The sequence below is a fragment of the Thamnophis sirtalis genome, unplaced genomic scaffold (assembly GCF_051295495.1).
Source record: "Thamnophis sirtalis isolate CommonGarterSnake01/CBP01778 unplaced genomic scaffold, rThaSir2_p1.2 scaffold_1, whole genome shotgun sequence".
NCBI classification, from domain to species: domain Eukaryota; kingdom Metazoa; phylum Chordata; class Lepidosauria; order Squamata; family Natricidae; genus Thamnophis; species Thamnophis sirtalis.
In genome coordinates this window covers 72003458-72058301 of record NW_028261381.1, presented here as the reverse complement: position 1 = coordinate 72058301, position 54844 = coordinate 72003458, and the positions used below count along the sequence as shown (strand labels likewise).

Here is a 54844-nt window from a genome sequence, read left to right as displayed (position 1 = left end):
TCAGCGGCATGTTTCTGCACATGTGCAGAACAGATTTCAGTCAACTGCGCATGTGCAGCAACGCACGGCATGCATGCGGGCGAAGCGAGCAGTGTGCACACATAACGCCCTCTCAGCGAACTGGTAATAAACCAGTTAGGACCCACCACTGGTCCAGTTGTTTTTGCTATTTATCTTTTATACAAGCTGACCATGTTGGATTAATTTGGAATTATTCTTTCTGGGTGTTCAGGAAATTAAGCCAACTGAATTCAACCGAGCTTACTGTCAGGTAAACTGCAATGAGCTACTACATGGGGCAGCCCTTGAAGAGCATTCGGAGACTTCAGCTCGTCCAGAATGCAGCCGTGCGAGCGATTGTGGGTGCACCTCGGTACACCCACGTTACACCTATCCTCTGCGAGCTGCACTGGTTACTGATTGGTCTCTGGATACGCTTCAAGGTCTAGTCGTCACTTATAAAGCCCTTCATGGTATTGGACCTGGGTACTTGAGAGACCGCCTGCTGCCAATTACCTCCCAAAGGCCCATTAGAGCCCACAGATTAGGCCTCCTCCGGGTTCCATCTACTGGCCAATGTCATCTGGCTACTACCCGGGGGAGGGCCTTCTCTGTGGCTGCTCCGGCCCTTTGGAACAAACTCCCTGCAGAGATTTGGACCCTCACCTCTCTCCAGGCTTTCCGAAAAGCCGTTAAAACCTGGCTGTGTCGGCAGCCCTGGGGTTGATGAGTTCCCTTCCCCTCTCGAATCCTGTGACTGTTGGTTGTTTTTTAAATTCCCCTGTACCTTTTCTGTTGTAGTTTCTTTGTGTTTAGCTTCCCCCCCCCCTTGGGTTTGTGAGCCGCCCTGAATCCCTCAGGGAATAGGGCGGCATATAAATAAAATAAACCTTCAAACCTTCAACCTTCAAAGGAATATAGATTTTTTTCCCCTATAAAATCTTTGGCATTTACATACTCCATGGCAGGACTGTCAAACTTGCAGCCTGGATGCGCCACGTGCTGGCCATGCCCATGCCCAGTTTAGCAAAAGAGAAAAAGGCTGTTATACATCACATGACCCCGCTGTGACGACATGAGTTTGACACCCCTGTTAAATGGCAAAAGTATTAAGCACCTTTTTTTAACAAAAAAGAATACTGGCAGCCAACTGCTTTGGTTTACTATTTTCCACAGCTGCTGGCTACTTAACAAGCACAACACTTGTAGTAAATGGCAAAACATTTCTAAAAAAAGCAGACTAAATCTGTTCCCTTTCTTTCCTCTTCTATTACACAGGGATAGCTGCTTAGGAACTCAGCACTCCAATTACTCAAGAGATGTGAACAAAGTGGTGACAAATGAAGTACACTTCTAACTTATTCCAGGCAGCTGTAGCTTATATTACATCCAAATTCTATCAGCCCCTGTGTTCTTGCCAAGTTTTTAACCAGGGAATAAAACCCTTGAGGATTTAATTTGTACACATTCACACAGACGCCTCTGTGCATACATGTATTATAGGGAGAGAGGGCAAAACAACCTCACCTTAAGACCACAAATAAGGCAGGATAATTGAAACAATGGGAGATACTTTGCTGTCTAAATTAGGGCCATTATGCTGTTCTCCATTTCCACTGTGAGACTAATTTTACTTTCATACTAGTGACAGATTGTATTTTATCAGTGTTTTGGGAATGAAAAACAGGCATTATAGCACATTCCCCAGAACTGTAGAACTATAGAATAGTAGAACTGTCCCTGTTTTAACAAATATGTAGTCCAAATCTATGCTTATTTATTTATATAAATATTTTTGAACTGCTTTTTTATCCAAAAGAGTCTTCAAAGCAACATGCAGTTTTAAAAACAATGAAATTAAGAACAGCATAATATACCTCTGAACTCCAATAGAGAATTTCATGGCTTAAAAATGAACTGTAGAGATAAAACAATCTACACAAAAACAAAAGGCTGGAACACATGGCCTCCAGCAATCACATAAACAAGGATTAGCACCAGATAAACAGTCAGGCAGAAAACAATACCCTAATCAGGGAATTATCAAGGAAAAACCATAGCCCTACCAAAACTGACCAGGCAAACAATTTCATATAGCCCTACACTCTTTTACACTGATAAAGTTACCTAGTTGGGTAATGAAATGTCTGCAAGCAAACCGCCAAGCTCAGGGAACATAAAAACTATATCTAATTTTGGGGGGGGGGGAGAGACAATGAACCCAAGAATGAATATTAGCAGTCAGCATTCCCTGCATGTATGTATGCATGTATTTATTTTATTTCATGTCATGTCGTGTCATGTTATTTTATGTTATTTTTATTTATTACATTTATATGGCTGCCCATCTTGTGAGCCCCTACTCTGGGCAGCTAATAGCAGTAATAAAAATGTAGCAATAAAGCAATTCAAGAAACAAGAAAACCCCAACATCTGATTAACAGTATTCATCCAACTATGCAGTAGTATAGTAACCATGCTATCCCAGTTCCTGGTGGTAGTGGTGGGAAATGATATTTTAATGACTTTCTGGAAAGCCAAGAGAATGGGAGCTTGCTAGGTCTCAAGGAGTCAAGGGGGGAAATGTATAGCTATGGAAAATGAACTCCCACTGTCTCTGACCTAATGGAATGGACAGATACTATCAGAGAGAGGCAGACTCACAGATAAACTGACTTTGTACCATAGTTTTTTAAAAATATAATTGAAGATTTTTACACACGTGAAAGCTAAACATGAAAACAAATACAAAGGAAACTTAAGAAAAAGATAAAAGAGTTTGAAAACCATATAGATAACGGGAAAAAAGATTAAAGAAGTAATCAGATCTTCTTTAGAGTTACAAGCAAACCTATTATCTCTTCTGAGATTATGTTGTATAGCTCAACCCTTTTAAATCAGCAAATCCAGGAAGACCCATTTTGTTTTTCATTTTCACCATATCCATTAAAGTCTTTTATTAAAGACTTTTATTTAAAAAAAATGTTATCTCTGATCAAGCAGGTCAGTTTTGCCATTTCTGTAAATTCTGTCAACTTCACATTCCATTCCTCCATTGTCGGTGTTTCATCAACATTGTACATTTGATAGTATTGCTATAGTTACCATGTACAAACCCAATCTTCTTTGAGTCTTTTCTAACTGGTTAGCCATAAGTTCCAATAACAAAGTTCTGGTTTTATCTAAATATTGACATTTTAAATTATTTGTATCATATTTATTTGTATCCAATTTTTCTCCCACAACCCCATCATGCATGGTGAAATATTCCTTTATGATTTTCACACTTCCAACATTGATTAGAAGTGCCTTTATACATCTTAGATAATTTTTGCTGGTGTCATGTACTAGCGGTACCTTTTGTTTATATTACTTCAGTGGCCACTACATGGGACTGCCCTTAAAGAGCATTTGGAAGCTTCAATTGGTGCAGAATTGGTTACATGCAGGTGTGGGATTCAGCCGGTGCACATTGGTTCGGGTGAACCGGATGTTATTTTTGCATCCGGTTCACCGAACTGGTTGTTGAAAGGACCGGCTGGCCCTGCCTACCCTGCCCCATCCTCCCAGAAGTCTCCACGTGGCCCGTTCATCATGCCAGGTAAGTGCAGGGCACATGTGGAGTCTGTGAGGGCGAAAAATGGGCCTCCCAGAAGTCCAAAAACAGGCCCGTTTCTGACCTCCGGAGGCCCTCTGGAGCTCAGGGGAGGCCGTTTTCGCCCTCCTGGAGGCTCGGAGAACGCCTCCGGAACCTGGGGAAGGTGAAAAATGGGGCAATTGGAAATACCAGAAGTCCAAAAATGGGCCTGTTTCTGGCCTCTGGAGGCACTCTGGAACCTGGGGGAGGCCGTTTTCGCCCTCCTGGAGGCTTGAGGAAAGCCTCCAGAGCCTGTGGAGGATGAAAAATGGGTCTACCAGAAGACCGAAAACAGGCCTGTTTCCGACCTCTGGAGCCTGGGAGAGGCCGTTTTCACCCTCCTGGAGGCTCGATAAAAACCTCTGGAGCATGGGTAGGGCAAAAACACCCCCCATTGTGGTACAGGAGGCTGAATAGGCCACACCCACCATGGCCACACCTACCCAGGCAGAGAACCAGTTGCTAACATTTTTTAATCCCACCCCTGGCTACATGGTAGTAAAATGTTTCAGATATTCGACCCATGTAATACCACTGCTTTGTGAACTGAATTGGTTGCTAGTGTGTTTCTGAGTCGAATTCATAGTGCTGGTTACCACCTTTAAAGCCTTCATGGCTTGGGGCTAGGTTATTTTAGGGAGCAACTTCTTCTAGTCATTTCTATACATCCAATTCGGTCAGGTAGGTTGGGCATGTTGGGTAAGGAATATAAGTTGGTGGGAACCAGGAGACATGCCTTCTGTGCTGTAGCCCTGCTCTCTGGAATATTCTTCCAGAGAGCAGGGCTACAGCAGAGATATCAGGGTGACCCTGACCTTGTTGCCCTTTGGCAAGGCTATAAAGACATGGTTGGGTTCCTAGGCCTGGGGCCTCAAATGTGTTAAAGGTCCTTTTTTCTGGCTGTACTAATATCCATAGAAACAGTTTCATTTGGTGCCATATATATTTATTTTGTACTGTTTTGATTATTTTGTTTTTAATTGTGCTTATGTTTTATGATGTATGCCACCTATGTATGGGCGGCTATTGAAATCAAATAAATAAAATTTTACAAAAGCTGTCTCTTAAATTATAACATAATGTGAATTTTAGTCTTTTTAACCACATTCTTTTCCATTGAGCCATCTGTATAGTATAGTATATTCAAAATTCTTAGTCCATTTTATCATGCACTTTTTCACTTCTTCAGTTCCAAACTCAAAAAAGTTTATACATTTTAGCAATCAGATGTTCATCAGTTGTACACCGCTCAATGTTAAACTCCATCTTACAGTGTTCATTTCCAGTTATCTTTCTATGTTAAATCTTTCTCTTAACCGTGCATATGAAAATCATTGACAGCTAAATCCCTTTTCAGTCATTTCTGATCCTGATTTCATTTTAAACTATCCATGTCCCTGTACTAACAAATTTTGATATGTTAACCATTTCTCTATGTCTTCTGTCCCCCCCCCCTAAAATGCTTCTTGTAGTCAAGCATTTTGGGGCATATCTTGAGTTTATACCTGCTTCATATTCTTAATATGGCACTTCTAACAATGTTTTCTTAAAATCTAAATAACATTAACATTAATCATATCGTAAAGAACCGTGCCACCTAAACCTCGTGTTGTATGCTTCTAGTTCTCTTCTCTTATTCTCTTATTTCTCAATATCACCCACAAACTAGAGAGCAGATTGCAAAATACAATTTAAAGTCAGGTAGTCCTTATCCTCCTCTTTTCTTTGCAATTGTAAAATTTTATATTTAACCTTAGGTCCATATAGAACTTTAAAGGTAATAGCCAGCACCTTTATACCCAGAGAAAAACTGAAAGCAGTGTTGCTTGTGTGGATAGAGTTATAGTATCGGCTCCCAAATTGTGCACCAGCTCTGTTTTGGGAAATGTTACACCACTGAAAGTTAAATGAATGTATCATCAGACCCAATGGGCCCCCAAACCCAAATCTACTGTCTTGCTAGGATTGAGTTGAATCCAGTTCCTCCCTATCCAGATCCTCACAGCCTACAGACATCGGGTCAGCACGCTATCTGTCCAGCCAGCGATGGAGCTGTATGTGGATATATGCAAACTAATGCTGCTGCGCCTCATGACATCAGATAACCCCACTCAGTGATTTCATGTAGATGTTAAAAAGCGTGGCGCACATTGTAAATCAACCTGATTATAGGGATCTAGGGCTGAACCTCTACCTCTTCCCACCCACACTGACTGGTGTAGCCATAGTGAAAGGAGGTGCTCACTTCCAATCCCTGCATTCAGTCCAGAAGGTAGATGGTATGGAAAGTCAACAAGATCCATAAGGCCAAAAGACATGCAGTATCTCCATCTCAAGTCCTTCAAGGGTTACCCAAAAGCATTATCAGTATCCTTTTTTGCTGCTATACCCTGATCTGAACCCAGAATGAAAAGGATGCACATGGATTCCATTTGAATTGTGTGAAAATTATCTAGCATTTTCAGTACCGAATGATTTTACAAATACATATATATCTTGTGGGATTCTCCTTCCTACTTGTTGTCATGGTTTTTCTTCTTGTTTCTTGATGAGCGGGGTCCAGCATTTTGTTTAATGCCCTATGTGCGAGTGGCCTTAAAACTCTAATTGAAATTTCAGCAGTAACAATTTAGTGGACATATAAACATATTTGCAGAATTTATTTGTTAACTTTTTGCTCCCTCTGCTGCTCTTATTGACAGATATAGCTCACATAAGCAGAGGGCCTAACCAAAAATGGATGCATATCCCCCCCCCCCTATTTCAGAAAAAAATCTAGTTCTCTTAATCCTTCAGTATGGCTGTAGCTGAAGGATTTAAGTAATTGACGTCTTCAGATTTGAAGCCCTTTCTTGTTATCCTAATTGTCTGTCTGTTGAGGAGGACCTGAATTTCCAACCATCTAACTTGTGGGAGAGGCTAGAGGCACAGAGCCTCATTTATATTGGATTTGTATTTATTTTTTCATCTAGACCTCTTCTTGTACTTTAATTATTTCTTCTTACTTTGTAACTTCATTGGATGGCTAATTAATGAATGAACATTTCATAAAAATGTGAGAATAAATGGACGCAACAAACAAGTAATCCCTGAAAATTTGCAAACTAAAATACTTGGGGGTGATGTACAGAGTTGGGGAGGAATTAGATGAACATGCAAGTCATTCTCCAAAAGCTTCCTCTAAAAAACAGATCATATACATTTTACGGAACTGTCTTATTATTTAGAGGCCTTGAAGCAGTTAGACGTTTGCGGGGAATTCATTGCACAACATGCCTGTTCAGCTCTGCTGAGCAGAGGTAATGGATCACATCTTCATTCTGCCACATTAGAGAAAGATGGATTAGGAAACATTGAGTGAGTTTATTGTTTTGATGGGAGATCCAAATCCAGAAGACTTCAAAGCTATCTATTTTCTTGAAAGAAAAGCAGAGTATAAAAGTAAAATGTTTTCCAATAACAAATGCATATTTATTAAGTCATGTATACTTTAATTGCGATGCAGATGAATATTGATAAATATGTTCCCTGCAGGCAGTTTACAATTATATGAAAAAGAGTTTGCAGTATTTCTGGAAAGGACAGTATATTTTCATTCATGTTTTTTAAGAACTCTACAATGAACTAGCATTGCCATCTACTGGACATAAAGTAATAACAGAGTAGTTTAATGGTTTCCCATAATCACAGCTGAAGGAAAGTATTTTGAAATTAAAACATAGGATTTCAATTTGTTATTTGTTCCACATTGCTGTAACTATGAACATTCTAATAAATCTTAGAATAACTTTATTATATAAGCGTTGGTTGAATATTACTTCCAAGAAAATGGGACATGATAAAGCTAATATACCGTAGTTTTAGTATTTAAAATCAAAAGGGAAACCTAACATTTGAGAACACTAATGGCAGGATTTTAAAAGAGCAGTTTCAGTTTAGATTTAGGAGAAATCATACTTAATGAGAAATAAAACAGATAGCTATTTTTACAGCCTGCTCAGTGGGAAGCAAAGTCCATTCAAGTGTAAGAGCCTACTTCCATCTAAAGGAGATTTTGTTAATATACAACCTTAAATTGTATCCCTCTCATTTACAATTATCACAAGTTTTGGAGCCAGGAGAATTATTCTAATGAGTCTGAGCAATTTTACCATTTTTCACATTGAGCTTTTAAAAGTAATTCTTGGCAATTCCATCGCCTTGCAGTCAGCAAAACTTTGCAGCAAAATCATTGAAAAAGAAAAAATATATATAAGCCAGGTAATTAAAATGAAACAAGAAACCATATAATGTGCTGTACTGTAGAACAATACTATAATACTACTCGTATATGAAATATTATAATAGGCTTCAATTGTATTTTACCCATTCATATTGGATAGGTTTTAGCTGCAGTTTTGATCAATATCAAACAGTATCTCATAGGGCAGGTCTGAAAAGTAAATGAGACAGAAGAACAAACTTTTGGATGAATGAAGCAGCTGCATAATTACACTGGGATTCCAACTAAGGGTTCCAGCAATGTAGTGGATACTAGTGTATTGGAAGGTTATCAACCCTTGAAGTAATCCAGAAGAAGCACCAATACTAATTCTGTCTTTATTGTAAGGTTACATTAACAGAATCTTGCAAATCTGAAAGCAGTCCTCCCTTTTTTTACTTTCCAGAAAAGTAGGGAGGGTCTCTTCTGAGATGCTTCCCACCCAACCTTTGCTTCTGTGGCCTGTATTATGGTTGACTAGGCTATGACTTTTCTTCCTGTCTCCCAAGGTGACTCCCAAATACTATTACAAAGCTGGAGAGTAAGGAGCCAAGACTGCCTCATGGTCTCTTCCTAAACTCACTTGCAATGCATTTTCTCTTGCCCCCCCCTCCATCCCTTCTGATTTCTACCATTTGCCTTCCCCCCTCTTATTTGTGAATGCTTTTCCCAGTGGAAGGGCATCAGATTCAAGCTGAAAGCCTGACTGTTTCTTCTTCATTCTTGAGATGCTGAGAAAACAGTTCTAGAGGTATCTCCTGAATGCCAATCATATTTATATCTGACTCAAAGGGGCATAGAGCAGTCTCCCCTACATTTGAATTTTACGAACAATCTCAGGAAGTAGACTAAGCAAAGTGATCATCAATGGTCCCAAATACCAGAGAGCTTCGTGTTGGCTTTGTGACCAGCTAGAATGCAAAACCAGATGAGCTATTTCTACTTAATTTGAAATACTACATTGTCAGAATCTTGCAAATATGAAAATAAAATTTTTCCTCAACTCCTTTATAGCCTGAGAAACTTGGAAGGGTCTCTTCAGAGCCTCTTGCCTCACTTACTACTCAGCTATAGACTATGCTGTTACTTGACTGTGTTCCCTTGACCGAGTCTCTTCACCCTGCCTTCCAGGGTCTTTCTTAGGTGCTATTGCACATCATGGTGAGAGATGTTATGGTCTACTCTGATTCCTCAGAGTTAGAAGCTGAAAGGCTGGATCCATCAAATTGTCAGTCTCAGAAGCCAGCCACTAATCTACTACCTGAGGCTATCTTGGCAGACAAATAAGCAAGAGCATATGAGGACAGACTTTCTGGCAGGGCACCAAGAACTGCCAATAGCTTCAGAGAACAGAGTAAAGGTGATTTGCCCAGCAATTCAGAAAGCAAACAGGATAACTCCTTTTACTAAACTTCTACAGCCTTAGGAGCAGCTTCCAGAACCTTCAACTTCATACCTACATTTATTGCTTTTTAAATTTTTAGCTTTACCTTGGTGTAGAGGACATAGGGATGGCCTTGAAGGAAGGAGGGAGAACTGCTACTAAGGCAAACAATCTAAATTGAAAAACTTCTCAGATAAGCCCCTTCCTAATTCACATAAAGTGAGGGAGGGGGGAAATCTAGCTGTGGACTAGATTCTCTTCTCCTAATGCTACATTCCAGTTACAGAATAGGAACTTACTTCCCCTGTATTTGTCCTACTGAATGTATATGTCTATGCAGCCAGGCTGTTGACCCCTCTAATTGTTGGAAGTGCTGTGGCATGTTTGCTGAGTTCAAAACAGGACAAACAGGACTTTGAACCTTATTCTTCCTTATGAAAATCATAGGGCCATGGCCATACCATAGTCATTTTATAACCCTATAGCCGTAACCCCGCAATTTGGTTAGGTTGGTATCAAGCCACTTTTATAGATGGTACAGGATTATGAGTCTTAATCCATCATTGAAATAGCAGCCAACACGACTTTTTAAAGGTTCCAACATATATATCTTAAAAGAATTTCATTTTTATTTTTTAATTGTCTACATTACAGCATATTATGATGTGAAAAGTAAAGCCTTTTGTCTAAGGTTGATACAGCTTGACCTTAGATTCTATCAGAGTGGCCAGCAGATGTCCACTTTTTCTGCCATAGAGAGCATTTTGTGACAGCTGTGAAATGTTCAATGGACCTTGCTCTTGGGCAAACAAAACTGAATTGGTGGTGACAAATTTATCCTTGGTGTAGCATGCTTGACTCTACCACATTTACAGAAGGAACAGTTTTGAATCATGAAAGCTGAAAAGCATGATGTTGACCAAGATTTAAAAAAAAAAAACAAGCTGGAGTTTTGTACCTGCAAGCTGTAAACATGTTTTGCTAAGGTATCCATTCAAAAAGAAGAAATAACTTGTGGTCTTATTTTGAATGAAATCAGATGGACTTTGGGGAAATGTTCAAATTTCCCAATGTGTTTTTAAATGTTGGGAATAGGAACACTGAATGTCCCTTCTAAAAACCTTACTGCATCACAGTTGCGTACACCAGAAACCTTAACTGAGTAAAGATTATTCAAGTGACAACTAAAATCTCAAGAGAAAAAAATTCTGGCTATTATTTTAAAAAGCTATCAATGTGTAGTATTATTTTTTCAAAATATTAAGAACCTCCAAATCAGAGGTGGTATTCAGCAGGTTCTGATAAGTTCTGGAGATCCAGTAGCGGAAATTTTGAGTAGTTCAGAGAACTGGTAAATACCACATCTGACTGGCCCCACCTCTATCTATTCTCTGCCTCCCATGTCCCAGCTGATCGGGAGAGAATGGGGATTTTGCAGTAACCTTCCCCTGCCACGCCCATTCTGCCACGCCCAGCATGCCATGCCCACCAAGCAAAGCCCACAGAACTGGTAGCAAATTTTTTTGAATCCCACCACTGCTCCAAATATAGCAAAACACAAATTTAATTTTAAATACATACTAGAATTTTATTTTAGAATTCTAGAATAGAATTAATAAATTAATAGATTAATTTAGAATTAATCAATGACATAAATGTGTTTTATCTTTGTAAGATAGAAATTCCAAAGATGAACGTTATCTTTAACTAGACCTTTCAAGAGTAATTAATAAGTCATTTAGAGATCCTACTTCTGCCAGAAGGTTGCTTGTCTAGGTCACCAAAGAGGTCTGTTCCCAAAAGGCTCCCAGAATGCCTTCCTCATTCTCCTAGTATTTGTTATGCAAAGTCAAAGAGTATGTAGAGCCATTACAGAATCCTCAGAAATTAGAGGATTAAATTAAATTCTGCCTTAATTTTGAATTTGTAATTGCATCTCTTTTAAATATAAGAGAGTTGACATCAGCTTTGGGTGGCTTTTAAGATTTTGTTATAATACCCGAACTGCAATAAAATAGATTACAAAACTCCAAGTTCCTCCTGTTTGCAGACCTTGGCTTTTCTGGAATGTTATACAGTATTAAGCAAATGGCAAACTTTCGTGTCTTGAAACTTTCATTTTTAGTTGAATTGATTTAGATTTAGTGGCATTATTTTTAATTTTTCCTTGATCTGAATTGTCTTTATTTTTTCATTCTAACATTTGTATTTAAATTGTAAGTTGCATTGAGTAAGGATGTTATCTAGCCAATTTGCTACTGGTCATGAAACATTTTTCATGCTCTTCCCAAGTAATGCACAGCCTTTCAGACAACTTAAGCCATGTACCATCTGTGTGACTTCTATTTGTGGCAAGACTATGGCTTGGAATGGAAGGCCAGTGCATCATCATGCAGATTGGAGAAATCACATTTCCATTGGGCAGCAAAAGAGCTCTTTGCAGTTAAGTATTGTTGGAAGAAATGTCCTTCTGGGTTCAGCTCCAAGTGGGGAAAAAGGCAGTTTACTTTCCAACTTATTGGGAAAGGACTGGAAACATGATGTTCCTCCCCTGTTACGATGACCACAGATCTGTCACATGTGGGACTTATGGTGGCAGAAAGAGTGAGCACTATATAGCCCAAGGCCAGGTTATCTGTAGTATCCCTTGTGTTGTTATTTTTGCCATCCCACATGATACGGCAAGATGGGCATGGTCCAAATCCCTTCTATCAAACAACATCATCTACTGAGATCCTAGTAGCATGGCTTCTCTCTCGTGCTTCCTGCCATATGAAACTGCTCCCCCCCCCGCACCTCCTGTTACAAATATTTGAGCTGGTACACTATCAGTGGACTATAACTTGGTATCCTCTTTTCAAACAGAGTCCTGCATATAACCATACAAAAATCTGGTTTGTTCTCAAATAGATCTTTTACACAAAATCAGTCAAAAGAAAAGGCTTCCCATTCTACTTGGTCTTTTTGCATGACAGAGCTTGAGAAAGCAGTGATGTAATTGTTGCTTATTTTGCATGTCAGTACAATCAACTTTTGCAACTGGGAAACATGCCATTTATATTTATAGAAGGTACACGAAGATTCTGGCAAAAATTCATCCCACTCTGTAGAGTAAAAGCTTTATTATTATTTTTTGAGAATAGGGTTGTTTAATTTTTGCCTCAACATAATGTCACATAAACTGAAGAGCTGCACAGGATTGCACATAATTTAATGCTTTAAAACTACCTAGGCTTCTACGGTAGGTGAACATTTTGTTAGAAAGCACAATGGAGCATCAGACTTCTATTAAACTGAGCAGGATTTGACAGAGTTCAGTTCCCAAATACAAATTATTTTGAGAAAAATTCAGGGGCAAGAAAATGGAAATCAGGGATGATAGGAATCCCTTCGTTCTGCTCGCTCCAGGATAGTTTGGCAAAAGCATTTTTTTCCTTCTCTCATCCATTAGATACTTTGGAGTCAGAATTCAGATTGGAATTCAGTATAAATCAAATATATAGTTGTTGCTCCATCTCACCATGCATAAATACATGTCATTGTTGATACATCCTATGTAGAGTTTTGGCTTCCATGACATTTCCTTTGTTTGACATTCCTCCTATGTCTGCTTCTGCCTCAGGCATTCTCTCAGTAGGTCATGTTTGGGTGCCCTCTTATTGATGTATTCTTGGATGCTCTTGGGTTTTGTCCAGAACAGTGACTATGACACTCACCAAACCCCACCTGGGGGGGGGGGTTCTCTTTTGAATGGGTGTACAGTCTCTGGCTATTGCACTCTGAACTCTGAACAACTAAAGCAAGAAGCTGAGGAAAAGATTAACATAATAGGCACTTTTTTTAGGTATTGACTTTTCTAAGCTGTTGGCATAAACATGGATTATAAATGGCTAACATGGAATATAAATGGAGCAAATACGAAAAGAAGAAATTTTTTTCACTCTTTTAAAGCATTGAGACAAGATATAGTTTGCAAGAAACACATTAGGGGGGAGAGTACCATATATAAAGTATTTGATTTGCAAAAAAAATAGGTAAAAATTTATTTCTGTAGGAATAAAAAAGAGAGATTGAGTTGTTTTGCATAGAAACCTCCAATTACACCCAGAACTAATACTGAATGATGATTATAGTAAATACGTGAGGGGTGGAAGCTACTTTGCATGGGGCTTAGAATAATTATTTGATATGAAATCCTGTCACAAATTAGGCAGTCATGCAAAGTATGGTATATAATTAGGTGCTGCAGTAGAATTACTGAAATGTATGAATGAGTAGAGATCAAGGTATTTTTTTAAAAAAAGCAAAAGCTTTTAAAAGGCAAATATTACAAAGCAAAGTACTGTCTGAGGGAAAAAACGTTCAAGCCCTTTTTGGGGGGAATGAAGTAGATGATCCAAAATACAAATTTCACATTACTGAGGTCCTTAATGATGTGGTGGATGAAACAATTTTGCTTTATTTAAAGGAGTTTAGGAACAGATATTGAATCATATTTGATATCAATTCATTAACAAAAATGAGTGGTTGGAGTATTGAAAAATAATGCAAAATTGTGTCTTCACACCATAAGACAGAATTGATTCTGCCAGACTGATGCCTATAATACAGTTTATTTAAAATATATATATAGCTTCAGAATATCTTCAATATATGTCTGTTTGTCTATCTAGTTCTCTGTCTATTAGTCATATATCTATCATCTGTCTGTCTAGTAGTTTGCATTCTTCTCATTGTGCAGTAACAATTGTGTCTGATGGAGGTCCTTTTCAAAATTGAAAATGTTATCTGTGCTAAATACCTGGTTGAATACATAATGATCCCAATCGAAAACACAGTTGGAAAAAGATTAGATTAGATTTTATTGAGGATTTTTCATACAAAAAGGAAAAGGCTTGAAAAGTTTCATTTCAGTAAACTATAGCCATAATGTTCACTTACGAAATCAAATAAATCCAGAAATTCTTCATCCTTTGTGTAGGACTTCACTACAACCCTAACTACACATTCTATAGTCTAAACTGCTGGGATTTTGTCTTCAGAAAACCCACTCTGAACTTCATTTTATAGGAAATAGTATGTGCAATGGAAGTGGAACTGAAAATTCTGCACATCTTCAGTTTACTTACAAAATAATAGAAGACATCCCAGAAAAGGTAATTAAATAAGGGCTGTTTAAAAGTCCTTCTCCACTAGATGTCATTACAACCTAGCACTCAATTGCATGGCAATCAGCAGCATGGGAAGAAATAGTTTGATGAAGGATAACCTAAAAAAGACATAATGTCCTAGTTAGAATCACAAAACCTCTTAAATGAAACTTTTTGCAGTTAAATGGTAGTAGTACTGTTACTCTGACTTAATTAAATATTATGCACATTGAATTGGCTTATTTTTTTAAATGTATGGATTACATTCCAGAATAACAGAGTTGGAAGAGACATTGGAGTCTTCTAGTCCAACCCCCTGCTCAAGTAGTAAATCTCTACCATTCCAGAGAAGTGGCTGCCCAGTCTCTTCTTAGAAGACTCCAATGATGGAGCACTCACTTCTGGAGGCAAGTCGTTCCACTGATTAATTGTTCTAATTGTCAGGAAGTTTCTCCTTAATTCTAGGTTGCTTCTCTCCTTGACTAGTTTCCATCCATACTTCTTGTTCTACCCTCAGGGGCTTTGGAGAATAACTTGACTCCTTCTTTGTGGCAACCCCTGAGATATTGGAACATTGCTATCATGTCTCCCCATGTCCTTCTTTTCATTAAATTAGGCATACCCAGTTCCTGCAACCGTTCTTCATATGTTTTAGCCTCCAGTCCCTTAATCAGAAGCACATTCAGTCTTGCAAGATTCTGTTGTTATAGTTGTTTTTAATAAAAGTAGTATTGCCTTTTGTGACTTTGGCTTCCTAGTCTGATCTACCTTGATGGCTGAGAATGCTGAAGGCAAAATGAGAACATTTCCCACAGCAGGTTCCTCCAGTGATATATTTAATACCTAAGTTTGTCAATCAACTGGAGAACAAGTATCCTGGACAATTTGGGGAGCGTTACTACTTTCTGTCTAAATTTTTAAAATTTCTCATTTGAAATGCTTTCAATGTGCTATCGGGTAGCTGGTTTTCTGAATTATCTATGTTGTGGGTTTTAATGTGATGCCTTATTTGTTTCTCTGTGGTCATAGTATACACATGCCTTAAGATATTATTGAATTGATTTTACAAATGGAGGGTAGATAGGTGTTGTGTATGCATTTATATGTGTATCTGGGTTTAAGATGGTATTTGGTCATAGCTGCTTTAAAGGGTCTCTTCTGTGAATTTGGCTTGGAAACCCTGGTAAGAAAGATGGCTGGTAGACACAAATGGGTGCTTGGAGTGCAGGGGTGGGTTTCAACCGGTTCGCGGCGGTCCCCGCGAACCGGTTGGTCGGCGAACCCGGAAGTAAGTAACTTCCGGGAACGGCGAAGGGCGCACCCGCCCGCCTGCGTTCCTTACCCGGTTTTGACGAGTTCTGTGCTTCCACGCATGCACAGGACGCATACAGCGCCTGCGCGATCCTCCAGGAGCAGCTGGAGCATCGCACAGACGCTAGTACGCATGCGTGCGCTGCGCGCGTGCACGAGGATGCCGCTGGCCCCGTTCCAACTGAACCGGTTGGAATGGGGCGAGAAACCCACCCCTGTTGGAGTGGTGCTGGATCTAGTCTCTTGGAACTCAATGGTGGCTGTACAATATTGGCTTGGATGGACCCAGATCTGCAACCCGGGAGCTTGGCTGGCAGCAGAAAGTGAAGCTTAGGTGAGAACTGGAAGAATTTAGTTGTAATTGGCATAGGAGCACTGAAAAAATCTGATTACTAAATTGTCTCATCTGGCAGATATGGTGACAACAATAGCAAATAAGTCAATTTGCTCATCTCTGCTGTTTGGTGGAGCTGCAGCTGCCTTTAAGGTGGGTTACCATTATTGGCATAATGACAAACGTAAAAGCTAGGATACTTGACAAGGGAGATCTCAGGAGGGTTGAAGCTTCACTGCAGAAGAACTGGAGCTCACAGTAATGGTGTAACTGAGAGGAGTTGCAGATTTTATCACCATCTGCACTATGATTTTGATGCTGGCACCCAGGGGAGACATTGGAACCAGCAATGTTGCTAGATGCTGAGAAGCTCCATTTAATCCAAAAGGCAGCAGCCCAGTTACCGTGAGGTGAGCCTATTACATCTATGCTCTGGACTCTGCAGAAACTTCCTGTGAGCTTCTGGCTACAATTCAAAATGCTGGTTGTTAGCTATAAAGTCTTTAGTTTCTTGGCAGCAGGCCACTTTGAAAAGCAACTCCTCCTAAGGATATGACCCACCTGGAAGAACCTGCAGATCCTGATGGATAACAGAGCATCTATGATTGTTTGATTTATTTTATGCTCGTAGATTAATGGTTCTTAATGTTTATTTGAGTCTTGCTGTGGATGTTTTAATTCTGAGCGCCTGGTGTTTATTTGCTCTTAGTTGTTGTAAAGTGCCAAGCTTTTCCTGCAGCTCGGCGGGAGGGGCTACAACAGGGTTAAGTCACAGCCTGATTGGTCCAGAGACTGAGGGAATTTTCTTAAAGTCACCATCCTTCCCTATTGGCTTCCAGTTTCCTCTCAGTCTCCTGGTCCAAGCACTGTTTTTTGGCTCCTTGAGATACTAATAATTGTTGTTTTGATTTGATTAATTGGATACTCAAAATTCCTAAATTATCAGACTGCCGGCCATCAAGTCTGCTAGTCAGTCTCATAAGGAGGAAGGGCTCCCGGTCCTTGCTTCTGGGCCGAAGGGGCTTGTCCGACTCCTGGGCATGCAAGGGTGACAACCGCCCATTCGCAGCCCAGATTCTTAGAGGCTTTAAGACGATGAGGTAGGCAATGGAACACGAGCTGCATTGCCGGGATTATGCCAGACGTGCCCTAAAGCCACCGCACCTTAACAGCTTGCCGCGGTGGAGGAAATTGGGCACATCATTCTAGCCTCGCCAAACACGACTCCTAAGAGTGCTTCGGAAGCCTGTGCAGAAGCGTGGCCATGCGGCCAAAGCAAGTTGGAGCAGAGCTAATAATTGATTTCAGGGACAGTCCAAGCGCCCTTTTCAGGGTGGTGGTGGCCACCCTTTCCACAGAGGGAAAGGACTCCAATCCGAGTCAACCCATAGGCAGCTGCCTGGCATCCTTCGCAGATCAGTGGGATCAGATAACATCTGACGCTTGGAGGTATGGCCTCCAACTGGAGTTTCTCTTCCTCCGCCTGACACTCTTCAGGACCTTTTCCCCATCTCAGGATCCGGAACGCTGCCATCTCATGGACCTAGCCATCAAACATCTGCTAGACATCCGAGCGGTAGAACCCGTTCCAGGACAAGAGTACGGCTTAGGCCTGTACTCCAACCTGTTCATGGTCCCGAAGAGCTCGGGGGGTTGCAGGGCAATTCTGGATCTGAAGCGCCTGAATTCCTACCTGGTCTACAGGCGCTTCAAGATGGCATCCCTCAAGTCTATCCTTCTGGGAATTCGATGAGGTGACTTCATGGCCTCCATAGATTTGACAGAGGCATACCTTCACATTCCCATACTGCCAGCTCACCGCAGATTCCTCCGCTTCTCCCACAAGGGATGTCACTTCCAGTACAGGGCACTCCCATTCAGTCTAGCCTCCGCCCTGTGCATGTTCACATAGGTTCTGGCGGCTCACCTACGATCCCATCTGGTGAGACTCCACTGTTACCTGGACGATGTGCTCCTTCTGACCCATTCCCACACTCAAGCGGTACACGACCTGCAGCTGACCATTCGAACTCTCCATTCCCTGGGGTTCTCAGTCAACTTTCCAAAAAGCCACCTTTCTCCCTCAACAAGAATCCAACATCTAGGAACAGTGATAGATTCTGTAGCAGGACTTGTTCGACTCTCTCAGCAGCGACTCCACAGTCTCCAGTCCATGACACGACAGGTCCGTACAAGTCGGTCAGTTTCCATCCTGACATTGGCCCACCTCCTGGGCAAGATGGTGTCGTGCATAGGAATAGTTCCCTGGGCACCGCTCCACTCTAGAACACTGCAGTGGTTGCTCATCCCCTACCAACGTCATCACATGAGCAACTCTTTACGTCTGATCAGACTGCCCCCAGACCTCCACTGGTCCCTGAGGTGGTGGTTATCTCTGGCACTACTTCACGGTTCCAACATCTGGGAACCAGATCGCATTACCATCACCACAGACACAAGTCTTTATGGCTGAGGGGCCCTGATGGACTCCAGAATTGCACAGGGTCGTTGGACAAAATCGGATCTTCACCACAATATCAACTGGCTGGAGCTGAAAGCAGCTTGCCTTGCTCTCTTGTATTTCCGGTCATCCATTGCCTACTAACATGTCCTCCTCTTGAGGGACAACATGGCCACAAAGGTGCACATAAATAAACAAGGGGGGACCCATTCCAGATGTCTGGCTGGAGGCTCAGAGGCTCGGCCTCTGGGCAGAAAGGAACCTGGCCTCAATTTCTTCAAACCACATCTCGGGCATTGCCAATCATCAGGCCAACTAGCTGAGTCAGGCAACAGTCAATCACGGGGAGTGGCAACTGCTTCCAGAACTTTTCCATGAGATTTGCCAATGCTTCGGCCACCCGCTGGTGGATCTGTTCATGAGTCCAAGCAATACACAACTGCCCCGACTCTTCTCCCGCTTCCCAGCACGCAATGTGGAGGGAACGGATGCACTCAGAAGCCCTTGGCCTCTGGGGCTCCTTTATGCCTTTCCCCCCTTCCCCTGATCCAAAGGACCCTGAGGAAGGTAATATTAGAGAGGGCACACATCATCTTAGTAGACCCGTATTGGCCGAGGCAGCCTTGGTTTGCAGACCTCCAGGTGCTGTCCATTTCTCCCCCGTGGAGGATTCCCTATGAGGAGATCACCCTGTGCCAGGGGGTCCTAATGCATCAAGAGCCCCAGTGGCTCCAACTGACCGCCTGGCACTTGAGCGGCGCCTCCTAAGGGGGGCTCACCTCTCAGCTAAGGTTATTTCTACCATTGAAGTGGCCAGACGACCATCGACCACATGGATATATAATTCCACGTGGTCGGTGTTCACCTCCTGGTGCGAGAAACTTCATCTCTCTCCTGTCCATGCATCTGTTGCCCAGGTCCTAGAATTTCTCCAACACGGCCTGGATTTCGGCCTTTCCCATAACATCTTACATAGACAGGTGGCAGCCCTCTCCTCCGTCCTGGCAGGGGATGGTCATTTTTCCTTGTCCCAGATTCCATTAGTTAAGCAGTTCCTCAAAGGGGCGGCAAACTTGCGTCCACCCCCCCATACATCGTTTTCCGACATGGGACCTTTCTACCATACTCAGGGCCCTCATGGGTGCCACTTTCGAGCCTCTGAGGACTGTTCACCTCAGATTCCTCACTTTGAAGGTAGTTTTTCTCGTCACAGTCACCTTGGCTTGACGCATATCAGAGTTGGGAGCTTTGTCATCCAGGGATGACCTTTGCCAATTCCACCAGGACAGGGTCGTCCTTAGATTAGACCCTACCTTCATCCTGAAGGTCAACACTCTGTTTCATAGTTCACAGGAAATCATACTTCCCAATTTCTGCCCATCTTCTTCTCACAAGAGGGAGCATCTATGGCACTGGCTGGATGTACGATGTGCCTTGCGTATCTACTTTAGGCAGACATCCCTTTTCCGCTGGTCAGAGGCTCTCTTTCTATCCTTTCAGCCCAGCACACTGGGTGCTAGGGTTTCATCTGCCACCATTGATAGATGGTTGAGATAAGCTATCAGTGAGGCCTACTTAGCCTTGGGTAAGGCCCCTCCCCAAGGGATCATGGCCCATTCCACCTGCAGTGCCACTACCACGGCCATGTGGGCCACTAGGGCCCCTCTGGAGGACATTTGTAGGGCAGCCACCTGGGCCTCCCCAACACCCTTTATTTGATACTACCATTTGGACCATTTTGCCTCGGCAGACGCGTCTTTCGGGCACTGTGTCCTTCAGCAGGTGGCGACCTCCCCTCCCCCGGGGTCTTCATCCCACCCAGGGACTTAGCTTGGGTATGTCCCTGTTGTAGCCCCTCCCACCGAACTGCAGGAACAAGAACATTGGTCTTTACCTGAATGATTCTTTTCTGCAGCAAAGGTGAGAGGGGCTACATCCCGCCCTAGGTAGTTCAGATAAGCCCGGTGAGGGGTGGTGGTGGGGGGGAGGATGTATGGTTTGTATGTGTTTCCGGTTATTGCCTTACATAAGATTACAGTTCTTCCATTTGACCTTGAGAAAACTGGGAGCCAATAGGGAAGGATGGTGACTTTAAGAAAATTCCCTCAGTCTCTGGACCAACCAGGCTATGACTTAACCCTGTTGTAGCCCCTCCCACCTTTGCTGCAAAAAGAAATGTTCAGGACTAACGTTCTTTCTGATCAATTGCAGTGGGCATAAATGAGACAAATAAAATGTAAAATGGATGGATGGAATAGACAGATAATGGTTTAAGTATCTTCATTCACAAAGCTTAAAATAATTTTTGGTTCAATTAATTTTTAAACTAGGTTGGTCAGGTAAATAAGAAAAGTTGAGCATTCTTTATAACCAGTGTAATTCAACAGCTCCATCCTATCCATCTTGCAAATATTGTCTATTCTGTAAAATAGTCAATTGAAACCAAACACTTTTCTTTTGGTACAATGATTAAACAGCTCAAAAAAAAGTTACTTTGGGGACTTTGTATATGATAACTGTAGTAAAATTATTACATGCTCAAAAATGGAAAAGTTCAGCACTACTCACAATGGAGGAATGGCTGAAGATGATGGAATTTGCAGAGGTGGCTAAATTCCCTTTTTACTCATAGAAAAGAGAACATCTACATTTGCTGCTGACTGGAAACCCCTTATAGGCTTTCTGCATGAAACATCTAACCCCTGCTCAAACTTTTTGATAATTAGAAAATATTAGGTAATAGAAAAAGGAAAGCTTTTTATAACCAAAAAGAGTAATAATATTTGCTACAGAAGAAAACTGGAAGCTTCTTTCTACATCTTTTTTTTCTTTTTGCACCTTTGTCCTTTCTTTCTTTTCCTTTTTTCCATTATCTTAATGTTTTTTGATAGTTGTAAATTTGTAATAAAATTTATATAAAAATAACCTGTAAAATAAGGCTGGATTGTTAAAATGAAAAATCATTTTGCCTGCTTATACGCAGGCAAATAAACTATAAACAGTTCAGAATGCTTGACTCCTAGAATTATGCTTACCAATTTCCAGTACCGTAGAAAGCTTTAGGTTCCTCTTATTTTACTACCCTATTTTTTTAAAATAAAGATCAAGTTCATTTCCTGACCTTTAGGGATAGTGGGAAGTAATGCGGATTGGCATAACAATGATCACGCATAATCTCTCCCCAATTAACAAAATGTCTCTTACACCATGAAAACCAGTAACGGGGGTTTCAAAATAGTAATAGTAATAGACAGAGGTTTCTCTATTGTGTTTTAAAACTTAAATGATACAAATGAATACACATACACACACCACGCACACATACTTTTTGGAAAATTGCATTTCTGGCTGGTAGCTGCAAGAAACTTCCAGTTAGCCAAATAAGTCCTGTTGGCAGTTCTTCTCTGCAGCATGGATAAGTGCCCTGAAATCAAAGAAATTCTAGAGTCTAGGACATTTTAATAAAAACAGCCACATCCACAAGAGGCACTGAATAATTCCTGAGGAAGGTTCCCCCATCAAACATCTGGGCAGTGTTGGTATCCATCCATTTCTGTCCTTCTCTAGGTAGGTAGATGTCCCTCTGGAATTGCCCTTGTTCTGTTACTGGAGCAACAAGAACCTGCATTTAACAAAGATAATCTCATTAACAATATCTGAGAGACAAAATGTGTATAAATACAGTTGGTCTTAACACAGAAGATATGAAACTTGAAACTTGTCCACAATTATTTGATCAAACCAGTTCTAGGCACATCACAAAGTTGCCCAGACACACACTAAGAGACATTTTTAAATCCTGCATCTGTAATTCCAATTGTCACTTTATGTATAAAATATTTAAGACTTATAATTGCAATTTAATTATTTCTATTTTGTGATGATATATTTTAACATATTGGAATTTTTCATTTATCTAAGCAGCAGTTTCAAGGAAAGGAATCCAGAGGGAGACAAAACACCTGCTTCTTCTTATTTTTAATATGTAATAACCAGATGATTTAAAGAATTAGAGCAAAAATGTTTATTTAAAGGTTTGTCATGAGGCACTGATTTTTAAAACAACACCACAAATTTAAGTAGGTATTATTATACACCACAGCACTTCAAGTGCTTATCAAATCCAAAATTATAAAGAAACTACAAGATCTAGGCTGCAAAAATCCAAAAGATACGGTAATGCTATGATAAAGATTTTCTTAACAGGGATAAAGACAATACTAGAGATCCTGCCATGTAGCAGTATTACAGCAAAATATATGAAAGATCAATGTCTTGTTGCCTCGATACAGCAGTAATTAATTATTTGAAGATTAATCATAATCAGCAAACAATGCTTCAAAATTTAATTACACATTGGCTGTATTTGAACTTTAACTAAAAAAGTAATTAAAGCATTAATTATTTTCTCATCTCTTCCCAGATGCCTGTTAATGCTAATTAATGATATGACATAACACACAATTATCTTAATCATGTTGGCAATCAAAGTTTGAAATAGTTGGGATTATTATGGTCCAAAATATCTCATAGAAATATACATTGTAAACAAGAGTGCTGTGCAAAAACTAAGAGGTGGGTGATCATTTTTCCTACAGTTCTGTAGCAGAAGGCACATGAGAAAAAGAAGAGAGGAACAAGAGCAACAAAATCTTGATATAAAATACTGCTACATGGAAAGTCCCTGAAATATAGATCACTTAGACATGAAGCTGGAAAGGTGCTTTAGATCCTGTACTTGTATCTGTCTACAATTAAAGGACTCCACCTACAGCAAGGGAACACCATGTAAGTTCACATCCATATATTATATACCAAAGCTCCATTTCCACCTACAATGCTTTAGATAATTGTTTTCCTGATGTTCTTCCATGAAACAATGTTGCTGAGTTGTTTTTGGTCTGTGGAAAATGTCACTTCATTCACAATCATTCTAGTGAATCCTCTATCCAAATAGGGCAATGATAGAAATTCAGCAATATAAAATGGGGAGTAGAAAGGGACTGCATGGGAAGGAAAATTTTTGTATTTTTTTTAATGCCACTCCAGGCAAAAGTTTGATTAGAATGGTATTTCATGTGGCCAATAAACTTAAGTCAGAATGAAGACACTGCAACAAATAAACCTATATTTAATTCATAAAGTTTGGACAGACGGAAATGGGAACGATTAATCCCAACAGCCTCCAGCCCATCTTTCTAGAATATCAGCTCTGTTCCTTCCTTGCTTTGACTTAAGGAAGTGACATTGGAATTACCCATGATGACTGAGAGAAAAAGTTAAATTTTACAATGTGCTTCCCTTCAAGGAAAAATGGATGAGCTGATTACTCTAAGGCATTCTATGTAGAACTTTATCTGAAAGCTGCAGTTGGTGCAGAATGTAGTGGCCAGATTGCAGAGCAGAGCAAAGCTCTTAGCTGTCTATGTGAAAGCAATTTGCACTGCTGCTAATTAGTTCCTAAAGCAGGGGTGAAATGCTACCGGTTCTGACTGGTTTGCTAGAACCAGTAGCAAAAAATGCTAAGGTTCGCCCGAACCATTAATAATAAAATGCTTTAAAAAGTGGGGAAAAAAGATTCCGTGACAATCAGCTGTGCTGTGACATTTTTTATTACTGGTTCCAGCAAGTAGGTAGTAAAAAATGCTTTAAAAAGTGAAAAAAAGAGGTTCTAATGACTGTGCGGATCAGCTGTGAGCCACACGATCATCGGAACATCCCCCCCACTTTTTAAAGCATTGTTTTTCCTGCCAGTTTGGGCGAATAGGTAGGGGGGGGAATGCTTTAAAAAGTGAAAAAAGTTGGCCATACCCACCCAGTCACATGACCCACCACCACCAAGCCACACCCACAGACCCGGTGGCAAATTCTTTTAGCTTTCACCACTCTCCTAAAGCATATGAAGACATGAACAACTTGGAGTATTGGTAGACTATCGTTTCTGTTATGGGCGATCTCTATAACCATCTAAGTCTAGCTGGATGTGTCAACTCTGGCAGAAAACCATTTTGCATTTTCCCATGGGCAGCTTTCTTTCTGGGGGTGCATATGAACCCCAGGATGCATTTGGCATTGCATCCTGTAAGTAACTTTTAAAGAACTACTTCTTTAATCAAGCCTTCCACGCATGGATGTTGGATAATGTTTCCTCTCCCCCACCAACTCTGTAGTAAAAATACTGGTATTGTATGCCTTTTATATAAGTATTTTGTAAATTTATTGTAAATTGCTTGGAAAAGCATTTGATGGGAGGCTGTATGGAAATAGATTACATCTAATATATTGCTGATGTATCACTAACAAAAAAAAATCTAAATCTCTATCATGTCTTTCTTAAATTACGAACCTATTCTTCTACTTCTTTTTTACTTTCTCTCCCAGCCTTCCTTTTCTATTATCTGTTTTAAAATGAAGCAAACACAGTATTCTATGCACACTGTTCAAGCAGGCCATGCTAATATTTGTGACAGCTTTTCAAAAGGCCTTTAAAGAAATAAACCTCCCTCCTTTAACAAATAGCCCCAAGCATGTAATGCACACTGGTTGACTTCCATTGACTGATTGACATTCTAGTAGATTAATTCCCAAAGGCTGATGAAAGAGAACTATCATTGCAGAAGTCTTCAATTTTTTTCTTCAACTGAGTACCTTCCCAATGTGTCAGTCTTACCTTTTCATGGTTATCATCAGCATTTTGATGGGAGTGACCATCAGGTTGGGGAAGGGTGGATTATGTTTTGACAGTGTCAGTCTTAATAAATACATTTTTGCTGATGTGCTGTACAGTATTTTTAAAGTATTTGCAGAAGTGATACTGTGATGCACTCAGGGTTTTTTTCTTAACTGGAGAGAGATTTCCAAGAGCCTTAGGGAGCTGACATTTTTAGGTATTCTAATATGCATGTAAAAAATTGTTATTCAGCCCTTCAGAGCTGACTTAAAATATGTTAGGAAAGAATCCTTGTCTTACCTCCTCGCCTATGAGAAACTGGTCATCAACGATAAAGGCAGCTGGTTCAGTGGGGCTGAGCCACCAGGTGGGTCGAAAAATTGGATGCCCCCTAGATAGCCATTCCTTGCTGTATTTCTCAATGAGTGGAACCACAAAATTCTGGTGTCTCTGAATATAATACCTGGTGAGGTTCAACACCTGTAAGAAAGGAAGGACAATAGCTTTTTCAAAAATCAAAACAAAGATAAGGTTGTTTTAAAAATGTCTTAATAATGAGTAGTAGGTATTATTATTAATACATTATTTGCAAACACTTCACTGAATAGATACCATGGAAGATTCTCAATACCAGGGAAGATTCTGGAAAAGATAATCAAGCAACAAATTAGTGAACACCTAGAAGTAAACAAAGTAATAGCCAAAAGCCAACATGGGTTTGTCAAAAACAGATCCTGCCAGACTGATCTTATTGCATTCTTCAACAAAGTGACAAAATAGTGGACCAGCGGAATGCTGTCGATATAATTTACTTGGACTTCAGCAAGGCATTTGATAAAGTAGACCATAAGCTACTACTAGATAAAGTAGAAAATGTGGGTTAGACAGCATCACCACCAGATGGATTTGTAACTGGCTGACCAACCACACTCAATGTGTAGTCCTCAATGGAACTGCATCTACATGGAGGGAAGTATGCAGTGGAGTACCCCCAAGGCTCTGTTTTAGGCCCAGTACTCTTCAACAGCTTCATTAATGATTTGGATGAGGGAATAAATGGGGAACTCATCAAATTTGCAGATGACACCAAGCTGGCAGGAATAGCCAACACTCCAGAAGACAGGCTTAAGATACAGAAGGATCTTGACAAACTTAAACATTGGGCACTATCTTAACAAAATGAAATTCAATGGTGAAAAAAGTAAGGTTCGATAGGCAAGAAAAATAAAATGTACAGGTACAGCATAGGTGATATCTTGCTCAATAGTAGTAACTGTGAGAGGGATCTTGGAATCCTAGTGGACAACCATTTAAATATGAGTGTGCAGCTGCCCAAAAAGCCAACACAGTTCTAGGCTGCATAAACAGGGATAGAGTCAAGATCACGGGAAGTGTTAATACAACTTTATAATGCCTTGGTAAGGCCACACTTGGAATACTGCATTCAGTTTTGGTTGCCATGATGTAAAAAAGATGTGGAGACACTAGAAAGAATGCAGAGAAGAGCAACAAAGTTGATTAGGGGACTGGAGACTAAAACATATTAAGAATGGTTGAAGGAACTGAGTATGTCTAGTTTAATGAAAAGAAGGACTAGGGGAGACATGATAGCAGTGCTCCAATATCTCAGGGGTTGCCACAAAGTAGAGGGAGTCAAACTATTCTCCAAAGCACATGAGGACAGAACAAGAAGCAATGGGTGGAAACTAATCAAGGAGAGAAGCAACTTAGAACTGAGGAGAAATTTCCTGATAGTTAGAACAATTAATCAGTGGAACAACCTGCCTCCAGAAGTTGTGAATGCCCCAACAATGGAAGTCTTTAAGAAGATGTTGAATAGCCATTTGTCTGAAATGGTATAGGGTTTCCTGTCTAGGCAGGGGGGTGGACTAGAAGACCTCCAAGGTCCCTTCCAATTCTGCTATTGTATTGTATTGTATTGTATTGTATTGTATTGTATGGATATAGAATTAGTCAGAAAATATGGACTTCTTGCTATTTCATCAGTTGATTCAGCTTCTCATCATAATTAGTCACTGATGGAAATTTCCTGAACTGAACATGGTCATGCTTTACCATTGTTACCAGTGGCAGCAGCAGCTGCACATGCCTCCTGAAATATAATCTAATGAGATACCTCAAGAGAAGAAAATGATAGAAAAGCAACTTGTGTTAAGTCAGCTGATAAAAGCCTAGTTCTTAAAAGAGGTTAAAGCCAATAGAGAAAGAGGGAGGGAAGGGAATGGAAGGAATGGAAAAGGGAGGGAGGGAGGAGAGGAAAAGGAAGGGAAGGGCTTCCAGAAGTTTTTTAAAAGGAACAAGATGGAAAATAATTGCAGTGGGGAAGAATTCCAAGTGTGGGTAGGCAGGTAGGCAAAGATGATCAACAGAATAAAATGTTAAAGGACTAAGAGGAATGAGGCCCCTATGCAGAGATTCCACCTCTGATAGGAATGGAACACCACCCTCTGCATCCTTAGCAATGCTTGCAAGGCTTCTGGAAATCTGGGCTAATTTGATGACAATAGCAATAGCATTTTAGACTTATATACTGTCCCACAGTACTTTACAGCACTCTCTGAGCGGTTTTCAATGTCAGCATTATTTGCATATTGCCCCCAGCAATCTGGGTTCTTGTTTTACTGAAGACTGAGCCCCATCAGGATCAAATTCCAGACTATTGCACTCAACTGTTGTGCCACCAAGACTCAGGACTTCATGCTCATTATTCATATATATTATATCACCCGTTTCCCTGAAAATAAGTCCTCCCCTGAAAATAAGCCCTTCCTGAAAATATTGCAACACAGCAACAACCGTGAGGTGACCATGCTTGCCGCCTCCTGCACCTTAAAAAATAAGAAGACCTCCCCAAAAATAAGGCCAAGCACTTATTTTGGAGTTCAAAAGAAAACAAGATCCTGTCTTATTTTGGGGGGGAACACTGTGTGTGTGTGTGTGTGTGTGTGTGTGTGTGTGTGTGTGTGTGTGTGTGTGTGTCTGTGTGTGTGTGTGTGTTTGTGTTTGTGTGTGTATTCATACTCATGTTTATTCTTATGCCTATTGTCTTGAAAATAATTGACAAATCAAATAAATAAAATTAATAAAAAATAACATTTCTTAGGAGATTTCTGAGGAGGAAATTTTCTGAGGAGTGGGGCAGAGATTTCCCATTGGTGACCATTCTCACCTTGCTGGCTTCCTGTTGCACTGTCCTCCATTATATTCCATAATTGCATTGCTTTCCTTCTGATACAATCTCCAGTTAAGACCTTTTAAGCCTGCTTTTCCCCCTTGACTTGAAAAGAGCCACAATGAGTAAAACAACAAGGATCAGGGAAAGGTGCCAATTAGCTGCCTTTTTAGTGCCCCTCCATGGCCAGTTGAAGGGAGTCCTGGCCAAGGCAGCAAGGGGAAAGTGAGGGCAGTTGCCAAGTGTTACACAAAATTGCTTCAAATGATTTGGATTGCAATGCTGGCAGTCACATGAAAAGGCATGAGAGAAGGCTACTAATAGCTAAATTGAAAGGAAGAAGTAATACAAAAGGAACTGAGGGTTGTTGGGTGAAGGGACCAAAAACAAAGAAGGTAAAGGAGGAAGAAGAGAAGGAAGGGGAGTTGGAATTGGCTAGGAGAAGTCAAAGAAGTCAAAGAATGGCATTGTGGACACGGCAAACCAGGTTTTAGCTAAATTTAGTACTAAAGCATGAGGCTTAAAATGAAAGGTTGGAAGCACGTTAAAATAATATTATGATCGATGGGGAGGAAGTTTAAGAACATAAATTAGAGAATAAATAAATGAAAATGAAAAAGCAAAAGTTTGCAATATTAAGAAGGAAGATATCACAAGAACATTTACTAGAATCTGAGGATAAAAAAAGGCATTCTGCCGAGGTTCACCCAGGTTCACAAGAGAATAGAATGAATTGTTATGAAAAGGAAAATAGAAATAAAGAAGAAAATGAAATGGATTGTTTGAGAGGGCCTTCAGGTATTTATGTTGTATCCATCTTAAGGTTGGAGATGAATAATCCTTCCAAAGGATACATTGGAGAGATAAAAACAGTAAGAGCCAACAGAGTATGTGAGAGAGACAAATCTTGATAGTTCAGTGGGAAGTTTCAACAATTTTGTAAATAATTTTGAAAGACTGATTCATGCCATCAGGTTTTTGTCAACACTTAGGGACCAAATAGACAGATTTTCTCGATGATCTGTCCTTAATCTGGTTCTTCAGTTCTTCCAGTGATACACATATAACTATTTCTTCCATACATCTTGCCTCTGGTTTTCCTCTCCTTCCCCTTCCTTCTTTGCCCAACATTAAAGCCTTCCCAAAGAGCTGGGTGTTTGCATAATGTGTCAAAGATAATTTGAGCCTGGTCATTTGTGCCTCAAGGAAGAATTCTAGGTTGATTTGTTGGATGATCCACTGTTTGTTTGTTTTTTACTTATCTATCCATGTATTGTCAGAAGTCTTCAAAAGCATCAAGATCAGGGGTGGACTGCTACGGGTTCACCGGGGTTCGGGAGAACCTCTAGCTAAGATTCTGTGCAATTTGGAGACCCCCCCCCAAATTCCACTCCTGGCTGGCCCCACCCACCCCTCCTTTCCCAGGAGACCCCATGTGGCCCATTTTGGATGCAGGTAAGTGCAGGGTGTGCACGGAGGCTTGTGGATGGTGAAAAATGGGCCTACTGGAATTTTAGGGAGACTGGAAACAGGCTGGGGCCTGCGGAGATTATTTTCGCCCTCCCGGAGGCTCAAAAAAACCCTCCAGAGCACAGGGAGGGCAAAAGATCCCCCCCTCTGCTGTGCTGCAGGAGGCCGACTAGGCCATGCCCACTATGGCCACCCCCACCCAGCAACCAGGCAGAGAACCCCTTGCTAAAATTTTTGAAGCCCACCCCTGATCAAGATACATTTATTCTAATTACGTTGAAATAATTTGTGATTCACACTCAAAAGAGAAATAATGAATGGCAAGATGCTATCTTATCTGCCTTAGATCTCAAGTTTTAACAACTAAAAAGGACAAGAACATCTTTTTCAGAGCGACTTGAAAGGTAGTAAACAATTAGCCTGGAGAATGTTTTCTTTGATTTTAGTACCTTTAGAAAACAAAAATAAGTTTACCTACCCAATCACCACCACAGACCCATGGTGGAGTCCTGAAAGACATGACTGGAAGGAAGGTGACAATTTGGAGCCATCTAATATATAGCTCTTCATCAGTGAGAAATTCAGCTGAAAGTGTTCCACCTTTACAAAATATACAGAAAACTAAATTAGCGGACTATATGTTCAGCTTCGGTATTCAGCTTTAATTTTGGATTCAGTAAATGAGTAACCTCTACAGTACGTTGATAATATAATTCAAGTCATTTTAACACCACTTCTCTCTTCTTTTGATAACCAGGGCAGTATTAAAACACAGCATAATCAATATCATATCCCAGATCTACCCAGTGCTGAGATTCTGTGCTTTTACAGTCCCAATCCTTTATCTGCTAATACAGAAACCTGGGAAAGGGAGTGTGGGATAGGGGGCAGGGGAGGAAGCAGAATCGCTGTTAAAATCAGCATTATTATTTTTTTAAACGTGAAGATCACAAATAATAAAGGAATTAAAACCAAGGAAGGCCTGATCCTATGCACATTTTGCCACTGATTAAATCTGAACAGAGAAAGTATTGCGAAGCATGTCAGAAAACTATAATGATTGTAGTGGAAAATAACATTTCTGACTATCTGACTCTTGAGAGAAAGCAATATAATTGGCCTGGATGGTTTAGGTCATGAAAAATTAAACTAATACACATTTCCAGCTGGACCAGTACAGTACTAATATAAATAGCTGAATTTCAGACAAATGACCCAGATAATTTCCTGTTAAAAGAAGGGAAATCTTTCATCTCCCTCTGTCAAACACATGCTTCACATTCATTTTTCAGGCAGCATTGCTCTTAAAAACAAAACCAGACAAAACCATAGGCATCGAAATGGTGGACTAACGATTAAATGTTTCATACTTCTTTTATTTCTTTTTTCTTTTTTGCTAAACATTATATTCCTATTATCACATATTTACCAGCCCCCACCCAAATGGTATGAATGTTGTGTTCTTTTTAATTATGTATTGTTCTGATGTGTCATTGTTTGTATCCCCTTCCCCATGAGTTGTAAGCCGCCCTGAGTCCCCCCAGGGATAAGGGCGGCCTATAAATAAACTTTCAAATTCAAATATTTATTGCATCTGGATCTCTTAAAGACCAATCCAACTCAACAGTTATTTTCTAACAGTGCCTATCTCTTGATCAATCCAACATCTCTAGTATCAAGACAATGATTTGTTAGTTAATTATTTCCCATATTTCTGAACCACCCATCTCCCTCAAAGAGGAACTCTGGGAGGTGTACAATAAAAAATGAACACAATATATAAAAATTAAACTGTTAGAATTAACAATTAAATATTCATTGTTTTTAGAAGGGACAAGAATAATTAAACCCTGTTAAAAATTAATTAAAACGGTGAAGGAAGGTCTCTCAGGGAATCAACTAGTCTTACATCTCCCTGCTCCTTTAGGCTTCACAAGTGAGACTGCAGAAGGGAAGGGCAGGAGAACTGGAAGCCTGTCTCACCTCTGTGGGAGAATATTCTGGAGGGGATGACAATTGGGAAGGGTCTCTTCCTAGATCCTACCAAGTTCTTTAACTGAGACGGTCTGCTACATACCTTCCCTGCCTGCCCGGGTGGGACAGGTCAATGTAACAGGACCAAGCAGGTTCTGCAGGTAGCCTGGCTTTTATGAAAAATGAAGCCATGTTTTACAATACAAGGAAATTACTTTGTAATGCAAAATTGAATTATATCTGCAAGGAAGTTATTGCATGTCTCAAAGCAATATTTTATACATGTTCTGGGAATGGCCTATAAGAAAGCAAAATACAAAGAAAAGACAAACTTTTAAAATACTAGACAACTACAAGAGACTTGAAAAATAATTACAGAAATCTCTACAAAAAAAGGACATTAAAGTAAAAATGGACACAATGAAACATAAAATGGGGCTAATGGAAAAGGAGGAATTAGCACAAAAATTAGAGGTGCTAAACAGAATTATTTTGAAGATGCAAATAAACCAGGCAGATGGTTAGCGTATAAATTGAAAAAAGAGAGAGAATCAAGAAAAATAATGCAACTAATGGATGATCAAGGGCAAATTTGCCATGGAAATGGAGAGAAGAAAAAAATTATACAAGATTACTATGGAAAATTGTATGAACAAGAGAATTGTCAGATCCCTAAAAGTGATACTGCCATTCAATTGGGAGGAGGGGAGCAACTTGTTTGCAACTTGTTTACAGAAACTGATAAAAGAGCCAAGGACATGAATTGTTTTCACAGGTGCCTTTGAGAACTATTTTGGCAGGGGAAAGAAAGGAGGGGAACAGAACCCTTCTCCTTTGAAGAGCATAATAGAACTTCTGTTCAAGTCAATCTAAAATAAAAATAATAAAAGAGGCCTGGAAGGCTAGAGTGGCAGTGGCTATTAGGTTTTTTTTCTTTCTTTTTTCTGTTTTGGAAACATGCATCGATATTCAGATGAGGAAACCTTAAAATTCCAAAATATCTTGCCTGGAATTCAAAATCTATTGGAAGGATATGGGAGAATTGAGAAGAAGTTAGAAAGACTAGTCTTCCTCACAGCAAAAGATGATGGGGTTGGAGCCCAAAAATTAAAGGGGAGAATGAAGTTATAGAAGATAAAGATAAGACAATATATGAATTTATTAATGGAGCAAATGTGGGTGAAAGTGGAAAAAAGGGAATATGGAATTTGGAATATGACGAATTGGAGCTCTACTCCAGATTCCAGGATACAGAAGGAAAAAAATGGTAACAATGATGTACTTTAGAAGAGAAATTTTTTCAGAAGCAAGATTGACAAGCTTATTTTAGTAGCAGCTGGTGGGCAACAAGATTACCTGAGAGATTCTTCAAGCAACAAAGTGCAGAGAGAAGTCTATAAAAACCTTATAAAGGAGATAAAAAGAAGACTGACACCACAATTGGCAAGAGAGATAAGACTGTTTTGTTACTGGAAAGATACAGGTTGACAATGAAAGTTGATAATAAAAACTTAGTTGATTTTGGTGATTAATAAGTACGAATTTAGTAACTCTTAGATTGTTTTAGATTGTTATTAAATGTTTATTCGTTAACAAATAATTATCTATAATAACAATAATGAAATGATAATGGATATAGTTTAATGATATATACATGTACTGGCAAACTAGTAAAAGAAATTTGGATATAAATTGCAAATTGTGACTTGGGAAAAAGATCTATAAATTTTATTAACAAATTTTTATTTAGATCTTGTTATAAAGGTCTAAGGTTTTTTGGGGGGGGGTCTGACGAGAGGAGATGGGACATAAATAGTAAATAATTTTTAGCCAATTATAATAACAACAAGAAAGTGTCAATGGGCATTGTTTAACAATATATACATGCTATGGTATTGGCAAAAGTAACTTGGATATAAATTCTAAACAGTGAGTTGGGGGGGAAAGGGGGGGAGTTTAGAAACTTTATTAATTGATTTTTACTTAAAAGATGTCATAAAGGTGTAATGTTATTGGAGGATTTTTTGAAATAGTTAATGAATGCTATTATGTAGTTGTGTCTTTAAGTATGAATGATTTGAGGTAAAAACATGTTCAAATAATGAGAATTGTGATACATTGATAGTAAGATATACAAAGATTTTTGACTTAAAGTGTATAATTTAATATGAACTATAAGTAATGACTGTGGAAGAAATGCACAAAAGTTATCTGTAACCAATCAACACGCTTTCTTCAAGATGTAATGAAAGATGATTCTTTTTTGTGTTTTTGTTCAATTAAAATAAAAACTTTTCAAAAAAAAGATGAACAATTTTACAAGATATTTTATAAGTGGTTAGATAAAAAACATGGAAATGAAAGACCCTAGAGAATTTTGATAATACAAGAATAATAGAATGATACAGAATACAACATAAAGATATATTACTATTGGATAGATTTAAGATGATGTAATGAATTGTTATAATATAAATGAATCCAATATCTAGAATATCTCATTTAAAATGAAGGAATAATAGTTAAAGTCATATAAATGATGTACAATGATAATAATGTATACATATATATTTGATTGATAATATGTGATTTTATATAAATTGTAAGTGAGGACTATGGAAAGGATGCACAAAAATATTATAACCAATCAACATGTATGTAATTGAAGATGGTTTTATGTTTTATGTTTTGTTTGTCTATGTCTGTCTAAAAATAAAAACTTTTTATAAAAAAAAGAAAGAAAGCAAAATGCATCAGACAAACTGGACAGGAACATTTGGATGGCACAAGCCGGCAATGCTTTCTACTTAGGTCAGGCAAATATAAGTGATAATATGAGGATTTACATTGGCCAAGAGCCATTGGAAGACATCAACATAATTTCCTGCCATCCAGAAATGTTTGGTGGTCCATAGTCAGGACAGGGCCATTTGGCAAAATAGGACATGTCCTATTTTGTATGATATGCAAATTTACTTCCTCTGGGTTGTAAACCATGGCTTAAGGCATAACACAGTATGTCAAACTAGTTGTTTATTCAATGAAGCGTAGTTTAAAAAGGCAATGTTTAGCATAGCATGATTATTGGAGACTTTGGAAACAGACTTTAAAACAGTCTATTCCAACACTCAGAGAGAACCTTGAAATTACAGAAACAACTTTTATTTTAGGCAATCTGAAATCATCTCAGGCTTTTAGCTGAATTTGTATGAGGCCAATTTATTTTGCAGTACAACTATTTGCACACAATCTGCCCCATTCAATTCCATCTTCAGTAGGATGCCTTTCCCTAGGCTTGTGATGGATCCATTTGACAGAGCTAGCTCTGCTTATTTGGTGATAGATTCCTCATTGGCCCTGAGGCTGGTTGCCTTCTTCTTTCAGTTTAGGAAAGGGCTTCAATCTCTTTGTTCAGCTTTTAAGGGTTTGCCTTTTTTCCTGCTGCCTTCAATTATTTTAAGACTAAATGTTGAATGCTGCCTGAAGCCATTAAATGAAAGTCAGTAGGCTAAAAGAAATAAAGTTGTTGACATATCCATGGAATTGGAAAAATACCATGTTTCTTGTCCTCCACAAGTGCAGAAGATAAGTGGTGACATTTTGGAGATGCTCAATATGTAGCTTTATTTTAGATTTTGCAGATGTCCAGAAAACATCTTGCCATAACTTGAGCTAAATGGTACAAATTGATGGCTAATGAAGAAAAGCCAAAAGTATCTGGCAATTTTCATTCATAATCAGACATTTGAAATATAATTTCATCTATCTTATCAAAGGAAACTGTCTTTTAATCAGGTCATTTGTCAACGTAACACATGATTATGCTGATTGGCTTTATGTCTTCAGTTTTCAGATCAAAACAATTTTAGCTCTACTTGGAGTCTGAAGGCATTAAACTTGGGAAACTTTCATACAGAAAACATACTATATCTTTGAGCTCTGGAATAGATGTAATCCATGCTATGAATCAGCTACAAAATCAAAAGTCCCTGTACTTCCATCAGTTAGGTGAATGAAGCCAGGATTAAATGCATATGGATTTTCTGCTTATATCCTTCAATTGTTTTTACTAGTACGCAGACTAATGTCTGATAACTGAAATCAGACAACTCCAGTGTGGTGGCAAAATTGGACATTTATGTCAGTTTTTGTCTATTTGTAGGAATCTTAAAAGCTGCCTTTTATTGTCAAACCAGTAATCCATCTACGTATACAAAAGGACTGGCAGTGACTTGGTGGAGTTTCAAAAAGGATTTGCTCCTTTGAATATTACATAGAAAAAGCGATTTGTAACTTTCTGTTTATAAATATGTTTTACTGGAAAGTTACTGCCTGGTTTTTTTCATTTATGTCTGTATTAGCCTTTTAAAACAGCTTTTGAAAGAAGCAGAGGATATAATAATATTACCTATTGCATCTGGAATGAAAAAGGTATAACCAAGAAGACTGTAATGAAGCACAGATGGAATAATCCCTTTCAAACCAGTGTAACTCCAGTCCGATTGTCGTGGATTCATTTGGAAAAAGAGTGGCAGGTGGCTGGATCTATAAGCAATACACAAAATTATACGGTAAACATGGAATTACTCAAATGCACAATAAGTGCTTACTGAAATTACCAAAGCTGCATCAAAATAAAAAAAAGTCAAATAGACCTTGAACATGAAATCAGACTCTGTTTTTAATGTATCACTCCTAACTTGCTAAATAGAAAGGCTGGGCCAGAATAAATGGTTGCATACATGGCTTTGGGGGTGTGGCTAGTTGACATTTCCTCTCTAGAATCACTCTAGAAAATGAACTTGGTCGAAGGAAGTCCAGGAAATAAATATTTTCCAACGTGCAATTCAGACTCATGTGAAACTCTTTCAAGACAGCTGGAGGATTAAAAGACAACTGAAGTAGAGATCCTTTTTAGATGGAATCAGTTGTTATTTCAATAGCAGCAGAATTTATGGAAGCTCAAGTCCACTGCACACATTCAGAAAAAGGCACTCAGAAATTGAGTCTATGATGAAGGGGTTTGGCAAATGAGATCTACTTGAAATATGGAGTACAGAGTCCTTTCTTTTTCCAATTGTAGGCTTGGAATGTACAGTATGCTATACCTCTCTCCAAAGCAATGAACTTTCTCCATCCTACTGCTTTTAATATGGAATGTAAACAGGGGTGGGATTCAGCCAGTTCGGACTGGTTCAGATGAACCAGTTGTTGTTATTTTGTGCAGTTTGGAGAACCAATAAAATCGACCACCTGCTAGCCCCACCCACCCTATATATTATGTTCCCTTCATCAAGCGGTCCAGACCATCCAGCTAATCTCTATGCCTCTCCTGCTCTGCTCACCAAAGGTAAGTATGCTGGCCGTTTGCCCTTCGCCTCGGGTTGCGGCCCAGGGACACATTTTCAGCAAACCGATTGTTAAGTGGATTGAATCCCACCACTGAATGTAAACCATGAATCCCATCCTTTACTGTTCCAGTGTTTGCCATCATCGTGGTACCTTAAAGGTCTTGTATGTTTTAGGAGATAAGATGGAACTCTTTGTCATTTCCAAAAATGCTGGGAAGACCATTTATTTCATGATATCCTGCTCTTTCATTGCAGAAAATTAATGGGAAGATAGTCCCATAGTAAATATACATGATAAGCCTTTCCACTTGTAACTGATTGGGGAAAAGCATTGTTATAAGCAGCAGGTGGAGGACTTCAGGGCTAGTCAGCACTTTCCTTAATTCTTCATTGAATTTTGTCTGAAAAATAAAAACCCAATGTTCTTAATCCCACATTGAACCTAAACACAGGAAGAAGGAAGAAAAAAGATATCTCTAAGGACAGCTACTTTCCCCAAATTAGTGCTCTCTGCAATGTATGTATTTGAGGCCATTTCCCACAATTCCCATGGTTCTCAGAAAAGATAATATATTTGGAAATGGGGGAGGGAGCTCGAATTTGGGGAAGGTGATTGCTGAGAACCCTAAACCAAAGAAGTACATCATTAACAAGTATTGTCTAACTCCAAGAACTTTCACTTATTTTAAAAATAAAGGCACTAAAGCAGTGGTGGGATTCAAATAATTTAACAACTGGTTCTCTGCCCTAATGACCAGCTGGGTAGGTGTGGTTCGGTGGTCATGTGACTGTGTGGGCATTGCCAACTCAACATCACTCAGGTCAATGGGCGCTTCGCCTGAGCTGTTACAAAGTAATAAGGGTTAACCGGAGAGGCAGTTTCTGTAAGCAGAGCAATACAGATTAGGCTAGAAACAACACCAGAATGTTTATTTCCTGCTTTCTTTATAGGATTATCCCCGGAAAGTGGGGAAAAACAAAAGGAGATTTCTTCCAATAACCGGTTCTCTAAACTGCCTAGAAAGTTAACGACCGGTTCTCCTGAATAGGTGCGCACTGGTTGAATCCCACCACTGCACTAAAGAGTCACCTTGCAGCAAGACGGGTGACAAATTTAATTAATAAACAAAAGATTTGAAGACAGGCCTGACTTAGGACAAGATATAATGCAAGAATTCTTTCCTGAAACCAACCTTGTAGCACCAGTAATTATTGATGAATTTCCCAACATTGTTGCGATTGAGGCCAAAATACTGATGTACTTATCCCCTCTGAGCTCTGCAGGAGGTGGGATTACTTGGTCCATAAATATGTTGCCTTCACTACCTTCAAAAACCACATACTTTGCTCCCAGTTGCTGCTTTAGGAGCTTCACCTGGCCCAGGTACCAGAGCACTGCAGCCTGACTGGTTACATTCAGACAGGCTGAAAACTGCCCTTTCCATTTGGTGAGGAGTGGCACCTGTAATGGAAAGGTGGACATAAGAAAGCTGTAGCAGAAGTGGAGACTAATCCCTATAAATGGATTAGCCAATGAAATTCATCCGTTAAATTGGAGGACTAAAAAGCTGAGCTTTGATTATATAGTATTAGACTTAGAGAATTTATATATGATCTGCAAGTAGGTAAATTTGGTGAATAGAGGTGGAAAATGTAACAAAGAAAAGTCAATAGATGAAAGGTGAATGAGTATAGGATAACACAATTGGTTTGCCAAGTTAGAAAAGGTATAATGAATAGTGTTCACTATACAAATTTTAACTTTCTTTTCCCATATCTCAGGTCTATTATTTCTTTGGCTTACTGTTTCTTATTCTTTTTCTGCACCCTGTGTACACTGAAAGGAAATTGCATGATAGGTATTTACTTATTTAACAGCATTTTTGTACTGTTCCAATATAAAACATTCTGGGTCGTCACACAACATGCTTATATGTGTATGCTATCTATAAAATATTTCCATGCCAAAGTTTCTACTTCTTAATCCTTCACAAAATTATGCTTCACACTTTGAAGCATAAATATGGTGGTTATTTTTTCAAGGAACCCCAGAATGCTGAAAACATGTTGAGGAGACTGCAGTCCATTCAGTGCTCGCTTTCTAATTGATCAGGAGAAGAGTGTCACCCAATGAATGTCTCACCCACTGATCTCTGACACATGCTGGAGCAACAAAGGTCACTCAGAGAAGAAAACACAATACAGGTAGTCCTCGACTTAAGACCACAATTCAGCCCAAAATTTCTTTTGCTAAGTGAGATCATTGTTAACAATCTGGCCCACGAAGCCATTGATCTGGACCATGATGCTGCCCCGCCCACATCACCCCACCTACCCGCCAGCCCCCACCCACCTTCTGGAGACGGAGGAGGCCAAAAAATGGGCCGGTTTTTTGGGTGGCAGAGTGGTACTGGAGAATGAGGTGGCCAAAAATGGGACACACTGAGGCCTCAGGAGGCCAAAAATGGGCCCTTACTCCCCAAGGCAACCACATCCCTTTACTAACCTGTTTCCACCCCCAGGAGCATAACAGTTTAATTTGTGCGTATTGTTTAATGGACAGCCAAATTGGCCACACTCACCCAGATATAGAGGGAGCTGAGCAGGGTTTAATGCCTCCTTCCTGCCTCAATACCCAAATCCCGGCAAGAGGAGAATCCATCCGAATCAGTTAGAGCATGGCACAATTTTTAGGACAAAACAATCAGGTAATCCAATCACTCATCTCTGCTTTATACAAATTTTGGGTTTAATTTTCTCTTAAAATAAATCAAGCGGCCAAATAATCCTATGATAGAAATGACCACTAAATGCAGTGGGACAAGTAAATGGGACAACATTAGCAAATCGTACCGTATAGTCACTGGATTCAGAATGGTGGCTCAACCAAAATTCTTCTTTCCCTTCTTGCAGGGACCTTTGGAAAATTGGTGAGTTGATGCTTGTACAAGGGGACAGAGTGATGGAAAGTTTTAGTGGTTTCATACGGAAGTTGTTCGTGATAAATCTCAGTGCATGCAGTCTTTTTCTTCTTAGTAGAGGTAAATAGATGTGATCCTGCAAGGGAATGAGAAGAGAGAACACAATGAGACTTTGTCGCAGAGGTCACGAACTAGGCTGCATGGACAGTAGGACTAATTGCTTATTATGTAAACCACTGCTTATTAAAGAGAGCTCCAGCTGAGCACGTACATTATGTAACCAAGAGAGATTTTTCCAGTTGGTTTCATTGGTACTTTGGCATCAAAGCAGAAACCCAGGAAATAGCACAGAAGAGATATTGTGTATAGACCGGTAGGCAAAACCTGAATGAACTCTTTGGTGGTTGTAGTTAAGGGAGCTGAGCATGCTTAGATGGACCTTTGCTTATCATATCACAACTTTCAACAAGGCTGTAGTACTGGATGCTTCTATCTTAGATGTCACTGGGTAAATCTGGTTAGGGCCTAGATGGTGCGTTAATAGGAGCCCCAGAATCTGCTTGTCAGATTTATAATAGTATTTAATAATACATCCATGTCTTGTCCAAATAGTTCTTTTAACAGTGTAGATTAGAAGTTCTGAAAGTTTAGCTCAGGGAGTACAAAACAGAATGCCTAAGTCTGGTGCCTGCCTTCCTTCCTTCCTTCCTTCCTTCCTTCCTTCCTTCCTTCCTTCCTTCCTTCCTTCCTTCCTTCCTTCCTTCCTTTCTCCCTTCCTTTTTCCCTTCTTCCCTTCCTTCCTCTCTTCCTTCTTCCCTCCCTCCTTTCTTTCCTCCTTTCTTCACTCCCTCCCTCCTCCCTCCTTCCCTTCCTCCCTCCCTCCCACCCTTCCTATTAAAACCATAACAATTATAGCTAATGAGTATACCAATAGCTAATGAAATACTCAGTGGCTCAAAAAAAAGGATTTGTTGGCCAAGAATGAAATTCTGAACTATAATTTAATACAGAATATTAGAATTAAAAATTGTTGAGGAACGAATTTTGTGGATAATAACTTGGATTTGTTGCACATACCATATTTCGAAGTAGCATTGTAGACTCTTCACTGAGAGTGATTATGCCCTCCCCAAGATTATGTGTTTGAAGTTTATTGTAGAAAGACTTCAGTCCTTGTTCCATTTGAGAAACAGAATCAGCTATACCATAATATCTCCAGACTGGCAACCTGTTAAAAAGAAGAGTCTTGCTTGATTTAACAACAACTGATTTGTCAATTATATTCAGTTGGTGCCTGACAAATGGAAATTAGTGAAGAAGCCATGGGTCCCAATGAGGAAACTTTTGTAGGCAGACCACACTTAATTTTGTTTTCCAAGGGCGAGGGTCACAGTCAGTAGGGTGATTATTAGATGGGTTGATGTCAGGTGCAAAGGATCAGGTCCACCCAATTAAATTTATTTATTTCTACTTATGCCTAAGCACAGGAATATCCTTACCTAGCTGTTAGCATCTGCTAGGAGTTAATGGATTTGGAGGGGTGGGACTTAGCTCACTTGTGATTATGTAGAGATTCTAGATTTTAATTCCACCCTCAGATTCTGCCATTCCTTCCCCTATAGTCGATATTCTATACCAGTGGTGGGTTTCAAAAATTGTTGGAACCTACTCTGTGGGTGTGGCCTCCTTTGTGGGAGTGGCTTGCCACCCATGTGACCGGATATGAAATTATGAATTAGTACTTAGGTCAGTCCAAGTAGCTATTCAGAAACTCTGGCATTGAAGCATGCAAGTCTTATAGCTGTCAAGTTACAAGATCCTTGCCAGTGGTGGGTTTCAAAAAATTTTTGAACCTCTTCTGTAGGTGTGGCCTGCTTTCCGGGTCCACTGGTGGAACCTCTTCTAACCGGTTCGATAGATTTGACAAACTGGTTCTACCGAATAGGTGCGAACCCACCTCTGTTCTATACATATAGGTACAGCACTTTTTGTTACTTTTTCTTAGGTTTTTCAACTATTTTAGGTCTTACATTAGAATCTTTTTGTACCCCACTCAAAATGGTAGCAAAACATGTCCTTCCATCTTTGGGAGCCACAGTCTGATTTTCAATCTGATTTAGGATCAAACTGTATGTTTGTGATTTTTTTTTCTCCCAGTCTGGAGCCATTTTAATATGTAAGGACAGCAATTCCCAGATCTTGGCATTAAATAACTGCTTGAGATATGATCCAATACTATAATACTTCACTTATTGCTTACCTAAGAATGTCTGTATCTGGCAACCTTCGTTGTTGCCTCAGAAGTCGATTCCCCATCAGTTCCTGATGAGCAGATGTGATGTTTTGACTCCTGCACACAGTGTACTGCAGGAGACCCATGTCTGTGCCAGGAATATTTTCAAGGCAAAAATGTCTGTTTCTCTCCACTGAGAGAGAGATTGGTGTATCTGAAACCATCATCACGGTTACTCCTTCAATGATAACACACAGAAAAACATTTTAGACAGTACCTTAATTTATCAACCCAGCCTAGTGCTCTACAGATGTATGGGATTACAGTTCCCCTTACGTCTGTTCTTGTGAATGGGAGTTCTAATACAATACAGGACTGTGGGTCTTTATGTATGAGTGTGTATACTGTATGTACAGTATAAAGTCAACAAGCCCGTGCATACGACTACATTATTTTATTTATGTTGCTTGTAGGTGAGATTGCATAAACATTCTGTTGTTTACAGATGGAATATGTATAATAGATATAATTAACTCCATAGTCTACAAACATTGATGGAAACTCTGAGTAATACAATATTTTTTTTAATCAATAGTATCTCCAAGCCAAACACCATATGAGAGAGGCGTTCCCTGATTTTCAGATTTGTTGACCCTGGCAATAAATCATCTTCACAGTATGAAACTTAGTTCTGAATTGTAGCAAATCTTTAGAAGGAAGCATTTCCCCTTGATCTGCTACAATGGGACAGGCCAGAGACATTAGAGTACCAGAAACTAGGAGATACAGCAATACTTAGAACATTAAACATGCTTTACAATGTAAAGTGTGGCAAATGTTTTTAATGCTATCATGCTGTGTATGCCCCTTAAGATGGAAAGGAAGGGTAAAATAGGTTGTCCTCCCCATTTCAAGATATTTTAACATATGGAAAGTGCTTGAATCCAATAGGCTAATTCTACCCTACTCAGTTTTAGACCATACTGCTGTCCTATTCTTTGATAGATTTAAATTTATAATTCCATTTCATACATTCACTCTTCACATATTTGTAACTTTGTTAAAGTGTATCTGACCAATCAGACAATTCTGTATAGAGTTATCAATGAGAAAAATCGCATTTAGTCTTTTGTTTTCTCAGCCTAATAGTATTAGGGACTGGAAAGATGTACATTACATGTACATTCATTCATGTATTCATTTGAATTTATATACAGGTAGACCTTGATTTATGACCACAATCAAACCCAAAATTCTGTTAGTAAGCAAGACACTTGCTTGTCAGAAGATTACAAAAGGGGATCACATGGGACACTGCAACTGTCATAAATACATACCAGTTGCCAAGCATCTAACTTTTGATCATGTGACCAATGGGGATTATGTAACAGTCGTAAGTGGGAAAGATGATAATAACAATGGCATTTTTTTCAGTGCCATTGTAACTTCAACTGATTACTAAACAAATTTATTTATTTAGGGAAATTATATTGCCACTTATTTGCCCATGGCAACTCAAGGCACCAAACAGAATATAAAACCTCATATAAAAACAATAAAAATAATAAAAGAAGAGTCGTATAATAAATTAATATAATAAAATCATCCCTCCACATCCCCACCCTGGTAACAGCACCTCACACGAGCCATTTAATGGTCTCCATCCCGCTCTGGATTCCCCAGGCCTGCTGGAAGAACTTGGTCTTCTGGAAGAGTGCTAGTGTGGGGGACAGTCTAATCTCTTGGGGGATGATGTTCCAGAGAGACGTACAAATGATTGTAAGTTGAGGACCACCTGTACTTCCTAACTCCCAAGGCTGTGGGTAAGTTACAAATTAGAGGTACAATATGATAAAATATCATCTAATAAAAAGACAATAGTCTAGTACCATCAATCAATCAGACAACTTCAGCTATGTTACCAAACACCTGTGTTTGACTACCACTTTGACAGCTCTATAGAAAGCCAATATCTTAGGATATGTGATGCATTTCATGAGGTAAGTCCTCTACATCAACTGTTTTGAGAAGGACTGTCTTTGGTCCCATGCCTCTTCAACCTCTTGAGGTTGAAGTTTTACATCCTAAGCAATTCCTCTATTTTTGATAGCATAGGATGGGCAGATTTCCCCTGCTTCTTAAGGTAAGAATTTTTTTCGCATTGAGCTTGATTCTTAGAAGCTAACTCTGAGAGTGCCTTCCCAGCACATTCCATGAGTTGTCTCAACACATTTGGAAGTCCCCATATTGGTGAAGATGGCCTAGTCTCATGCACTGTTGCAAAAGCAGAATGGACAGGGGATACCATTGTGCATAATGCACAGACTGAATATATTATTAAAAATATAACAAATGATTCTCAGTTCTGCATAATGGGGAGTAAATAGCTGCCCTTCTCCTCTTTGTCTTTCAGGAATGAGGAATAATACTTAGGACATTAACAAGATATCTAGATAATGAAGCAGTAACACTTCCTCCTACTGACAAAGGTGAACAGTGATAGCCAATGCTGGCCAAGTTGTTTTAACATTGGAGCCAGAAGATCTTACAAACATTTCTGGACTCTTTCTGAAAACCAGTTAGGACAAAAAAGTAATTATCCAAAAATTAGTGGTACTCCACTTTGCCCAATGTCCTAACAGTTCTTTTTATCTTAAGTTTTCAAAGCTATGTGTGCTATTGTATTTAGACAACACAATTTAAGAAATCAAATAAGGAAAGGAAACTTACCGGTGGATCCCAAAAAATATCTTTCTAAGACAGAGCCATAAGCATTTGGGCTTTTACTAAGATTACTGATAGTAAACGGTTGGGACTTGATGTTCACACTGTTCAGAGGCCAATGCTGACTACTGACACTGGCTCCTCCATACCAGGAGACATTTACCATGGAAAAGCAATCCTGTAGAGCAAAATACAAGATTTAAAAAAAATGAAATCTTGTGCGTATGTGAATGAAGAGATTTTTTAGCACAATCAGCTTCAGAGGATGGGGTATGATCTGTCTGGGTTTAATAGAATGAACATGTCACAGAAAGTATGAGGACATCTCTCTAAACAAGGCCACATACACTGGAGAAGAAGGTCCTCTTTCCTGAAGCCTCCTGCCTCCCTTCACTTGGTGAGGGCACAGGAAGAGGGCCACTAAATGAATAAAGAGCTGGGAGAAGTACTTAAAAGCATGATATTTTGGTCCAAGCCATTACGTGCTTTAAAAACTAATACCAAAATACTAAATTGAGCTCATATATTGACTGGTTATATTGCGGTTGATGAAACTCTGCCATGATATAATCATATTGTTTTTGAAAAAAGCAACTTATGGCTGTATTTGACACTGAGCAACTATTGCAGTATCCCCACTGTCACATGATCAAAATTTGGATGCTTGGCAATTGGCATGTATTTTTTGGCATGCCAGGTGGTTGCAGTGTCTTGGGTCATGTGATCACCTTTTGTGATCTTTTGACAAGCAAGCCAAATTACTAGCTAAACAACTGCATCGAGTAACTTAACAACCATGGCAAGACATTTTTTAAGAAGGGTGCAAATATTTCCAGAAAAGATTGAACCCTACTGAGATGGGCAAATGATTTCCCCACCAATAATACCCTTTACTTGGCTCGGTTTCGGGCGGACCTGGACTCCAATTCTGCAGAACCAGCCGAGGCACCAAGGGATATTCTGGTAGGTCATCGCTGGATTGATTTTCAAGCTGTTACCCCCGAGGACGTGGACAAGGCCATGAGAGCTGTAGGTGCCTCCACATGCGTACTGGACCCGTGCCCCTCCTGGCTGGTTGTTAACAGCAGGGAGGTGACACGGGGCTGGATCCAGGCGGTTGTTGCCGCCTCCCTCCGGGAGGGGGTCTTTCCCCCCGCCTTAAAGGCGGCGGTGGTGAGACCCCTCCTGAAGAAACCATATCTGGATCCAGCCGTTCTAAACAACTATCGTCCAGTCTCCAACCTCCCCTTTGTGGGGAAGGTTGTTGAGAAGGTGGTGGCCTTTCAGCTCCAGCAGTCCTTGGAGGAAGCCAGTTATCTTGATCCATTCCAGTCTGGCTTCAGGCCTGGCTACAGCACAGAAACCGCTTTGGTCACATTGACCGATGATCTCTGGCGAGCCAGGGATGGAGGCCATGCCTCCATCCTGGTACTCCTTGACCTCTCTGCGGCTTTCGATACCATCGACCATGGTATCCTTCTGCGACGACTGCGGGAGGTGGGGGTGGGAGGCACTGTTTTACGGTGGTTCTCCTCTTACCTCTCGGACAGGTCGCAGTCGGTGTTAGTTGGAGGGCAGAGATCGACCCCTAGGCCCCTAACATATGGGGTGCCACAGGGTTCGGTCCTGTCCCCCCTACTTTTTAATATCTACATGAAACCGCTGGGCGAGATCATTCGACGGCACGGGATAAAATACCACCAGTATGCGGACGATACACAGTTGTATCTGTCCGCCCCGTGCCAACTCAATGAAGCAATGGACGTGATGAGCCAGGGCCTTGAGGCTGTTAGAGACTGGATGGGGGTTAACAAGCTTGTACTCAATCCAGATAAGACCGAGTGGCTGCTGTGCTTCCCTCCCAATAATTGGCCAAGTGTTCCATCTCTCAGGCTGGGGGATCAAATACTACGCCCCTCAGATAGGGTCCGCAACTTGGGAGTCCTCCTGGACCTTCAGCTGACTTTTGAACACCATTTGTCAGCTGTGACCAGGAGGGCATTTGCCCAGGTTCGCCTGGTACACCAGTTGCGTCCCTACCTGAACCAGGAGGCTCTCACAACAGTCACTCGTGCCCTTGTGACCTCTAGGCTGGAGTACTGCAATGTGCTCTACATGGGGCTGCCCTTGAAGAGTATTCGGCAACTTCAGCTGGTCCAGAATGCAGCCGCGCGAGCGATTGTGGGTGCACCTCGTTTCACCCACGTAACACCTATCCTCCGCGAGCTGCACTGGCTGCCTGTTGATCTCTGGGTGCGCTTCAAGGTGCTTGTTGTCACCTACAAAGCCCTTCATGGTATTGGATCTGGGTACTTGAGAGACCGCCTACTGCCAATTACCTCCACTAGGCCAATAAGATCCCATAGATTAGGCCTCCTCCGAATTCCATCAGCCGGTCAATGTCGACTGGCAACTACCCGGAGAAAAGCCTTCTCGGTGGCTGCTCCGACCCTATGGAACGAACTCCCCGTGGAGATTCGTACCCTCACTACCCTCCAGACCTTCCGCATAGCCCTTAAAACCTGGCTGTCCCGACAAGCCTGGGGCTAAAGACTTTAACCCCACCCGAATAGTATGACTGTTGCGTTTTTTAACGATGTATTGTCTTCATGTGTGTACTTTGTCTTGTACTTCCCTCCCCCTGGATTGTGAGCCGTCCTGAGTCCCCTCAGGGAAAAGGGCGGCATATAAATAAAGTAAAATCAAAATCAAAATCAAAAAAATCAAAAGTCTGATATGAACTTCAATTTATTAACCTTCATCAATCTCTTATCAAACTTAATTTCTTCACTGTTATTACCTATCTGGTGATCTGCAGTTCTCCTATTTTTCTATGCCTCAGGGAAATTATGAAGAATTGGATTATGAATTGGACAGCCAAAGTGGCTACAGAAAATTGGAGAAAAATATAGCAACTACCACTCCCTCCATTCACTACTTTATAATAATAAGTATATTTATAAATAAAAACACACACTTTTTATCAAAATAAATTCAAAAGCATCCTTAGAATGAGGTGGAAAAATTAGAACTCTATTCTGTAGGGGAAGAATATCTTTAGGAAATTAGAGAATAGATTTTTTTTACCATATTAGTAAATGTCAATGTATTTTTATTTTCCTGTGGCTCCCATTATGAAAAAAGTCTTAGTAAAACTGAAATCCAGTTATGAATGATCTAATTTAAAATATCCTTTTTGATTTTTAAAAAAATATATAATTAACAAGATTCTTTAGAATAACATCATTAAAATTAATATGTTGTTCTTATGTAGGATCAAAAGTTTTGCTATTACAAATTGAGAATGATAGAGAACTCCAAAGGATATGATTTAGAAAATGCTGAAGAAGGCAATGGCATATATGTCCATGTAAGCCAATTAAAATATAATGTGATATGATTAATCCATCCTGTACTCATATTATTAACAAAGATTTACTATGGTGCCATAAAAAAACCAGGCAGTGTATAATAATAAGTACCTTGAAGGGATAATTCCGGTGTTTACTGCTTATTATGAGAATTATAATCTTTCACTTGAAAAGCCACTTTCTCTGATGTTACAAGATGGCTGTCAGGATTTATTTACAGCACTGAAAGTTCAATTCCTATATAAAAATTACTTCTGTACTGATTGAGGTAATACTTCTTTCTGAATCCTCTGCTCCCTTTAATTAAGGTCATTAAAATTAGCACTAGAGTACAATCTCTTTAGTTTAGCTGGCATACAGAAATGCTGCTAGCTGACTAGGCTCTTATAGAACACTGCCATTGTTAGGTGTTTGCCTGTTATCCACAAAGTACTTTACTGTATAGAAGGTAGCAGGATGTGGAGAATGGGTTTGCCTGAGCAGTTTCCAACTTCAAACCAATCCTTGGTCATTATAATATCAGTAGAAGATTCCTGTATTTACAACCATCTATATAATTATAATGAACATGAATAATGTGAATAGTGCCATCAGCTCCAAACCCGGTTATAAATGACACAACTTCGAGCCTACTAATAAATTTGACAAAAGGCTGGTGTTGCCTTGTTATGTCTTAGTGGTTCCCCAAAATGGGTCCACCATACTGAGTTAAACACCTCTATGAACCACTCATGCTCAACAATGGTGTTCTAAAAAATGTCATCCCATCAAGTCCAGCAGTTCATTCTCATACTCACAGTAGCTAACAAATTGCACAAAGAAATTCACTATTTTCCCAGCAGATGGCCTTCGCTATTAGCTAGGCTAATAGCTATTGATCCATGTGACTTCCATGAATTGGTCTAATTCGTTTTTTGAAGCCAGCCAACCTGTAGAGAGCACTACATTTTGTGGTATCGAATTCCAAACTTCAGCTATGCATTGTGTAATATATACTATATACCTGTCCTGATTCAACTAGGATTTTGTTTGATCGGGTGCCCTTAGATCAGATCTGAATGTATGGATTTCAAAGGACTAAGTCCTCTATCATTGCAGTCATTTAAAGTTGAGGTTTAAACATTGAGGGTTGTTTTACAACGGTCCTATTTCTAAATGCTATTCAAATAGCTTAGGCCAGGGGTGTCAAACTTGCATTGTCACATCATCATCATGTGATATATTGTGACTTTTCTCCCTTCGCTAAACTGGGCATTCGCATGGCCAGCATGTGTCGCATCTGGCTTAAGCTATTATAAAAGTATTAAAATTGCTCAAATCAATCTCAAACATATTTTAAGTTGGTATCCAAAAGGCTGGAAGATGGAAAGCTGGCTAGCTGGAAGTCCCCTGAGACAGTTCTGGGACTGTGGACTTTAATTCTGGGAGTTGAAGTTCACAAGTCTTAAAAGTTGCCAGGTTTAATTCTTTAGCATAGCTAAAGATGAAGGATGTTTAAATAACCATAATAATTGAAACTGGAGGTATAATGATGTTGATATGGTAAATATTTGAGTTAAGATATCTGAATTAATATGAATTAATGGAAGAGAAGCACCAAAACATGTTGTAACCAGTTGACATACTTCTTTTTTTTCTTTTCACAACAGACACCTGTGTTTTGTTTTGTTTTCCTGATTATTGTTTTTGTCTTTTTTGTATTATCTACTATTTTTTATCTTAACTTTTACTTTATATTTGTTCTTTTTTTCTTTTTCTTTTTTTTGATTTCTCTCCCTTCCCATCGGTGTGGGTAGATATTGTTCAAGATTATTACTCCTACCAATACTCCTAAATAATAATTACAGTTAAATGAAAATGGATATATAATAATGCTTGAGTTAATATGAGTTACGTTGGTTGACTGTGGAGGAGATGTACCAAAACTTATTTGTAATCGATTGATATATTAAGAAAGATGCTATACTTGTTTCAAATTAAAATTAAAAAACATTTAATTAAAAAAAAAAGTTGCCAGGTTTGGAGACCCCCTGGCAGAAGATATAACAAGACCTTTCAGAGTTTGTGTGTGGTCTCTTCCAAGTGACCAGGATCTGATTCTGAAAAGATTTGACTTTATTTTTGCTGCATTTGGTGGATCTCTTAAAAAACAAAAACAAAAGAACTATGATTCACTGTGATGGATGAAAGTTAACCTAGCATAATCCTCATGCTTAAAATAGAGTAAATTTATTCAACTGTTTATACTATTTCTGTTATGATTTCTTCCTTCTTTTGCTGTCTTTCCAGAATTTTGGAATGGAAAAGCATTTCTCACACAAACTGCATAAATTTTGAATCTATTTTCCAGCAATGCCTAACGTATTAGTAAATTATTCCCAAATGAGGTGAATGATGATGCTGTGAAACTGTATGGCAATTCAGATGCCTCTATATTTCACTATTTTCCATGGTATCTCCTTTTTCTCCTTTTTCTTTCTTCTCAACACTTTTATGGAAAAAGACAAAAGCTCTACATAATGCCTTTTGATTGACAGTGTATACAAAGAAACCGGAAAGGGGAAAAAAAAGAGAGACCGGTTGTTAATTACAAAACTCATTTTCATTAAGTTTCCTTAATTAACATTGCAATCTCATTGTCCTTAATCTCAAATATTAAAAACCTTGAGCTGCAATATTCATTTTGCAAGATCTCAATTATTAATATGTTTGTTTGGAAGGAGAGCTAATTTCTCATTGTAGATTATGTAAGCCCATACATGACTCTGAAAACACACCTTTTCCAGCTTTGCATGCCCAAAAGCAGCACAGTTCTTACACTTCGGTTCCGATAGAAAAACATCTGCTAGTTTTGAAATTACTTTAATCTAAAGCCTTCACACATAGACAGGGTAAATATAGCAAAGTAGATTTCTGCTGTCATTTGGACATTTAGCTTTGGTGGCCAATTGTTATTTTTGACACATTATTTTTGTACATTTACATATTTGATGTGTTTCTTGTAGCATCTTCTCAACAATTAAGTTGTGCAAGATACCTTGGATTCAATAATTTCATACTGTTGGAGATGGGATCCTCTTAATCCAATGAAAGAGGCAACATAATTTGCCTTGTTGACATACTTTGTGGTGCCTTCCAGACTTATTTTGGTATCCTCCAGCCTTTGGAGTAGCTGAGAGAGTTCAGTTAGCAAATGAAAGGGAAATAAAGTGATTGCCTCATTCCTAGAAATGAAGGAACCACCTTCCTTCAAGAAACAGCTCTGAGAGAATGCTTTGCTTGAAGCTTCATTGAATAAAAGCATCTTCCATTAACCCAGAATGCTGCACTAAAATCACTTTGGGATTTAATTATAGTATAACTGTCATTTTTAATTTCATGAGTGCCAGTTTTATATTCTCCATTTTCTCCTGCTTCTTCAGATTTTCATAGCATTTATGCAGAAGAATCCCTCTCTTCAGATTTTTCTAAGTATCTTTGTATGCTGGGAAAAGTAGAAATATAGGTGTTCTATATTCTCAATAAAAATTAAGATCAATGCAGCAACTGTTTACTACTGTAGTTACCAATCTGAACTCCAAGCTGGTCAAATGCATATTCTTTCTTCACATCCTTACTATCATTACTATCTTGACATAACCACAGCTGAATTTGCCTTGTTTTAAAGTTATTTAGAGAATACAATAGAAGTAAAATAAAGGAAAGCTACAATTACGTTACCTTTACTTTCAGCTGGCAGTGAAGGGGAGTCCAGTTGATATTGTAACACTCACTGTTGAGAGAAGGATTGGAGTCCTGGAAGACCTTCAGTTCGACTATACCTTCCCAGGTGTAACAGAATTCAGACCGATTCTGCCAACATGTGTTCTTTATGAAAGGCATCTCCACATCTGGGATGCTTCCCATGTGAATCTTTAGCAAGGTTCTTTCCTCTTTCAAAGTCTGAAGGATGAGACTGTGATCTTTTCGATCCCAGATCAGACCACTGGCACTACTTCTCAGGATCCAGTTTGTCTTTGGCTGATCCACAACTTGCCAATAAATAATCCCAATGGTCATCAGAAGGAAGACCGCTACCCCAAAGCAAGCAATCGCTCCTTTCCAGGTTTCATTCATTTCCTTTAGCCCAGAATCCCACATCACCTCTGGAATTGCACTGGGGTTGTTCCTAGGATGATTGTAAGGCATTGTTTTAATCAGCAAAAAGAGACAGAAGGAGTAAAAGGAAGAGGAGGAGGAGATCTGGCAAGGGATTTCAGGGCCCCAAGCTTTCTGTTATTGAATTTTGCAGGAAATTCTGTTCTCTCCCAGCTCCACCCCACAGATCCTGGCTGTCTATCAATAATTCCACACTATTGGTACCCAGGAAGGGGAAGGGGGAAGACAAAAAGAACTGGGCAGAATAATACTCCTGAAAGGTTTTCTCCAGGCATTCTTCAAGGGGAGATTTCAATCTGGGGAAGTTATTTGAGCCAGTGTTGCAGAAGCAGTGTAAAGGGAGGGAGCTCAGAAAAGAGAACTGCCAATAATGTGGAATGGCAGCTAGGTCCATTTGTCCTGCCAGATTTCCCCCAGGTGCTTGACGTATCTCTGGCATGGCCAAGGTTGCCTAATCAGGAACGCTGTCCATTGCTGAAGGAGGCCTGAACGTTCCGAAAGCCTTGCCTTTAAAGAGGAGAGACCTGCTATTGAACAAGCAGGTTTGAACCAAACGTCAGCACAAACACACCACACAAGGAAACTGCTCATATTTAGTGTACTCTTGATTAACTCTAGGTAGGGGTGTCAATCACTCTTTAAAAAAAATAACAACTAAGGAACTCAAAATAAGAAACACCTTATGATAATCTATTCGATGATCATTAACTACAAAGAAAGCTAAATCTCTTTCAGTTGTGTCAGTAAGAACTGGGTCCTTGCATAATTTCAGTTATTCAATTGTTAAATGGAATATATGACTGATGTCATCTATTTGATGTAGATATGGACCAATATCTCTATGCACTTGAACCACTTAGCCCTGTTCAAAGGTATTTGAGCTACAGTAGGCACACTCTCAAACACTTATTTTTTATATGTGAGTGTTCAAGGATAACAACAATAATACAAGAGTGCTATACACAACTTTGGCATCTGTTCCAGCTCAGGCTGATTTTATAGCATTGTCAGAGCTGAAGATGAAATTATTTCTGACTGTGTAAGCAGCAGGGTATTTTTCTTTGATTTGCTGCAGTTCTGCATACATTGTATGTGTTTCATTTCCCTCCCTGCCTTTCAGATTGGATTACAGCTAACCACTTTTAATTAAATCCTTCATAGAAATTCAGAATTTTGGTCCTAGATCTTATCTCTTTATGTGTTGTTTAGAATTTATCCTCATCACCACCACCTGCTTGTTACAGCAACGTGCACTATTTTGCAAATGTACCCAACTGCAAAATTTCTGGCATGCTATTACAACTGACAAGGACCTTTAAAAATCTTTAAGGACCTTTAAGAACAATGGCAAGGCAGCTGGGAAGTCTTTGGAACATTTTAACATGTGTTTGCTTCTTTGCTTTTGCAGTCAAGCTCCCCTTTCACCACTTCCACCATAGCAATCGGTCAGATTTGTTTTCTCATTATAAGGCAAATGCACCCAAATATGTGAACTGAAAAACATGGCTTAGTGGGAGATGCCACTACAAAAGATCACTTAGATGCGGGTCAGCTAAAAGAAAAGAAGACGAGTGCTGATCGCTTCACCACTTTCTCTGCATTTTGAACTCAATAGATCATCAATAACAAGTTGGTTTCAAACTGTTTTGTAAGGGTTTTGCAAATGAAAATCCTGATTGTGTGGAAGTGTCTTTGGTTCCATCATTGTCCTATGCTGCCAGTTACACACACCCAGCTGCTTTCGGATAAAAAACTCAATATATTTATTGCAGTCATAAATCTTTTACTGAAGTAACCCCAAACCCTGCAAATTCAAGGCTTTACACACACACACAGACACACACACACACACATACAGACACACACACACACACACACACACACACACACACCAGTGGTGGGATTCAATTTTTTTTACTCCCGGTTCTGTGGGCGTGGCTTGGTGAGCGTGGCAGGTGAAGGATTCTGTAAAATCTCCATTCCCACCCGACTCTAGGGAAGGATACTGCAAAATCCCCATTCCCTCCCGATCAGCTGGGACTCGGGAGGCAGAGAATAGATGGGGGCAGGGGCAGTCAGAGGTAGTATTTACCAGTTCTCCGAACTACTCAAAATTTTCACTACCGGTTCTCCCGAACTGGTCAGAACCTGCTGAATACCACCTCTGACACAGACACACAAACTAGGCCCAAGCCCTAATTTTAGTAATAGAGTTAGGAGAGATAGATCTTTGATTACAGG

General features: G+C 39.6%; 1 protein-coding gene across 1 annotated transcript; it reads right to left on the bottom strand.

Annotated features, from left to right (window-relative positions):
* Window positions 1-21522: 21522 nt before the first annotated feature.
* On the bottom strand, window positions 21523-52633 carry LOC106548157 (SITS-binding protein-like). Its single transcript, XM_087719096.1, has 10 exons — window positions 52166-52633; window positions 45081-45252; window positions 42378-42588; window positions 41195-41345; window positions 40050-40253; window positions 38390-38658; window positions 36254-36390; window positions 30350-30471; window positions 25509-25688; window positions 21523-22160 (listed from the first exon to the last, which is right to left on the bottom strand). Exons 1-10 carry the CDS (start codon window positions 52631-52633, stop codon window positions 21987-21989), a joined length of 2088 nt encoding a protein of 695 aa, XP_087575222.1. The 3' UTR covers window positions 21523-21986.
* Between the last annotated feature and the right edge of the window lie 2211 nt (window positions 52634-54844).

Bases quoted from the DNA above. Each gene is read 5' to 3' on its own strand.
- LOC106548157 (XM_087719096.1), bottom strand. From the start codon at position 52,633: ATGCCTTACAATCATCCTAGGAACAACCCCAGTGCAATTCCAGAGGTG. The intron at 42,589-45,080 runs GTAAGTTTCCTT...TTATCATTGAAG, and splicing joins ATATTTTTTGGGATCCACCG to GAGTAACCGTGATGATGGTT. The intron at 36,391-38,389 runs GTTGGTTTCAGG...TATTGCTTATAG, and splicing joins ATAATTACTGGTGCTACAAG to ATCCAGCCACCTGCCACTCT.